We start from the raw sequence: 72,089 nt of genomic DNA, 5'->3' as shown, positions 1-72,089 counted from the left end.
CAGAGTACTTAGAAGTACAGGGTCAAAACTATGAAAACTGTATTTCTGCACATAACACATATGCACATCTGGCTTGCCCTTTTCTGTGCCAGATCATTGTATTTGACACCACACACAAAGAATGTCATTTGAAAACAACTTATTTGTGTAATAATACTGTAATAGTCTCTTTTCTTATTTGAAAGGTAGAGGCTGAATATTGTTTTGGCAATATGTGGCATTTGATGTAGACGGTGATGTCACATTTCATCACATACTGACCATAAATACAGGTGTATGGTCCCTTCCTTACCTGCTAGGAAGATGAAGTCACCCTGCTACTATTTTTCTTTCTTTCATCTTTTACTTTAGTCACTCAACAAGATACTTTTGTGCTCAGGTAGTTATTTGATGAGTGCTTTTTAGTTGTGACTGCGCACTTATTTTCACAAACACGAACTAACAAGGATGAGAAGTGATACTGGGCAATGAGCTGAAGCTTTGGGCATGTCAGCTCTCGGGGCTATTTGTGCTAAGAGGGGGAGTATCGAGATGAGTGGGTGGGCTGTGATATATGAAACAGCGAATGATGTCATGACAGCAATTTGTCTGGGAGATAAAGACAAGTGGTGAAGCTGTTACCAAAGAAAGATGGGGGGAGAGAGAGAGAGGTTAAATGACAAATACATCACCACTGAGATACATTGTAAGATAACCTCAAGTCAATACTTTATGGGCCGAGAGGGAAAATCCATGTTTTAGAAAACCCGATACAAAGATGGTTTTAGCTTTCTGGGTTTATTTTTCTGCTTATAATCCGTGTGTTTGTTAATAACGTCATCGCTATTAATAACTTGTGTCCTCCAGTGTTGTGTATCGAGACATGTCATCAGTGCTCTGCGGATAATGCCGCTGCCCAAGTGCTTTTCAAACTGTTGCAACACTGCAGCACGCTCCTGCATTTCTTCGTTTGCAGAGCAGAGAGTTCTTGTAAAAGTCCAGCTGTGAAGACAAATTCCAAAGCTTCCAGGAAAAATGCTATCAGACAGCATAAGCCCAAATAACACTGCTGATTAATCATTTACTAACAGGCTCTGACGTCGCCTCATAAGAGAGACATCCAAAGGCTAAGGCATTACTCACACCGCCTGGTGTTTCTGGTAACACACACATACACGCACACATACATGCATGACATCCATGAAGGAGTGCACAGAGCAACAATAACACCACTTTCGAGCTTGTACGTGTGTGCGCGCCGCTCTCAGGCTCTTTTGGCCTGTTACCTGACTGCAGCTCGCACACCAAGTTTGGTTTGTAATTCAAGCCTAAGCAAATCTCCAGCAGGTGACAGAGACAGAGAGCGCAACGTGGACAAGACGCTGATTTGAGGTGGGCTTTTGTTTTTTTCCCCCGGTGAGAAATAAACTTCAGCCAGATAAACGGTGATTAATTTAACTGATCAGAAACACATGCTTAAGCTGCTGTAAGCCTCTGATGAGAAGTGAAACTAAGGGCCAGATACTCTAGATCCAATTCATTACTGTATGTACATCTAAATTCATTCCCTCATTGACATGAGCGGATCAAAGCAGCGCCGTATCTGCAGATTGGATTACCTGACTTACATTAATGATGATTGTTTTTTACAGCAAGACAAAGGGGGAAAAGGTAGGAGATAATAAACAGCAGAATTTGATATCTCTGCCTCGGTAATCCTTTGTCTGATGACATTATTTTCATGCTGGTGTTTCCCACATTACAGTAAACCAGAACATATGTACGTGGTGTCGTTTGTTTGTGCTTGTAATTAAAGACCTGTCACTTAGCGACTTATAGGCCAAGACACACACAAAGGGAGATGTCTGTTCAATAATAAAACTAAATGAATCATTGTAATTATTGTCAGACAGGGGCTGGAAGGAAGCACCTCAGAGGCCAAGACTGTACTGTCATAAAGCCATTGGCACTGCTTTAGTATCAAAGCTCACTCCAGTAGTGGAGTGTGAATGTGTGTGTGGAGAAGCACAGGTACCAAGCAAATACAATCGAGTTTTGAAATACTTGTATAAAATAAAGACATAGTGCAAAAAACTCTGTATTTAGGTTAATAAAAATAATTTGCCATGAAAAGAAAATCAGAGACAAGCTGAGTCATTCTGAAGGAAAGATGGGGATCAGGTCAGCACACTGAGGAAAACAGTAGTGGAGACCATGGTGTTGACCAAAAGTGTACAATGAACTTGTAATCTTGTTGCCTTTGCAATGGTTGCTTTGGAGATGGAGACCAGGTTTGCTACCACTCACAGCCATCTTCAAAGCAACTTTGGTATGCCATGATGGTAATAAAACAGCAATAAGATGAAGTCATTGGGGAGACCCAAACAGACGTGGAGAAGATCTGTCGAGAGCAAAGTGAAGGCCACCGGAATGATGTGGACCCAGCTGAAGAGAACAGCCCAGAACAGAGTCCGTTGGCGTGGTGTTGTTGCGGACCTATGCTCCACCAGGAGTCTACAGGAAAATTGATTGATTGAAGATGAAGTCATCTGCTCTCTGTTTGCAGTTGAATGGGGTCAGACTGGCAACTGGAATGCAATCTATTTACAGTAATACAGTAATTAACGGATAAACTGGCAAAAAACACAAATCTCTTTTCCTCTAGATACAGAGAAATTCACATTAACTACTTCAATTCAGAGTCCAGCCACAATTTCATAGATCTGAATTCCTCCGTGAACAGTGATGTAGTTACGGCCTTGCTTTTATATCGAAAGATAACAGAATACAACCAGCCGAGTCGAGTCTTCTACCACAAAGAGACACCTCACAGATGAGTTTCACTCACCAGCACACACTGACTCAGACTCATTCCCAGTCTGTCTGTGTTGATAATTTAGATGGCAGTTACCTGCAAACCTTTACCAGTCTGACAGAGTCAGACAAGTCGCAGGTTGAAAAGTTGTGGAGCTTGTTGTGCACTTAATTTCTGGGTAACCAGCTGATGGTCTGGTCAGTGGAACTACTTGCTATTGGACCAAAAATAAATTCTGTCCAATCACCCCGAAACCACCAGTTTTTCCTAGTAACACGGAGATTGCTGTCCTATTTTTACTCTGATGTGACTGAGCGACTAAGGAGTGTGTGGGCAAAACTGTAAACAGTTGGAGGTTTTGATTATCTACATGAAAACATAATCAATGATTACAGTCAGTAATAAAATAAACAATGGGGATGGCCTAAGCCAAAAGCCATGATTAAATGGCAGTGATCTTCAGTGCCTCAGGTCGCACTGCATAAAGCACATTAAACTATCTAACTATCTGTCATGCAAATAAAAAACACAACAAGAAACCCGCTCCCCTATCTGGACCTCAGCTTTATTTAGGTTTGACTGAAGTGAAGCGGTGTGGTGTGTGAGCGCCTTATTGCACATGACATGGATAAATTACAAGTCTCTGAATACCTTATTAATAATCAGTGATATAAATATGCCAGTTCTAGACCAAGCTCCATTAGCTTTCATTTCAGCAAGACAATACCAAAGCATATTCTGCTCACATCCCAACAGCATGGCTTCATAGTGGTGAACTGGCCTACCTATAGTCCAGTTCTATTAGCTATTAGAAATATTTTGAGCATTATGTAACAGGAAACAAGGAAGAGGGGGGGGGGGGGGGTGATGCGACATGATTGTAAGGATCTATGTCTATCCTCACATTTCTTGTGATTGTGGCACTTTCAGTTAAAATAGTGTTTAAATATCCTACATTCTGTATTTATTTACATTTTTAAATGTTTCGCAAATCATTTGGAAAAGCGTTTTCAGCTGAATATTTTGAATTCTGTGCTCTGTGTTGTCTTCACATACCCTGCTAGCATATCATTACACAAGACAAATAGTTTAAAGAGCAATAAAATACTTTTTTAACTGTGGGGGAAAAGACACGCAAGTGCCGTGGGCCAAGTTGATTCAGCTACAAATTATATTTTCATTTTCATTTTTTGGTCCTGCGGTTGGGTAAAATCCTCAGTGCAACTGCTGCAAAGCCATCTGTCCAACAGGAGTGTAATCAGTGTCAGGTGAAATAACATGGATGGACTATGAATCAGTGGAAAAATTCTAAAGCTGATTAAGAATCTGTTTGGGAAGTATAAGCAATGTTTTGGACTTTCTTCTTGGACGAGTGTTTTATTTTTTTCCAGGGTTCTAACATCGCTTTTCTGTGTGATCTGACTCCAGCTATCGTCCACCTGTCGCTGTCTGCAGCTTTCTGCATGTGGCTTAAACACCGGGAGTTATCTGAGGTCATGCTTTTGCCGTCACAAGGTTTTCCATTCACATACAGCACATTTATGGATATAAACTACACATTTACACTGTTATAGTTGAGTTTAGGTGGTGCAAACCTCCAGTGCTTTATTACTGCCAGAAGCTTGATCTGTAACTAACACTGGAGACCAAAAAGGTTTTTTTACCCGACAGCAGCAGTATCAGAAAATATGAATCTGTCTCCTCTGGGTCTGGAGTGTTTAGTCTGAGAGCTGCCATCTGCTTTACAGCTGCCTGTCAGAAGACCTAATTGCAACCATGATAATGTCCAATCATCTACGTTATATTAAATTAACATCTAACACAACCAATCAGAAGGTCTAAAACTCACCAGAGAATCAATTACTGTCATGTTTTAAATGAACAGTTTTGGATACTGATATAAACTTCTGAAAACATTTTCTTTTCTTTTAGTCATTTTATTGGCGACTAAGTATTATTTTTACTTTTGCTAATGTGAGAAGTACATAGGTGACATGTCTAATGCTCTTTAAGTGTCTGTAAAGTAAGATAAGGTCAAAACTACTCATTCTAAAGTCAAAGGAGTTTGCAAAGAAAAGCGTCTGGACTTCTTTAAGTTGCTTGAAGACGTTTCACCTCTCATCCGAGAAGCTTCCTCAGTTCTAAGGTCAAATGGCCGAGAGTCCCAGATTTAAACCAAGTGGGAGTATCCCCCCAAAGAGGGACAAAGGACCCCTTGGTGATCCTCTAATCACATGAGCCAAGGTGTGAAAGCGGGTGTGGGACCTAATCAGCCAGGGTTTCGGGTGAGCTCATTGTGAAACCTGGCCCCACCTTGTCATGTGAATTCCTGAGGTCAGATGGCCCAGGATGTGAGTGGGCATTAAGGCGTCTGGGGAGGGAACTCAAAACTGGATTATAGATGGCAGACAGTTGGTGTCGTAAACCATCGCCTCTGTTCAAAGATGGTCGCTCACAGTGGACATAGATGGCCTCTTTCACTCCTCTTTCAAACCATCTGTCCTCTCTGTCCAAAATGTGAACATTGGCATCCTCAAAAGAGTGTCCTTTATCCTTAAGATGCAGATGGACTGCTGAGTCTTGTCCTGTGGAGGTGGCTCTTCTATGTTGTGCCATGCGCTTGTGAAATGGCTGTTTGGTCTCTCCAATGTAGAGGTCTGGGCATTCCTCGCTGCACTGTACAGCATACACCACGTTGTTAAGTCTGTGTTTTGGAGTTCTGTCTTTCGGGTGAACCAGTTTCTGTCTGAGTGTGTTGCTGGGTCTGAAGTACACTGGGATGTCGTGCTTGGAGAAAACTCTCCTGAGTTTCTCTGATACACCAGCTACATAGGGGATGACAACGTTGTTGCGTCTGTCTTTCTTATCCTCCCTCGCTGGTGTCTGATCTCCTTTTCTGTGCATCTTTGCTGACTTTATGAACGCCCAGTTAGGATAACCGCATGTTTTGAGTGCTTCCTTTACATGTGTGTGTTCCTTCTTTTTTCCCTCAGGCTTAAAGGGAACATGTTCTGCCCGGTGGTGTAGGGTCCTGATTACTCCAAGTTTGTGTTCCAGAGGGTGATGGGAGTCAAAAAGGAGGTACTGGTCCGTGTGTGTGGGCTTCCGGTAAACTTCGATGTTGAGGTTGTCATTCTCTTCAATGTGCACAGCGCAGTCCAGGAAAGGCAAACAGTTGTCCTTTGTGTCTTCCCTGGTGAACTTGATGTTTTTATCCACGGCGTTAATGTGCGTAGTGAAGGATTCCACTTCTTGTGTCTTGATTTTGACCCAGGTGTCGTCTACATATCTGTACCAGTGGCTGGGTACTCTTCCTTTGAAAGAGCCAAGAGCCTTCCTTTCCACTTCCTCCATGTAAAGGTTGGCTACAATAGGTGACACGGGGGAGCCCATGGCACAGCCATGTTTTTGTCTGTAGAAGCCTTCGTTGTATTTGAAGTATGTTGTGGTAAAGCAGAGGTCTAACAGTGTGCAGATCTGATCGGGTGTGAAGTTGGTCCTGTCTTCCAAGGAGCTGTCTTCTTGTAGTCGTTTTCTGACAGTCTCCACTGCCTCCGTGGTGGGTATGCAAGTGAAGAGAGAGACTACATCAAAGGACACCATGGTTTCATCTGGATCCAGGGTGTTTCTGGACCTTGTCGGTGAAGTCGGTGGAGTTCTTGATGTGGTGTGGGGTGTTCCCCACGAGAGGTGCAAGGATGGTAGCAAGGTGTTTCGCAATGTTATAAGTGGCTGAGTTTATGCTACTGACTATGGGTCTGAGTGGGACCCCTTCCTTGTGGATTTTAGGAAGTCCAGGGTATGGCATCCCCTGGATAAACACCAACTGTCTGCCATCTATAATCCAGTTTTGAGTTCCCTCCCCAGACGCCTTAATGCCCACTCACATCTTGGGCCGTCTGACCTCAGGAATTCATATGACAAGGTGGGGCCAGGTTTCACAATGAGCACACCCGAAACCCTGGCTGATTAGGTCTCACACCCGCTTTCACACCTTGGCTCATGTGATTAGAGGATCACCAGGGGGTCCTTTGTCCCTCTTTGGGGGGATACTCCCACTTGGTTTAAATCTGGGACTCTCGGCCATTTGACCTTAGAACTGAAGAAGCTTCTCGGATGAGAGGTGAAACGTCTTCAAGCAACTTAAAGAAGTCCAGACGCTTTTCTTTGCAAACTCCTTTGACTACGATGACCTGGATGACTGAGAACCTTCACAGACATACTCATTCTAAAATTATTAGATTATTAATTGTCTGGCTCTTTGATTAACTCCTGATATTCTATGCCATCTAGTAGATTAGATACAAGGACAGACAATGTAGTGTTGGGCTAAAGGATCACCAAATCCATTATACAGAGAAATCTTGGGTGCACGTTTTTGTGGGAATTTGGATAAAAGATCAAAACACTTGACCTGCTGGTTGCATTAAAAAAATAGAAGGACTCCAAAACTCACTGAGACTCATTGTCTAGGGATTATGAATGTCACATTTCATGCCAATCCACCTATTAGTTGTTGGGGCAGTTCTCTTATCTAATGTTCATCCATCAAATATTTACTTTTAGCAATCCCATTACCCAAAAAATACACCAGGATCAGCTACAATGCGTTACCACTTTTACGCAGCCGTCGGAGCTGATAGCAGCTACCTACAACAATGCTGTACTACAATGCAGTTCCACCAAATGAGCTGCTATTTGTCTGCATCACTCAAAAAAAGCACCGGGTCTACTTTTGACAAAAGTAGACCCCATGTTGGTCCAGGGCTCTGTTTGAATTACCCATCCATCCGTTTTCTTCACCACCTGTGACTCTGAACTGGAGAAGCTGTGACAATCCTGTCTTTGAAGGTTCTCAGTCATCCAGGTCATCGTAGTCTAAGGAGCTTGGAAAGAAAAGTGTCTGGACTTCTTTAAGTTGCTTGAAGACGTTTCACCTCTCATCCGAGAAGCTTCTTCAGTTCTAGGGTCAAATGGTGGAGAGTCCCAGATTTAAGCCCTGTGGGAGTATATCCCCAAGAGGGACATGGACCCCCTGCTGATCCTATTGTACGATCTGCTGTACAATGTAAAGCGCCTTGAGGTGACTGTTGTTGTGATTTGGCGCTATATAAATAAAATTGAATTGAATTCTACCTGATCACACGAGACAAGGTGTGAAAACGGGTGTAGGCCACAACCCACTGTGAAACCTAGCCCCACCCTATCATGTGATTTCCTGAGGTCAGAAGGCCCAGGATGTGAGTTGGCGTTAAGGCGTCTGGGAAGGGAACTCAAAACTGGATTTTAGATGGCAGATAGTTGGTGTCGTAAGCCACCGCCTCTGTTCAAAGATGGCAGTTCACAGTGGACATGAATGGCCTCTTTCACTCCTCTTTTAAACCATCTGTCCTCTCTGTCCAAAATGTGAACATTGGCATCCTTGAAAGAGTGACCTTTGTCCTTTAGCTGCAGATGGACAGCCGAATCTTGACCCGTCAAGGTGGCTCTTCTATGTTGTGCCATGCGTTTATGAAGTGGCTGTTTGGTCTCTCCAATGTAGAGGTCTGAGCATTCCTAGCTACACTGTACAGCATATACTACATTGCTAAGTTTGTGTTTAGGAGTTCTGTCTTTGGGATGAACCAGTTTTTGTCTGAGTGTGTGGCTGGGTCCGAAGTACACGGGGATGTCATGCTTGGAGAAGACTCTCCTGTATAAGCTTCTCAGATGAAAGCTGAAATGTCTTCAAGCAACTTAAAGAAATCCAGACACTTTTCTTTCCAAGCTCCTTAGACTGTCATGATCCTGGGTCATTTGACCCAGTGTTTTGAGTTTTAATATATTTTGATGTTTATGGTTTATGTTTAAGTTCTTTGGGTTATCTAAGTTCATTTCTATTACGCCTAGGTTGCCACCATAGTTCTTAGGTTTATTAGATTCCCCTTGTGTCCTCACTCCCCTGTGTTTAAGTCTCCCTCGCCCTTCATGTGTTTCATGTCTGCGTGCCCCTGCGTTGTCAAGCTCATGTTGTCATGTCTGCGTCTCCTGTTTCCTGTTTTATTTTGAAGAGGTCTGGCGTACCATGTTCACTGTTTTTAGTTTCAGTTCCCCTGTGACGTCATTATGTTCATTCATATCAGCTGTTTCCCCATCTGTTTCTACTTCCCCTGATCGCCTCCTGTGTTTATTTAGTCAGTGTGTTTTCATTCATTCCTCGTCCGATTGTCTGTTATCCTACCTTGTTTCCGCTTCATGCCATGTCTCCAGGGTTATGAATTCATGTCAGGTTTCTATGTCTATGTTCTTGTTCTAGGGTTTTGTTATGTTTAGATCACCCAGTTTAGGTTATGGTTTAAGTTTTGCCTTTGCCTTTTCTGTTTCACCAGCCTTGAATAAACGGCTCCTTTTGTTGCGCTCAGGTTTTGTCTATTTTATGTGTCTGCACTTGGGTTCACCTCCTCACTCCACACAGCCAGACTGTGACAGAAGCTGAACAACATGGATAGATGGATGAATTGTACTTGAATTGTCACACGCCAACGAGCAGTGTACAGAAGCTGTAAACTACATCCATCAACAAAGCCCATCATGCATTACAGCCCGTCTTTCTGTCTTCTGCAGAATGGCAGCTAGATATGGAGCTAATGGGATTTTGTTACTGGTGAGTCTCAGTCTCAGTCGGACACTGGCTCATCTTTTAAAAAGGAAAAAAATACAAATAATTAGTTGTTCAGTCCCATATGCACTTTTAAGTTGCATATGGGAAACAAAAGTTGAACATTACACCTGAAAGAAGCTTAACTGGAGAAGATAACAAATGTGCAAATGTGTCAAACGTGCTTTAGCCAATAATCTGACATGTTTAAAACAAAAAGCAAAAAAACATATAATCACTATATGTGTGATGATGTTTTGTGCAAAGTTTTGCTCACATTGGCCCACCCATTAAGGAGGAGGTAGGGTTAAACAATAGTTTAAACATTCACACTCACCTGCAGTGGCTCTTTCCCTGAGTTTAAGAACCAGTAAGCTTAAGAATGATATCTCAAAACTACTGTCAACATAGACCTGGGAGACCTTTTATTGACTGTATATAAATGACAGAAGTAGCAGCCATGATATAACATTTCTGGTCAACTAGAATCCTCAAGTATGGCACTTTGGCTTTTCCATCTTGCTTTTTCGGTTAATTAATCAGAACATATTTGAATGGGTGGGCAGCGTTATCAGCTAAATGTAGGTCTGGGTGTTAATTTGTGCTAATTTTGGCTAGGAAAAAAACAGCTTTAAATGAAACATACTTACTAGAGAAACTGATGAGCTGAGTGAGTTTCTATAATATCAAAATGCTGAGGAAGCCCCGCTGCGCCTTGTCTTCAACCAAACAACAGGTTACTTCAAAGCGTTGAATGCTAATTTTTCTTCTCATTGCTTCTGTTTCTTGATGGAAACATCTCCTCTTGTACATTCTTTCCTCTGATTTTCCAAAGAGCCTCTCCAAACATATCTGAAAATCGTGTCTAAAAACATCTAAGAGAGGTAACACTGAGCAGAGACTGATTTTTTTTTTTTTTTTTTTTAATTAACGGTGACTTTAAGATTTTTTTTCTCCTCAGGGAATTTCAAAATGATTGGTATAACCTCTGTCCTACGAATTCCCCTAAACCTCCACCATCAGTTACTCTTTTTCTTTTTTTCCTTCCTCCTCTTCATCTTCATCCTCTCACTCCTCTGCCCCTCAGCTCTGACACCAGCCTCGCTTTGAAGTCCTCTTTTAAGAGCACAATTAACCCCCTCCTCCAGACACCGAACTCACTTCTCACCTTCTTAATAAGGCACTCATAGACAAGTGTTGGACCTTTTTATTCTTCCTCGCTGTCTCAGACGCTGTCACACACACACGTGCACATTTACAGCCACAGGTTCATACAACGCGCCTGTAAATTCTTGGTCACTTGGCCACAAACTCAGAGACCCCTTCCTGTGTGCATGCAGTGGTACTGTAAGCGTGTGAGTGTGTTTGTGAGAGAGTAGGCAAATGAAAGAGAGACAGAGGTGGTTCCTGGAGGTTTGACTCAGCGTTAATGTAGTTTCCGGTGCTTTGATACAAAGTGAATCAGAAGTGACCGGGGGTGAAATAAGTCATTAAGGCAGTGGACCACCTAATTGCCTCTCAGCATGTGCCCTTTATTTTTGTGCATAATTTGTGTGGAGTTCTGTTCAAGAGAGATCATTTGTCTGTTTATTGCACAAACATACACAAAAGTATGTGGATACCCAAACATTATTCCAAATCGAAATTAAGCTGCCCCCACTCTCGCAATTTGCCCCCCACACCACCACCACGATCTGTACTTGCTCAGTGTTTCCTGCTCTGGTGAGACACACAGCCTTGGGCTGCTTGAGTAATTTGGTGCAGGTGAATCTGGACTGTGTGACTCAGCTTCTAACAGAGCTCAGCTTGTTTCCTTTGTAATCCAAAATCAGGGCACTGAAGTGATGCACTGTGTTTTAGCCACTTCTTCTCGATTGTGCAGAACTAACAGTGAAAAGTGTGATCAGTAGGTTTTTAATTTTCTTTCAATTTACAGTACTTTGCCTTATGTTTGAGCGCTTCCTCTGTTTACTTGTGGTTCCTCCATTTTCCCCACAGTAATATGCATCACCTGATAGTTTGAGACATAGTCAAACAATATCAAAATGACCTATGCTTTATCCTCTTTTTGTTTTCTGGCTTTCATTGTTGTGTCTCCAGTTTGTTCAGGAAACTGAATGGACTCTGAAAGATAGGGATGCATCAAAAACCACCAGCACTGGGAAACAGCACTTTTGTTCCAGTACTTTTGTTCCTCGGGCATACAGTCCGGAGGCAGTTTCACAGAGATCCAAGCTAATCTCTGTGAAACTGCCTTTTAGCCACACAATATTAATATTATTATTGTTCTTTAAATGCATTTTTTTTTCTTTCTTTCTTTTTTTGTAAGGCTATAGTGGGTAAATGCGCTCACCTCAATAAACTAAACACCTGACTCCTTTAATGGCTCAGTCACAATTGAGGGAAACTTCTTTGTGACTGAAAAATGTGCGGTTGCTCAGTGATTGCACTGATTTATTTTGCTTTGCAGTTAGTTGTAGCAACAAAGTGGTGATCCAGAAGTCAAGCCAGCAACACCGTCAACCTCTGTTTGACCATTCACCAGGTGACTGCAAGGTGATTTCCACAGTTCACCTGGTGGGAGGCAAACAATTGCTGTCTATCTTAGACTAATTGCAATCACTCTCAGACAGATTGGTGAATTTTTGCAAATAACTATCATCTAATTTGTAAGTCTCCTTGCAATGAGGGACTCAACTAATTATTTTATAAAAGCAGGGTTGCTGAGCAAGGTTTGCAGTTAAATTGCCATCCTGCAGCAACTACATCACTATTTATTGAGGAATTTTTTGAATTTCTGCTGCAAATCTATCAAACTCTGACTATTAATGTGAATTTCTGTATATATGTAAACAGCAAGAGATTAGAGATTTTCACCAGTTTGTCACAGTTAATCACTAGCAGATTGCATATAATTGCCTACGCATTTAAACTCAAACTGATAGCAGCATGACTCCATCTTATTGTTGTTGTATTGCTGTCCTAGCACATCGATTCACTTTGAAGATGGCTGCAAGCGGTTGCCAACCTGATTCCTGTCTTTGAAGCAACCATATCAGAGGCAACAAGACTAGAAAGTCATTATACTGCTGTCTCCATTTACCAAGTTCTCTAGTGCGACTGCAGAATGATTGCCTGTGAGTGCAACCAGAAGGCGAACAAGACAAAGGTTTGGCCACTTTCACTCAAAGTGGCCAAACCTCTAATTATGCATAAAATAACTAATTTTTTGTTTTTGTTTTTGCTGTTTTGTTGTTTCTTCTTAAAATTTGGATATTGTAACACTGGAGTCTGAAAAATATCCCCTTTTGGAGCCAAATTCAAGTGGCCAATCGAGGAACTGCAGTTTTTTTGTCTTTAATTTGCAGCACAGAAAGTTGTCACTGATTGTCCTTTTATTGAATCCTTCCAAAGTCACTCTCTGAAGCATCAGCTAAAAGATGTCCATGTTACGGGCCAATAGAGCATGTGCATTAGCTGCCTCCTCTAGCTAAGCCATCTGACAGCATCCGTGTGCTCTGCTGGCCGTGTGTGCTCACTTTCTGTTGGTTTCCCCACCCACTTGAAAGAGATCAAATAAAATGACCCTTTGAATTTACAAAGTGGATACAGAACAATTCGTATTCAAGTGTCATTTCTCTCAGGCACACACGTAATTTCACTGAAAAATAGATGAGCTCTACAGCAAAAGTTCAAAGAAGTCTACTTATATTTGAAACACACACATTTTCCCAAGTCATTGTGTGAACCAGGGTCCATCCAGAGTTCAGCTGCTTTAAAATGAGTGACACGGGGCTAAGCCTGGTGAGCACTGAGTTAAATTGAGAGGATATTCCATATGCAAACACAGAGGTGCTCTTTTCCTATAATAACTTCCTCAGAAGCGTCAGCAGCTCAGCATTGAGCTATTTAAGACCAGAAAGCCTTTGAGGAGGGTGGATTTTCCTTCTCCACTCCCCCCACCCTAAACACCACCCCACCCCACCCTACCGCTCTCTCTCTCTCTCTCTCTCTCCCTCTCTCTTTCTCTGTGTCATTAATAATATGATATTGTCCCATCTGTCGGGGGAGCCAGCGTGGAGCACGTGTTTCCAGTTAGACTCATCAGAACCTGATGTGTGGAGGCTGGAGTGAGCGAGAGGACCTGAAACTAGGAAGCCTGGTCTAGAGTGAGAATGGCGGGGCAGAGCATGACAATTAAATCACCAGGCATCCAGAATTTCAGTGCATAGGTGAACACTGAAGTGACACGTACAAGCTGACAGTCCCGTTGGGTAAAAGCAGCTGATGGGCTTCAAAAGGTGATTCTCCTGCTTTCAATTAATAGTTGTTACAGAAATGTTGTAATTGTGTCCTCTTTTACAATTTGAAACAGCATGCTGCACTTATTTTTTCCTTTCTTTTGCTGTTGTTGTGGCTCCTTACCAAAGTTTATTTGCACACATTTTTCATGACATACACACGATCATGTGATACTCTTGTAGGATTTGTTTGGTTTTAAAGTGTAGGTGCCCTGGGACACACTCACTATTAACATATTTGTAAGATGCTTTAATGTAAAACATAAACATGAAAATGGTCTGATCAAAGGCCTTGTTCTGCCCGCTGCTATTACCCCACCTCCAGACTGTATTGCTGCAATCATTCTGTGCTAAATCAGATGCAGAAATAAATATCTCGAGGGGTTGCATCTGTAGCCAAAACTTGCTCAGATCGGGGAACTCATCCAACTATCCCACATCTATTTCAGAGGAAAACAACATGTTTAATCTGTGATGCAGCACAACGATTATGGCTTAAATACTATCAATATTTGAATATTTACTGTGCATACACAAACTGGTAGCTGGCTTATGTTTTCCTGAAACACAGCGCAGTAAATGGTATCTTCTTCCTTCTCATGTAACTTCAGTGCTAAATCAGAACAGGCACCTTATCAGTGGCTCTTCTTGTCTTTGCAGTAACTTAACCATGGCTTCTATAACCACTCGCAATGCACTGCTTGCAGTGTTTCCGTGGTGGACCCTCCTGCTGAACTTCTCTGTGTCTGCTGTGTTGCGGTCTCCCATAGTGGTGAGTGTAATTGTACCTCAGTGACCTGGGTTGCCACCGCAGTGAGCGCTATGATGTCAGGGAACATCATCGACGTGCCCAGAGATGGTGTAGCATTGTCAAATCCCCTTTTAAGGGACCCAACTTGCTTTTCTCCGAAAGCAAGAAACCAAAGAGTCAAGGACGTAATTTGTGATGTCATTCTAGCGTGCGGCCTGGAGCGACAATCGAGATGATGTTTTTCAAGTCTTCAAATGTACGTTTTTTGTTTGTTTGTTTTTCTCCTCCCCATAGGAAATGTTCCAGTGAACAACTTTTCCAACTTTCCCAATTGATTCTTTATGGAACTACATGATGGTCACACATTCTTTATCGTTTTTCATCGGTGTGGGACAGCACTAAATGTTCACATGCTGCACCGTATCAGCTGTCCTGGAAATGTTATATTGTAATGGCTTAATTTAGAGGGGATCCCTGTGGTTTTTAAAACTGCTAAAGATCAAATCAGGCCTCTTTCCTGCCTCAATCCCCTCCCATACTGGCCATCGTTTCTACTCAGTAATGCTTTGTGGGCTTTTATCAAGAGCCAAAAGGAGACTACTCCAAAGAATCTTTGCATTAATATCATCTTTTATCCATTAAACATGGCCGTAAGGAAATGCACGACGTAGATTTTGGATGGGTTTGGTTTGGTTTGGTTTCAGAGAGAAGTGCTTTTGAGTGTTCCCCATCAAAGGATGGCCTCTTGTTGAATTAAAACCTTGCTTTTCCACCAAAAAAAGAAAAGCATGTGAACCCCCTCCTCCGTTGCCATGCTGTCACTTGGTAACACACTTAGACCAGTTTGTGTTTCCTTCAGTGCGTTTTCTACTTGCACACATGCTTGTGTGTTTGTGCTGGCTTTCACATGCATAAATGTGTGCGAGTGTGTTTGTAGGCCGCGGGCTGCAGGCGAGGTTACATCTTGCAGCAATTAAGCTGCATGCGTCTCTTACGCCCCTCCATTCGTCTGCTGCGGGGTCTTATTTCAAGGCCAGCCTGTGTTAGACAAACTGAGAACATTTGATGGCTTGGTGGCTGAACACAGCAAACATGTTCCACACATCACTTAATTATATGACAATAAAATGCGGTTGTATTAGATGGAATGCAAGTTGGCGCACAGCAGTGACAAACCGTGGAGATGTACAGCAGGGCTCAGGGGTGCAAATGTGAAAAATGAGGAGGTTAGAGATAAATGAGATAAAAAATTAGGTGAAGGATGTAAAGTGAAGACAGAAAAATTGGGACTGGAACCAAAAAAGCGGATTGAAATGCATAAAAATGTCAGATGTGTTTTATTTCACTACCATCAGACCTCCCATTAAAATACACATGTAAACACCCCTGTGGTCTCCATGTTCTTCCAAAAAGAGAGAGAGAGAGAGAGAGCTACGGATCAGTGAGAATTACTCTGGGGGGGTTTTTCACCGAGGCCGCTGATGACTTGAAAACATGCAAGTAGTTATCATGGCCGAAATTACTGACATACCGAAACCTTTAACTGTTGATAACAGGCCGGATGCCAAAAGCCAATTGTGCCTAGCATTTCTGAGAGGCACTTAACACAACTACATGTCACAATAGAATGGCTGGTCACTGAACTCAGCAGATGAACAACAGATAAACAATCTGTTGGAGGTGTAGAGTCGCATAAGTTGTTTACGGAGACAATGCATCCACCGAGAAGATAGCTCTATTTTTTCCCCCGGAAACTAGTATATTTAGCAAGCTCTGCTAGGCCTGTAGAAGATGGCTGTAAGATATTCAGTCAGGAGATTCTAATAAAAGTAAATGTAGCAAATCATAAACTACACCTTTATGTTGTTAATGAAATCTGCATTTAAAACACCAGTATTAATATGCTGGTATAACAGCCTCTATCTGGTTGCAGGGATTGGCTCCATCCAGCCAACACACAGTCCGGGAATATTAAGTTACCGTAATATATGCTTCAACTAATTTTCAACTTTTATTTTGGAAATTCAGTTATTGTTAACCGGTGTACCATGGGTCTCCCTGTGTCTTTTTTCCCCTCTGGCAGCATAGCCAAATCAGTGTTGTGGTGGTCCTTGATATCCATCAGCTGCTTTCTCGAGACTTGCTCTGCAGTCTGACGGACTGCCACTTTAACTAGAACCTGGAACAGGTGGACAACAGTACCACATGTATAGACAGTACAAATAATGAATGTAGCCATCACCGTAGCCCCACCCTCGTTAGTTTTTGACCCCATCTGAAATTTTATATCAGCCAGCTTTAGCAGCAAATTAAAATCCTTTGTTTGTGTGATGATTTTGCAAGCTTTTTTTTTAAGCTGAATGCCAGTTGGTGACGATCACTAAAATTACTCCTAGGAGATTGAGAGAGACACAAGATATGATCAGTGTTCTCTATGTCTGGCACCACTTATTCATTTTCATTGTTCTGGTTGCATATATAAAAATATATTCTGTGTTATGAGTAAAATAATCTGTCCATGGAGACTGCAGTCAATGAGAAATTGTAAGCGCTATTGGGGCCTGTTAGTGAGCCAAACCATTTAGCAGGAGGCACACAAGCAAATAATGAAGTTAGGAGTCAGAATTTGCTTGTCAAGCTAAAGTTCAGTTTTTCTTTTCACTCAGTAGAGTTTAGAACAGTTGAGGATCAATCCAGACATAAAAGTATCCCCATACTGTTGATCAGACACCTTTAACCTTTGCCTTTAGGCAGTCTAAATATCAGGGGAGCAAATCAATATGCTTTCAGATGTGTGGCTACATGTTGGTGACCTTTTCCTGGATTATTATTTACTCGTTTGTTTGTTTTTTTAAAATTATTATTATTTCTCTGCTAATATACAGTACATGCTGATAAATATGTACCAACCTAAACATAAGAGCCTGGTTAATCCCATTTAATCACCCTTAATTGTTCACATTGTCTTTAATGTCCATAGCAGCTGCCATGTTGTTTATATTTACCCTCACATCCATCTATTTTCCTCTGCTTTCAGGGTCACAGGAAGGCTGGAGCCTATCCCAGCTGCCATAGGGCAAGAGGCAGGATACACCCTGAACAGTTCTTCAGTCTGTCATAGGGCTAACACAGAGCAACAGCGAACCATTCACACTCACATTCACACCTACAGGCAATTTAGAATCACCAGTTAACCTAACCCCACTAACTGCATGTCTTTGAACTGTGAGAGGAAGTCGGAGTACCAACAGAGAACCCATGTAAACATGAGGAGAGCATGAAGACACAGAAAGGCCTCAGCCAGATGATGGATTCAAACCCAGACCTTCTTGCTGTGAGGCAACAGTGCTGCTTACACACACATTACTGTCCAAAATATTTTGAGCCCTGTAAAATTACAGATATATACAGCGATGTTGCTCTGCACACACCTTTACATGTACAGACGACAAACTGTGTGCATTCTGTCTCTTTAACACTGCATTTTCACAAAGCAGAGAGGTTGATAGCAGACAGAAGAACCTCTAAGCACTCATGGTATCACATTTGATTAGGGCAGACTCTGTTTTGCACCTGGCGAGAAGACACAACAATGCCTGTAAATAAATCTTTCTGTAAACTCACAGCAGTTCAAAGACAGGCAAAAAGAGTCCCGGTCCAGATGTCATTATTACCAGCCGAAAATATTCGGAAATAATTAAGTAGGAGAACAACAGAAACAAATACACGACACTTACGCTGACATTACAGGCCAGCTCTCTTAGAGCAAGCATGCGAGTTATGACGCACGTTAGCAAAAAGCCATTCAACAATATTTACTAAGAACACAAATCCTGATTAGCCGGAAATACAGAGTTTAAACAAACAGCAAAAAAATCAACAAAAAAACAGAGAACATTTTAAAAAATGTGACAAGGTGGAAGATCAAAATACACGACTTTATTGCTGCCATTTTTAATCACTAGTAAGTTATGGTTGTCAAGAAAACTAACAAGAGGGCTGACCTCTTCATCAGCAGCTTCCTCTCCTTAGCCTGCTCCTCTCATGCCTTTGGCAGCTGAGTCGAGTTTGTACGCTACTTCAGAAGAGAGTCTCAGTGGTGGATTAGTCATCCTCCTGGTGATTCAACATATACACTTGTCCCCCTTGATCTGCTACTCTTGCTTCTCCTTGGGGTTTTTTGGTATTTTTTTGGCCACAAACTTGCCTCATTTCCTCCCTGAATGGGCTCCTTCAGCAACGGCCTTCCTCTCCTGGGCTTTGACCTTCTGGTATGCTTTCTTCCCTTTTGCTTTACTCTGTCTCCTCACTTCTGAACTCCTTTTCACAAAACAGAATTGTTATTTATTTGTTTGTTTTAGGAAATCTAGATAGTTAGGAACACTATGTTGTAAACACATGCTCAAAATATATCCAGGCTGTGGTTTGGAGTTCCCCACGGGTCACCCCTGGGTCCCCAGAGATTTACTGTGTCATGGCTGAATCTTTCAACCTCTTAAATTTTAGTATGACAGTGGTGTGTTTTTATTGTCAAAGAGTGAGTTTTAGGCATGGAAACATAACTGACAAAATTAATGTCCATGATCACACTTTGATATCTTTTTTTTTTTCACAAAAATGCAGCTTCTGGTTTTGAGTATTTAAATAAAGATAGTATTGCAGATTAACAGATTATTTCCTAAATAAACCATCTATTAAAAAGGATGAAACTCAAAGTTTTTTTCAGTTTTAGCATATGAGATAAGAAATAATAAATGGCAAATTTTCATACTTAAGCAGCTGCAACCATTAGCAGCAATAACATTGGCAGAATTTCACATTTGGCAGTAAAATACCTGAAATATATCTAATTATTTCATGTTTAATTTCCAGCTTTACCTACACTTGAGTCTTTGGAATAAGCAGATAAAGAAAAATCTACCTTTGTGGTGTCTTTATTCAAAGTTAAAGCTTCAGGAAAACTGTGAAAAATCTGTTGAACTGTAGTCAAGTAACCAAACACAAACTCCTAAAAGTTGGGCTCTACTCATCATAAATCATAGCCCCGAACTTTTAGCCAAGTTCATCCTGCCACTCACAGACTCCAGACTTGGAGAGTTTTCTGCAGCCGTGATGCTCGACAAATATGAGTCCTAACTGGATTAGGGCCCACTAACACCCGAGGCCTGAAAGCAAGATTGAGAGGAAGTTGTCGTGTAAAGGCAGAGGTGTGTGTGTGTTTTTGCATCCTTATGTGGAAGTGTGTCTTTGCCTGCGGGCAGAACACAGGGCCAGGGCAGGAAACGAAGTAGTTGTGCCACCGGTTAGAGGAAACAGAATGGCAGATACATTACTCAAGAGTCAGACTGGCAGGGCTTCTGAGAGCCAAAGCTGAGAGGACATTGAAGGAGGACAGAGTGTTGACATGGAGGCTGGTGTGCCTAAACCAACAGAAAAACAAACAATACATCCTAGATTATTATTTTTTAATTCCCTTGATATATTAAACTCTGAAGTGGAGATTTGTGGAGATGTTTTTAAGAAAAAACAATCTAATGTTGAGTCAAAATGGCCTCACTATATCACATACATACATTAGATGCTCTTTAAAACTCTACTGAAGTTATATAACACCAAAAGACATTCCCTTGTTTTGTTTCTTGATGGTGTTGTTTGAAAGTCTTTTCCATACAAAGTGGTCAGTTTGGTTGAGATCTCAGCCTGCTTTGCAGGGTATCATTGTAAATTTTATCTCAGTTGGTTGTCCCCTGTTAGATAAAGATATCTTTGTAAAAACCACCTATTAGGATATGAAAGATCTAGTGTTAGTGATGGCCGCCATCTAGTGGCCATACATTACCTGTCCAGTAATTGTTGGCTGGTGATCTTTGCCAAGCATATGTGCGAGTTCATGTTTTAATGACTCTGAGATGAATGAAGAAACCTTGTGGCTGATTCTCTCAAAGTTGGATCCACAACGTGTGTTAAATCTAATTTTGCTAGAATGACTTGGTGTTTGCAAAGGAGTATTGTGGCCTGCGAATATTGAAGTTGGTCAATACTGGTAAATACTTATGAGGCCAGTGCATTCTGTTAGTCGAGTCACATATACAGAGGTTTTACCGGAGGTGCTGCTGATTAAAGTGCCAGATCCTTAAAGTGTTCTGGTGTACAAGTTCAATAGTTGGTTAGCGTAGAAGAAGTAGTATAGAAGGTACAACTCAACAACCACTTCATTAGGTACACCTTGCTAATAGATTTAACAAGGTGCTGGAAACATATTCACATGACAGAATCACACAGTAGCAGCACTGTGGCATGATGGTTAGCATTGTTGTCTCACAGTAAGAAGGCCATGAGTTTGAGACCTTTCTGTGGCGCTTGCATGTTCTCCCATGCCTGCATGGGTTCTCTGGGTACATAGTGGGGTTAGGTAAATAGGTGATCCCCCATATCATTAAACCACAACCAGCACCCTGAATTGTTGATACAAGCCAGGATTGATCCATCTTTCCATGTTGTTTACGCCAAATTACGACATTGCTTTGCAAATGTTATAGCAAAAATCAAGACTCCTCAGACCAGGCAATGATTTTTTTAATCTTCTGTTGTCCAGTCTGTGCAAATTGTAGGAGTCCATTTCAATCAAGGTTACTTTTGTTTTGTTTTTTCATTCAGAGACGCTTGTCTTCAGACTTTGGTTGCAACAGGTGGTTATTTGAGTTACTGTTGCCTTTCTATCAGCTAGAAGCAGTCTGGTCATTTTCCTTTGACCTCTGGCATCAACAAGGGATTTTGACATCTCTTGCAGTCCATTCTCTATAAACCCTAGAGATGGTTGTGTGGGAAATCCCAGTAGATCAGCATCAGTCACCATACTACATTCAAAATCACCTTTCTTCCTCATTCGGACTCTCTGAACTTCAGGGGGTCGTCTTGGCCATTTCTACATGCCTGTTGAGCAGTTGAACGTGTGTACCTAATAAATAAACCAATTATGTATTGTGTTATGTAGTGTTCATGTATGATCCCCAATCATATGATTTACTGTTGCCTTCCTATTAGCTATAAGCACTCAGTCATCACTCATTTTCTGGTTAAATGCTACTCTTCTTTCTTAATCATAACAGAAAACAGATAAATGTGCAGTATCTTCAAAATTTATTATGTGGATAAAATACAGTTGTCAAACAAGTTTCTCTTTTTACTACAAAAGTGTTAGTAAAGAAACAACCAACAGGACAAGCTGCTTCTTTGTTTCCCTTTCTTGGTAAAAACGTTTCAGTCAAGGCTTAGAGAAAACGAGAAGAACTGAAGACACGCATACGATCAAACAATTCTCAGACGGGTGATAAAGACCTGGTCAGTGAGAAACAAAGGTCAGTCACTCAGATACAATTTAATTCAGTATGACTCCAGTTAAACAGTGAACGGGTTGTGCATTTTAAAAGTGTCCAGTAGAGTCTGCGGCTCTAAGGCAAAAAAAAAAAAAAAAAAAGTGTGGTGTGAAAATAGTTTAGAGGAATCTAGAAGACTGTCAAAAAAATTCAAAAACACAGTACAGTACACTGTACAGTGTTTTCCTGCACATACAAAGGAGCACTGAGAGAAAGAAGAGTATTACAAACTGAGGGAAAGAGGGGGAAAAATACAATTCCTGGTAAAGATAAATAAATTAAAAGATGGTACAAAGAATCCTGTTGAAGCTGCTGTAGAGCCAGAAAAAAATACTGTGTGATTACAGGCACATGATAGGAGAACTTGTGTTTTGTTTTTACACAACTCAACCATCTGATATCAAGCGATACGTTTTACATGCTTTTCATGTAAGAGATTGCAACTCTTAGAAGAGTAGAGGGAATATAAAAAGTAAAACTCTTATCCCCCTCTGTGTCGGAAAGACAAAAATATTCAGCCCACTGCTGGACTTTTGTTACAATTCAGATTTTTTACTTTTTTACTACAGTAAACAGTTAACCCCTCATATGTAAAAATAATAATAATAATAATAATAATAATAATAATAATAATAATAATAATAATAATAATAATAATATTAATATTAAGAGGAAAATGTTCTAATTCAGGTGCCACTGGAACAAATAGTGCGTTGTTATACTCGAGGAAAAACATTGACACAAAACAAGGACATCAAAGATATCAACCCTTATCATTTAAGTACAGTTATTTAAAAAACAACAACAAAAAAACAAAAAAAAACCCGACAGTAAAACGGCTCAATTTTTTTTTTTTTTAAACAATTTTTTTTTAACTGATAGGAAAATATCAAACAGCATTTTGCTTTTTCTTCATACAAGTCCAGCAATTTTTTGGGCTGCTGTAGAGCAAAGACTCATGCAATTGTTAACACAGCACAAATGATTTTAATTTTATCAGGAAAATGTGGACAGTTAACATTTTACAGCAAACTCAGATAATACTAACACTGCTGTATCATAAAATAGACACTAGAACAGAAACGGACTCACTGTTTTCACTGGGCTGATGGGTGCACGTGTGCAACTGCATGTGATTTAGGGTTACTGCACATCTTCAGTGTAGCGTTAACATGTACACACTTTAAATTTGGCTGGTACACACACGATAAACACCTGGTTCCTCTGTTTATCTGAATCATCAGTGAGCTGATGAGCACAACGCTGACCTGACAAACATGCTAACATTAACGCCCCAATTCCACCTGGTATGAACATGCACGCTATATCTAGATCCTGACAGCCGGTCCATGAATGTTTGCATTCATCCTGGTATTAAAACAGCCTCTCATTGTCTTGATTGTGCCTGCGATGTGATTAACAAGAAGATGAGCTGGGAGGACACGGCCGACTTCAACTACATGTGTGTTCACATTACAGTAAGCTACCTAGACATGTTGATACCAGGTGTACGTTAGGTAACTGGGTCAAAATGACATTAGGTAAAGGCAATGAACACCTGATTGTAAACCAGTTCCTTATAAACAAATCCTCAAGCTTCATCCAGAGGCACCGTGTGTCTGACAACATGCTTTTGGTAAAGCACTCCCTGCTTGTCTCAGGAGGCTTCCTTGGCTTGGCTTGGCATCTTGCACATCATCAGGATCTGCTTCAAGGCTTTCTGGACGTCCTCGTCCATCTGACCCTAAAGGTCCAAGACAGACGGTCAGTTAGTCAACTGACTAAAAATAAAGAAAACAATTGCTAAAGTGATTACTAGGTGGATAATATTAAGTGACATTCATTTGAAAAACCTTCCAACGAATCACAAACAAAAGTATCTGAATGCCTGACTTAAAGTTAGTTAGGGTGACCTGATCCTTTAAAAGTGAACATCATTAAGCTGTAGTCCAAGAAGACATAAACAAATGGATGGACTTACCTGAACAGCATAGAGGAGGTGCATTCTGTAAACTGACACTACTTCACTGTGTTGCTTCTTTGACTCCTAAAAAGACATGAGACAAACCCAAACTTAACAACTGTACTTTATTTATATCAAAGCTAGTGTAAGTAATTTACAGAGCCCCCAGAAGGTCACACTGTTGTGACTCCAGTAAGGAATAAGCTCATCAGATCTCTCTGATTATAACTGCAGCCTAGGGGTGACAAACCTGGGAATGTGGCTGTTTCCATGGCTGTGCTTGGGCTGTTATACGTGTGTGTGTGTGTGTGTGTGTGTGTGTGTGTGTGTGTATGTGTGTGTGTGTGGTGACAGATTGTGCTGTAACTTATTACAAAAGCAGTTTAAGGGAACATTTCTGTCACCTTTGGGGAGCTTTTAAACCGATTCGCTAATTATTAATGAGAAATCTTACAGCAAGCTGGTACTGCAGTTGTTTGATTTGCTGCTGCATCGTCTCGAGTTGCTGATTTTGCTGCTGTCGTTTGGAGGGGGAGCATGAGCTGTAGGAGAGCTGTGATAGGCTGTTTAAGGCATCCTTCAGTTTCACCACCTCTCGAGACAGGTCATCTATCTACAACAAGATAGAACAAGTTGAACAAGTTCACCGTGAAATGAAAATACTTTTAGCTGCCGTTTCATTGCTGACCCTCTTGTTCTTTTCTCTCTCTGATGCAATGTGATTCTCCACCAGCTGTTTGAGTTGACACACAGCATCCTGGGACTCGGCCAGTTTGGAGGTCAGCGTCTGGTTCTCCTTCTCCTTTGACATAACTAGCTCCTGCAGGGCTTCTCGCTCTGCACCATTATCCCGTGCCTGATGGATGGATGAGCGGTTAAGATAAGTAAGTGTTAAGAACAGATAGTACTAAATGTTAGAGAGAAAAGAGCCTTTGGAAAGTGGATATGTTGTTTTTGCCTATCCTCTCACCTTCTGCCAGGCATCAGCAGCCTCCAGAGCCATCTCATCCTGCTTCCTGAGGGCCTCCTGGAGGAGGTGTGTCAGATGGTTCACTTCACCTTCCAGCTGCTCCCGCACTGTGTCATGCTCCACACGGGAGACTGAGTCATCTGGGGTGACATCCTTCTCAGCTGTCAGCCTGTTTGTGAAAGGGACACATGGTAGTAATTAGAACTAAAGTACATTTGATTCTAGCAGGGAGGAACATTTAATGGATATGGATAAACCCAGTAACCCTGTAATTGATGTGAATATATTTTAATATATTTTATTTTTTTTATTTTCATATTTAAAAAAATGAGATAAATGTATTTCTCTAACAATCAAGATTAGTCAGCTTGTTTTTTTCTTTCATTAACTTGCATAGTTACACTTGCAGGAAACTCAAAAATGAATTGCCAGTCTACAGATATACATTGCTAAACAAGCCAATTAGTATTAGCTGATAACACTAATACTAGCACTCTATTACCTCATTATGATCACTTTTGGCATCATTATGCTAAACTTGCTACACCACAAAACCTATCGGTGATTTTGTGGTACACTATGTGCATCCTTTTATATATAGTCTGTGCCTTAATTTTATACTCATTTACTGATAATCATTAGTACAATATTAGGTTCTTTTACTTGTTATTATTTCAGATTATCCATAAATTCTGTCTCTGTGTTACATCACTAAATATTGTATGAAAAGGTTATTTATACAGGTGCGTCAATGTGTAAGTAAGATTTTACTGTTGTAGCCAACCAAGGTGGAGCTCAATAAAAAGTAGGAAACACATGTTCATCATCAAAATTTGACATATTTAGTTTTGTGTTTGTGTCATTATTTTTCACTTACCTGTGTTGAAGAGCCTCCACCTGCGTGGTCTTTTGATGTAGCTCCTTTTTCAGGGCTTCCACCTCATTTTCCAGCTCTTTGATTGCATTACCCAGAGACGACATCACCTGCATTTGATCGGCAAGAGCCACGGAGCTCTGTGCCTGAACCTCTGCCTCCTTCCTCAGTAGTGAAATCTCCTCTTGAGCAGATGAATATTTCTTCTCAGCCTCAGCTAGCAGCCTCTGCAGCTCCTCCACCTTACTGTTTAACACCTGCACCTGTTGTTCCAAAGTTGGAGAGGGGGCCATACTCTTCTCAGCTTGAGCTTCAGCCAGCTGTTTCTGAGTGGCATTGAGCTGATTTTTGGTTTCACTGTAGGAGCGTGAAAGTTCCCTGCAGCGGAGCTGCAGTCCAGCGATTTCCTCATCTCGGGCAGCCTTCATCTCTTCAAAGTCTTTGGCTGCAGATTCAACAGGCACTGTGCCCTTTAGAGCCTCCTAAACAACAGAAAGAGGATAAATTGCAGGCCATAAAGATGAATGATATGTGGCGAATGGCATTTTAAAAAGCAGTTTAAAGAAAAAAAAACAAAACTCTGCTTCTCTGATATCAGCTAAATCTTGAATTGTCAGCCTCAAGCAGAGATGAAACAGACTACAAAGGTTGGACAAATCAAATTTGTTCATATAGAAGAACCCTGCATTTACCTGGAGCACCCTGACTTCCTCCTGTGCCTCCTTGTACAGCTCCTCGAGTTGTGCTGCCCTCTGTTCTTTCTCTTTAGCGCTCTCTCTATCCTCCTCCATCTTCTTCAGTGCCTCTTCCAGACGTTTGATATGTTGTGTTGCTTTATCTACCTCTGACTCTGATTGGGCTAGCTGGGCCTTTAGCTGCGTTACTTCATGTTCAAGTGTGGGTGATGTAAGTCTCTGGCTCTCCTGGCCTTCTCTCGTTCCCACCTGTACTCTCAGATTCTCCACTTCCTCCACAGCTTGGTGGTATCTCTCCTGAGTGTCAGTCAGCTTGGCTTGCAGCTCTGCTAGACTCTCCATCAGCTCTCTCTCTCTTCCTCTCTCGCTTTCATTGTCCCCTCTTTCCCTGCTTCGCTCTGGCTTCAGCTGAGCCTGAAGCGACTGGTTTTCCTTCCTGGTTTCAAGCAGTTTTATCTGAACTTTCTCTAATGTCTGCCTCAACAATCTGATCTCCTCTTCGCCTCCTCCTCGTAGTTTCTCTCTCTCTTCTTCCTCCAGTATCACAGAGTCAGCTCCTGGATCTTCCCCTTCTACTTGGGTGGTGGAGGGGACTTGAGGCAATGACTCAAACTCATCCTGGGTAGAGTGGAAAGATGAGTTGGAGGCAATGCTGTTTGGACGACTCATCTCCTTCAGGTTTTCATTTCCTTGGAGGGATGGATGTTTCTGTGGGATGGGGGAACAGGCAAAAGTGAATGAAAGTGAGTGAGGCTGGAAATACAAAAAGCTCAGTAGTGAATCCGCAGCTATGTTTTTCTCTCACATTCGCTTTGATTGATTAACTACAAAGCAAAAAACAGAGGTATTTATTAGAGATGGCACGATACCACCTTTTTATGTCTGATACAGATATCATAAATTTGGATATCTGCCGATACCGATATGAATCCGATATAGTGTATTTTGTAATCAATAAAACTGTTTTTTATAAATTGCTGCATTTTGTATAAGCTCATACTCAAGTTTTAAAAAACAAAACACTAAAGCTATTCTGTTATACCTGTATGCAAAAAATACACTGCACCCAAAATATTTTATAGTTCAGCAACACTGATCAATCTAATAAACTTAAACCTGCACCATCCTCCCTATTCTGGTATTTTAAAGAGTACTTAGCAGAAATATTAAACAACCTAACTAATAGGGTTGCAAACTCCCAGCAAAAATATTAGGGAACCACCCCTGCTTAATCGACGTAATCAACTTTAATTTAATGCACGTGTAAAACAAATGCACCGAAATCAATTATTTTTCTGCAATAATTAAATAGATTCAACATCTTGCTTCAACAGAATTGCAGACTGCACAGATGGTACCTTCCCAAAGGAAAGAGTACCATAGCTTACTAGGGTATATATTAGACTTAATAGTTACTATATACAATTATGGATTTCTATACATTTAATCACATGACCACTTTGGTTGTAAGATTCAGATAATTATTTATTAAAAGTTAGTCATTTTAAATGAAATAACAAAGAAAAGTATTTTTTGTGCCCCCCTTTCCCTGTTAATGCCCTGCCTGGCCCCCTGGCTGGCAAAACTTTGTTAGGCCCACCCCTGCACAGTTACTACCCGTCAGCTATGTGGAAAAGGATCCTGGTGTTATTTGTCTCTCAGAAACAGTTCATAACTTCCCTTCAACTCATTCATGTCACCTAAAAGGTAAACCTGTTTCTCCATCACTGTTCAGCTCTGATGATTCAGTAAGGACATCTCCTGGTTTCACCTTCATGTTTCCCTCTCACCACATATCCAAACCGATATCATGACCAGCAGCTTTTACAGCTGTGGCTCCAGCAAACACCAGCGAATACTAGAAAGTAATATTAAATCAATTCTAACAACAGCTTATCACGCTTAAACGTGCTACTGTTGTTTATCCGCTGGTCTCCTCTTTCTGGCGCAAAGTGGGCGATAAACAAACAAGAAAGACGGGACTTGCGACAGAAAAGCCGACCAGCTGATCATTGATCAGTTTCATGGTTGAAGTAGCAACAGGGGAGGAAGGGGGAGAGAATGAGAGAAGAAGAGGCAGCTGTGCAGCAAAGACAGAATAACTCCAGCTTTGTGTCTTTTTTTCCCATTCTAGCTGAAGTACGGGACAAATTGATTCCTTTTCTCCTCAATATGAAACTCCGATGGCCAGTCCAGCTGTGGCTCCAAATATCAGTTGTTAAGCTTAACGTGGAAATACTATGCAAACACTCAGAGATGAACTTATACACACTTGCTTTACTTCTCTGGGATAGTTTTCTCCGAGATTAAATGCCGCGGTTTGGAAGCGTGTAGCGAGGCTCCAAATGCTCCACCAGACCGCCGACAGGTCTCGCAGACAACAGCCGCTCTATCACGTGACACATACGATACATAATATCGGATCGGTCCATCTCTAGTATTTATATAGCTGTGGGTGTCTTAAGAATAGGAGTCAAATTTTTCATGCAAAATATTTTTTCCAATTTATATTTATAAAAAAATTTTATATGAATTTTTTTCCCAAATTTTTCATATAAAATATTTTTTCAAATTTATATTTATAAAAAAAATTTATATGAATTTTTTTCCCAATTTTTCATATTTTATATGAAAAATTGGAAAAATACACTATAAACTTTCACTTTTCTATTCTTACTGAACACTTAGGGCACTTCTTACTACAATCCACAGCCAGTGGCCATGTTTTCTTTCTATCACACACAATCTGATGGATTCAATCTCAGCCACATTTACACAATTTTAGGGCACAGTCACTTTATGAAAATACCACAAAGCTGGGTCAACTGTTTAATTTAATCAGGATTGGCAGATTAATTAATAATGCACACACCCACTAAATTAACAATTAGATATAAGATATTACACAAATGCATTATTGCTCATTTACTCAACTGTACTGAGCAACACTTAGCAGCATTAAGGGAGGACAGGAGGGATAATTAGAGTGTCAGCTTTGTTTATTTAACCTCCTAGAACCTGGCGTCCACATATGTGAACATCACATTTTGAGTTATTTAGACCAAAATATTTAATTTTGCTCTACTAGGGCCTGATATCCACTTATGAGGACATTATACTGCTACTGTTCTATCAAAATTTTAAACGAATATCCTCATATGTGGCTCTCGTTTTTCTTAGGAACAAAAATCAGGTAAAAAAAAAAAAAAAATCTGGTAATTCTTTGTTTTTACATTCATCGGGTCCCAATCAGCCCAAATATCAAAGAGAAATTAAAAATGCATGCCGTGGAAGAGTTTGGGTCTTAGGAGGTTAAACAGAAACCAGTGTTGAGTAATATTACTTTTAAAAGTAACATTAAATTAAAACATGTAAAAGCTGGACTACTTTTTGGTTACCAGAAATAAACACACCGTTGCACATGACACATAAGCCAGTAAGGTCATTGCACTGATGCATATGCACACTATAGGTTCCATGCTTTTAAGAATGTGCAGTTTGCTGGTTATCCTGTTGTTGTTGTTAGGCTGAGCTTTTCTGCAGTTTTCCTAGTGCTTCCTAGCATTCAGCTAACCATAAAGAGTACACAAGTTATTACCTTTTTAATATGCTTTAAATAAGCTCTAGGACAAAACTTAGAACGGAAACACAAACAAAAGTGTAATTATTCTGTGTGTTTATTAATGTGAAAAACGAAACGAAACAATAGTATACTTGATGACGTAAACTGAATCCTGTTGTTCGAAGTCTTAAACGCTTTCAAAAACCACCGCAATCGTATTCGTAAGCTTTTCAGGCTCCGGCTTAAACCACAGACAAATGTCACGTAATCTGTAGTTAAACTGACACATTCCTATTTCCTAAGTGTAACGAGCACGCTCAGTAAAGAGGCGTTCATCATCTTCATGATTTCCCGCCGGGCATAAAAGGATCAAACACCGAAACACTGTAAGCCGACTTCTTCTGTGCTTCTGTTTTTCTCTACTTCTACTACTACTACATTATTTGTGGTTTGTTAAAAAACAGAAAACATTTTTTTAAAAATCTATCACTTTAAACAATCTGCAGTAGTAACCTGGCTTAAACAAGCAGTTTACTGTTGTTTCGTTGATTGTTTTTGGTTGTTTGTTTCATAGCTAAACTCCTGAGCATGAATGAATGGGTTACATACCTTAAGTTTGCTTGCAAGTTGCTGGTTTTCCAAAGTGAGAGCCATAATCTTGGCTTGCAGAGCAGAAACCAGAGCAGCAGACGCTGTGAAACTTTGCTCGGCCTGCCAGGACATACGCACACATACATTCACATGCCAGACTGAGGCATAAAGACAACGCTAAGGACCACCACCTGCCTACTGAAAAACAACACGAGTCGTGACACGTCTTAAGCTTAGTATAGACCTCCTTCAAGAATGCTGAAAAGCTGTTGTGTTTGTTTAGCACTAAACTACAAAAGCAGGCTGGCTTCTTTGTAAACATATTATACGTAGAAAACTGTTTAAGATTAATCTAAAGTTAAAATATTCAGTTAAAAATATGCACAACACAAACATCTCTGATTCAAGTTTTTCCTAAATGCATGAAAGGAGATTAACTTTCATACAAAACACATATAAATGCAGTATATTGACTCTATGTGGGGTACTCACATGTACAAGGCATGCTAATACTTATTATTAATTTAATTATTTTTCTCCAGATAATTTGGTATAGTCAATACACCCGGTTTAAAAACCTGCATATATGGAATTTAAATAAAGCACCACAGTGTTGTCAACTATATATTAGTCACCTTTGTATCCAGCTCAGGACCCGTCACCGTCTCCACCGTTTGCTTCAGGTCTTCGATTGTTTCCAGCAGCATGTTTCTCTCCTTCTCAACCTCCTCTTTCAATGCTGTTCCTCTGATCTCATCTTCCTGTGAAAAAAAAAGGGGAGGAGAAAGGAGTGACGAGTGGCAGAAAAAACTGGGAGGAAAAAAAACATCATATGAAGGCTGATGGAAAGAATTTACCCAAGTACTTAAAATGGAAGCCTAAAGGCTAATGCAGCTTTCAGTTTCATATTTCTTTTTTAATACCTTGTGTTTTTCTGTTACCTTGTAGTTGAATCTTTTAGGAGTGTCACTTTTGTTGGATGCTGGAGTGCCAGTAGATGTAACAATTGAAGGGGAAGAGGGTCCAGAGCTCTAAAGGAGGATTGTTGCATTAATTTTCCTGATAAATTACTATTATTGATTTGTCCACTTTTAATGTCGCTACCATCTCTCAGACATTTTACAATCCCTAAGGATGGCCTGTACTGCACTGACTGTTTATAGAAACAGCTTGCAAATGCCACACTTTCCACATTTTTTACCTGTGGCCTCTTAAAAGAAGAGAGAGAGAGAGAGAGAGAGAGAGAGAGAGAGAGAGAGAGAGAGAGAGAGAGAGAGAGAGAGAGAGAGAGAGAGAGAGAGATTAAATGCTAAAAGAGTTATAATCGCTAAACTTTTAATTGAATTTGGATACGAAAACCTTACAATTAAAGCTGATGGTGTGCACTTTAAACCCATATGTATAACATAACTGACTTGAAATGTTTTAGTAAACAACTAAAATAACAAATTATGTCAGTGCATAAAATATACACACTGGCCACGTTAATAGGTTACCTGTTAAACTGCTCAGTATACCTAATACTAAATACCTAATCAGCCAATCACATGACATCAACTCAACACATATAGGCATGTATACATGGTCAAGACAACCTGCTGAAGTTCAAACTGAGTAACAGAATTTCTGGTTATTAAAGAAACTGCTGATCTAATGGGATTTTCCTACAAAAAACATCTCTAGGGTTTACAGAAAATGGTCAGAAAAGGATAAAATATCCAGTGAGCAGTAGTTCTCTGGGTGAAAATTACTTGCTGATGCTAGATAACTGAGAAGCATTGCTGGACTGCGTTAAGACAATAGGAAGACAGCAGTAACTCAAATAACCACTTGATACGATCAAGGCTTGCAGAAGAACATCTCTGAATCCTCCAAGAACAGGAAAGCGAGGCTTTTGATTGGCACAGACTCATCAAAATTAGACAATAGAAGACTGGAAAAAATGTGGCCTTGTCTAATGAGTATTGATTTCTGCTGCAAGATTCAGATAGCAGGGTCAAAATTGTGAGTAAACATGATGAAAGCATGGATCCATCCTGCCTTGTGTCCAGACAGTCTGCATGTGTAATAAGTTCAAACTGAACATGAGAATGGAGAATCTGATGCTTGGCATATATTCTTTTTTTACTTTGCACCTATTACTAACAACTTAGCATCACTTAATACCTGGGTATTGTTGCTAACCATGTCCTCTAGCATAACATGCCACACCACAAAGCTGAAATAATCTCAAACTGGTTTCTTGAACATGACAAGGAATACAGCGTACTCAAATGACCTCCAATGTCACCAGCTCTTAACCCAATAGCGCAGCTTCAGGATGTGGTGAAATGGGAGACTTGCATTATGGACATCTGTGATGCTAACATGCCAATATGGACCAAAATCTCTGAGGAATGTTTCCAGCCCCTAATTAAATCTATGCCATGGAGACTTGTGGCAGTTCTGAAGGCAAAAGAGGCTCCAACCCAGTACTAGAAAGCTGTACCTAATAAAGTGGCCAGTGATTATACATGCTACATCAACGGAAAAATTTGGCTGATGTTTTCTCACTAGAAATCAGTTAATAGTTTGTCGAAGAGACCTTTACAGATAGTATGTAAATAAGCAATCACTGATTTTGTTCTCATATTACTTTGTATGAATACACTACAAACATGCATTAATATTAATATGGAGAGTGGCACACTGGTACAAGCCGCCAGACAGAGACACATGCATTTACCTGAGGTGGGCTAATGGGAGGTGGAGGTGCTTTTCGTTTTTTGGGAGTTATGATCCGTTCATCACTTATCTTAGCTACTTGATCATGCTGAAGAGCCAGCAAAAGAGGCAGAGAGGGAAGGTGACAAAAAAAAGAGAAAGAAAAGTGGGATTCAGTGCTGGTTAGTAAAAGGAGTCAATCGGTGGGTGCTACAGTAAGAATTAAGATTTGTTTTTCAAAAACAGCAATTAAAGATTTTTTTTTTTCAAAGCTTGGAATTATGACACTAACATATAAGAGAAACTGAACTATATTATTTGTAGCTATGAAAATGAAATTAGTCTGAAGTCGGTTTTATTCATTATTTTACTTCCTAATTCTATAAATCAGTTGGCAGTGCTAAAATGTTTATTCACTGTCATCCGCTGTGGAATTTCACGTGTTTTAGTACTTTTGATGGTCGATGTCTTACCTGGGGACTTTTAGGAGACTTCGTATCTGCCAAAAAAGATGGAAAGGTATTGTTAGGTACAACACACTAAACATCTAAGAAAAATTCAACAGTAACAGGAAGCCAACTGCAGGTGGCAGTGTTGACTTTGTGTTGAACCCAGAGCAGTATGGATCTCTGTCTCACAGGGGCAGTATGTGTGTTTTTATTGGCACTGATCAGGTTTTGGGAGGGGGAAAAAACCTGAAAGCATTAAGACTGGACCTCACATTGTTTTTGGTTAGGGTTAAGACTGAGGTTAGGTACAGAGTAAGTTTCCATGGAAATGTACTGGTTCACTGCAATGCCCTTAAGGGGGGGGGGAAAAAAACCTAAAAACAAATATGCCTGCCTGCCTACCGCAGCCTGAGTGACATTGTCCACAAAATTTATATACAAACCTTTACTGAATACTTCCTCAACACTTGCATAAAGCCAGTTGCACTCACTTCCTATCTTTCTCTGAACTGTAGGTTTGTGTTTATGCACAACTCTTACCTGAGACCGGATGCTTGTTTAGTGCAGCTGAAAGGACAGTTTTGGTTTCAGAGCTGCCTGAGACCTTAGCGTAATGTAAAACATCATGGCCTTCTGCATCTACAGCTGACAAGTCTGCTCCTCTCTGAACCAACACTTCAACAACAGATACTGCGTTGGACTCGGTTGCGAGCATCAAGGCCATCCTACAACACAGACAACACAGCATACTGATCACCACTTCAACATCAATCAAATATCCTACAATGAGCAACAATTTATTTGTAATTTTTTCCCTGTGTCTTATTATGTGTCGACTTTGTTTGGGTCTTTTTTGTTGTTTTTTTGTTTTGTATACCTGCCACTGTTGTCAGAAGTGTTGATTTCAGAACCAAAGTCGAGCAAAATGCTGCATACTTCTGCATGACTGTGTTTGGCTGCCAACAGCAAGGAAGTGAGACCATCCTTTAGGAGAAACAAACATAAAAACGAGGAAAACAAAATGACTAAAATCATCCTATAGAAAAAAAAAAAGACAAGACAACATGACAGATTTAAATGGACGCACACCCACAGCAATATAACTAGTCACAGCGTGGGCCTTGACAGGGCCTGTGTGAAAAATGAGTGAACGTCTACTGCTCTAAATGAATTCCCCAGCAGATAAACAGAAAAAATTCAGTTTGTATGTTTAAGATGAAAGAAATAAGAGCATGGGAAAATCCCCCAAATCATATTACTGATTGAGCTCAGCAGGTTGCAGAGAGTTGGTGGATGACTGCAGTATTTCATAAGACAGGCTATCCCATTTTTCTCCAGGACTGCCAGGGTCCGACCCCAAGTGTAACCCTTCACTTAACCTCAGTCTTGTAATGCTCAAGCATAAATATTTGACTGCCTAAGATGGATAAGGGAAATTCCCAGTCTAGAAAGAGCTACTTCATCAAAGGCATAAGAGTATACAGTGGCTCGCAAAAGTATTCGGCCCCCTTGAACTTTTCCACATTTTGTCACATTACAGCCACAAACATGAATCAATTTTATTGGAATTCCACGTGAAAGACCAATACAAAGTGGTGTACACGTGAGAAGTGGAACGAAAATCATACATGATTCCAAACATTTTTTACAAATAAATAACTGAAAAGTGGGGTGTGCGTAATTATTCAGCCCCCTGAGTCAATACTTTGTAGAACCACCTTTTGCTGCAATTACAGCTGCCAGTCTTTTAGGGTATGTCTCTACCAGCTTTGCACATCTAGCGACTGAAATTCTTGCCCATTCTTCTTTGCAAAACAGCTCCAGCTCAGTCAGATAGCGTTTGTGAACAGTTTGCCTCAAGCCATGTGGGGGACACAGCAAACATGTGGAAGAAGGTGCTCTGGTCAGATGAGACCAAAATGGAACTTTTTGGCCAAAATGCAAAACGCTATGTGTGGCGGAAAACTAACACTGCACATCACTCTGAACACACCATCCCCACTGTCAAATATGGTGGTGGCAGCATCATGCTCTGGGGGTGCTTCTCTTCAGCAGGGACAGGGAAGCTGGTCAGAGTTGATGGGAAGATGGATGGAGCCAAATACAGGGCAATCTTGGAAGAAAACCTCTTGGAGTCTGCAAAAGACTTGAGACTGGGGCAGAGGTTCACCTTCCAGCAGGACAACGACCCTAAACATAAAGCCAGGGCAACAATGGAATGGTTTAAAACAAAACATATCCATGTGTTAGAATGGCCCAGTCAAAGTCCAGATCTAAATCCAATCGAGAATCTGTGGCAAGATCTGAAAACTGCTGTTCACAAACGCTGTCCATCTAATCTGACTGAGCTGGAGCTGTTTTGCAAAGAAGAATGGGCAAGGATTTCAGTCTCTAGATGTGCAAAGCTGGTAGAGACATACCCTAAAAGACTGGCAGCTGTAATTGCGGCAAAAGGTGGTTCTACAAAGCATTGACTCAGGGGGCTGAATAATTACGCACACCCCGCTTTGCAGTTATTTATTTGTAAAAAATGTTTGGAATCATGTATGATTTTCGTTCCACTTCTCACGTGGAATTCCAATAAAATTGATTCATGTTTGTGGCTGTAATGTGACAAAATGTGGAAAAGTTCAAGGGGGTCGAATACTTTTGCAAGCCACTGTAGTTTCTAAAAACTATGAGGAGCAATAGATAAACAACTCAGTGCTGAAGAGTATTAACAGACATTTCCACCGTGAAACATGTTGGGGGGGGGGGGAATCCAAGTCTTTCCTGAAAAAAAAAAGTAGGAAAACGAACTTCAAGAAACACTAACGTCTGTCAGCATAGTTTTGTGTGTGCTTTATGTTACAAGGCTGCTGCTTTCACACACCACAGAGAACAGAACTATGCTCTGGGTTCCTCTGAGCTCTGCTAAACACTTTAACAGGCCTGTGTCTGTGTTTGCCCTGTCTGTGTTTTATATTTCTCTGGAATCTAAAAGACAGAAGTAATTTTGTTCTTCTCTGGGTAATAGGTTCAATGTGTGTGTATAAAGGCATGTGGGCGCACAGGTGTATTACTGCTTGTTTGCTGGCATGTGTTACTCGCTGTGTTTCTAACTTGCTGTCGTCGTGTCTGACATTTAAAGCCATATTACCCAAATATGGGCAACAGTGTAAACGCTGGGCAGAGCTGATGCATGACAAGTTAACTGTTAGGACAAGGTGTTACAGTCAGAGAGGCCTGTCAATCAAGACAGCTAAAATAAAAACACAGCTCTGCTTAAACCTGAATACACTCACCATGCAACAGTATTCTCAGCATTACCATTACCATGTTCATTTGCCACCTGAAAACTGGTTTAAATCCAAATAGTGTCTTTGTTTGTATGAACAGGATCCTAAAACCGTCAGTCTGCTGGTTGCATGTACAGTCAATGGCTACTTAATTAGTTACACCTTGCTAGCACTGGGTTAGACCTCCTTTTGCTTTCAGGCCCACCTTAATACTTCATGGCACAGATTCAACAAGTTGCTGGAAACATTTCTTTAAAACATTTGGTCCATATTGACATGACAGCATCACATAGTTCCTGAAGACTTGTCAGATGACAATCTCCTGTTTCACCATGCCACAAAGGTGCTCTGTTGGACTGAGATCTGGTGGCAATTCGAGTACAGTGAACATACTGTCACGCTCAAGAAACCAGTTTGAAATATGAGTTTGGTGAAATGGGGCTTTATCCTGCTGGAAGCAGTTAACAGAAGGTGTCACAAAGGGATACACATGGTCAGTAACAATGCTCAGGTAGGTTGTGGTGTTTTTTTAACAATGCTCAGTTAAGGGCTAAGGGACCAAAGTGTGTCAAAAAATATACCCCCAAATATTACACTGCCACCACAAGCCTGAACTGTTGATACTAGGCAGGATAGATCAATGTTTTCATGTTGTTTCCACTAAATTCTCATCCAACCGTCTAAATATTGCAGCAGAAATTAAGACTTGTCAGATGAGGCAAACATTTTTCCAATCTCCTTTTGTCCAATTTTAAACTGCAGTCTCAGTTTTCTGTTCTTTACTGACAGGACTCGCTTCCAGTGTGGTCTTCTCATGCTTTTTATATTTATAAATGTAATAAAACTGAGACACACAGTTGAAACTGCGCTTCTTTTTCTGATATTAAACTATAATAAAGGTTTAATTAATTTTCTTTACACTGACTGAAAGGGCACTTTCACTGGTCCCGCCCACTTAAAATCAAAATGTGCTATATGTGACCCAGAATATAAAATTTGACAGTTTAACTGTTCTATAGTGGTGGTTGTGCAGGAAAATCCCAGTAAATCAGCAGTTTTTAATATACTGAGACCAGCCCATCTAACATCAACAAACATGCAAAATTCAGTCACTTAAATCACCTTTCTTCCCCATGCTGTTTGAACTTCATTGTAATTTTAATATGTTTGTCTGAAACAGGTCTTGCTAGTAAATGAGACATTGAGACTCAGTGGGGCTACCTCTATAAATTAACCTCTATAATTAAAAAAAAAATAAAATCAGGTAATCTATATCTTAAAGGCACTGAGTTTCGCAACAAGCAGCTGACCAGCTATACCTAATGAAGTTGTTGATTTTGGTCATTAAACATAGAAGATAATGGACCAGACATCTTGGAGCCTAACAAAACCAGATCATTTACAAGTAGCTGCATACTTTCATTTTCTTGTTTCATGTACACACTGATACTGCACATACATGCAGGCCTCTGCATGTGACTATTAAATGTAAGAACAACACCTCTTACTCATGAAAAAAGGCAGAAAAATGAATCAGTGGGAAGAGTCTCAGTTCTCAGGTAGTTGAGCGCCATTAAAGACAACAATCATTTTATGTTGCAGAAATATTTATCTTTGTTTCCAATCTTGCACTCACCCAGCTACTTCCTTGTATACTGTATATGGATGTTCTCCACTATACGAGCCAAAATTTGACTCATGCTTTAATTTTAGCCATGCAGCCAGGAATGCACACGAATGCTGTAATTTTGGCATGTAGAAATGTTTGAGCTATGACTCGAAAGCAGGGTACACGTATTACCCCAACGCAGATCACAAACTGTGTTTAACATAAGGAAAATGAGCAGTTACACAGAGCCAGTCATTATAAAGACAGGACAGCTGAGCACCTTGTGATGTGAGCTTTCAAAAGGGCAGTTCACTTCAAAAATAAAATATACATTTTTTTTCCTCAGTTTGGTATAATTGAGATCCTAACTGCACCCACCAACCAAATGAAGGACACAGTTAGTCAATTTCTACAATTTATGATTATTTCACAAGCAAGAATCTACGATTATGCCCTCCTTCACATTTTTTAAAGCCTTCCTGCAGTGATAAAGTTGGCAGGTATATCACAGCTCAAAGGGCAACAGTTCCTACATGAAGGGGCTAACAACTAGCAACCAGTTCATGATTTCTGTAAAGAGACACCGCTTTTTCTGACTTTTTCAATGCATTTTCTTGTCTTTCGCTTTGAGCACCACAAGGAGAGCGCAATCTTGTTCCATAATGTCCAAAAAAAAGGGGACTCTGTCTTCAGCAGGTAGCTCCAACATTTAGCAACTGAATCCTAAGCAATCTAGATGAATAAACAACACTACAGCTCATAGGAACTTGTACGTTTATGGTATACTACAACCTCAGATGACGCTTAATTGTCTTTGCAGCATTTCTGCAGTTTTAGACTATTTCAAACATATCTTACTACAACACTATATTGCAGTAGTTGCTTGTGTATGATCAAGTTTATTCCCAGTTGCTCCGTTTAAAGGGGCTCCTTCAGTTATGTAAAAGTAAGTAGTGCAGAAATATTACTTTACAAGTAAAATGTAAACATGCTTCATTACTCAGGTAAAAGTAACTTAGTTAAGATTTTAAGTGACCACAGTGAGCATACTCTATCCATAAAAGCTGCCACCACAGTTGCTCTCTCACTGCGTGATAATTATACATCAGTGTGTAAACAATTTACTGCACTACTTGCTCAGCCTAACTGTTTAATAGATAACAGCTGAATGTGTAATACTGCATCATATGAATATATGAGCACATCATATCAATGTCAAATCATAACAGGCAATAAAAAAGTATCTAGAAATGCCAAGAAACGGAGAGTAAATAGTAGAGTAAAAAATCTCAACCCACTCAAATCCAAATGCACGGATGCTGAAGAATTATGAGGGCATAACAATGAATTGCGCCAAAGCTGAGCTTTAAATATTATGCTAATTTTCAGCTCCACAGTTTTATTCTTGGACTCTTCTACAGCTTTGCAGAGTTCAAAAATAATCCTTATTATATTTTAGTCATGTCTTAATCTATGAATATTTTGGGAGGAGATATTAAAGGCACTTAAAGAGGTATTCCACCAAATGATCTGAAGATGCCACTTCTTCAGATGGGTCAAATATTAGAGGAATACTGATGAAAGAGCTAGATGTAGGCACTAATCAAGTGTAGCACAGTTAGAGAGCTTAAACCTGAGCCCTTCATAGTATACCAATTAGATCAAGAAATAAAGTAGATATCAGGTGGAACCAACAACATGCTCCCTTAGACTTCAAAAAAGATGTCTATCAAATGGAGGTGTCTGACCATGGTGATCATGACTTGGTGATTAGATCTGAATTCAAAACAATACAAGTATTGTTTAGTCCATCTTCTCATGCATACACACAACAGCAGGATTTTCGTTTCTTTCTTCTTTCCCTCTCTTACCATTACTTTTGTTTTTGCTGTTATTATGTATATTTATTTTAATTTAGTTTGTCTATATAATTATATCCTCCTGAGAACTGAGGAAATGAGTATCTTTCAGTTTAACTTTTTTTGTGATGTTCTGCCTATTTGGAGATAAAAGTGGTCACCCAAGCACACGAGATATCATTGGAAAGGCCAGGATGTCCTCTTTTGAGCACAACAGGACTTATTAAGGTAGCTCAAATAAGTCAAAAGATATAGACCAAAAACAAATGTCCATTTAGAGGACATCAACGAAAAGGCTGGTTCTCAGGAGGTTATACCCATTTCCACAATCTGTGTAATTACTTTACCAGTTTTGTTAAGATTTCAAGCTATGGCACACATGGCTCCAAAACAGAAAAGCATGAATTTGTTTTGCACACACCTTAGTGCAGTCCTTCATGACATCTTCTGAAATAAGTCGTTTCAGCTATTCTAAGGTAGCCTGCCCTTTAAGTCAGCTTTCTTCTGATTGGCTGCTGCTCTGAAACACTTTTTTTTTTTTTTTTTTTTAAAACAGCAGGTAGATGGGACTGCTGCACTCATAGCCAGAACTGTGTGCCTGAGACGACCATACAAGGACATCCACTGTCAATGACATCATAGAAGAATCAAGAGTAGGAAAAAACTTTGGCTCACAGAGATTACTTGTACATATCCTGGCCTCTTTATCTGAAACTTTAAAAATAAATGACAGAAATCAAGCAAAGGTCTCCCCTCCCCATTCGTCCGACAGCAAACGTAAGGTTTCATATTACAGTTTACATTTACCTCTTCTCTTCTATACACATTCTTTGACACATGTCAGGCCTAGCAGATGTCCCTCCGTTTCTTTCTAGATATTCCTGAGTGTTTGTTTAAGTCACAAATATATAATCAGGTACAGAGTTACTCCATAGTGTATTGTTTTACACATTTGCCTAACAAGCAAAAGATCCCTGGTTAGATCCCAGGAGGAAACATCCCAGAAGGCATCCGGCATTTAAAAAAATAAATAAATACACGCACACACGTGCGTGGAGCTACCTGCTGTGGTGACCTCTTGTGAATAAGAGAACAGCTGAAAGTAGCTTATATAACCAGGTACAGATATATATTACAGCGTATGCCCGAGGCTAACAAGCCGGCATGCATTAACAGTCTACATGTCCACAAAACAAAGACAGAGCTTTGCAAACCTCACATACAGATTTTCAGATTTCGTTGGCTGGACCACTTTCATTCAACAAGAAAATATGACTATAAATATGAATACCAAAATTCAAATTGCACCACTATTTACAGTTAGTTTCTCACCAGTCCAATATGCATCAAGAAAAATGTTTTGTCTATTATTTATTGTCTATTATTGTCTTACTATTTTATGAAGAATACAAGTAAAAGTCACAAGAAATTGGCAGGGCCAGGATTTGAAACTACACTTAAGCTACAACTCCAAAAAGCACATGGTACAAAGTGGTCACAAGAACCAGTTTAAGAAGCTTGAACATACAAACTGCCATTGATTTAAACATGAGGCTAAAATTAATTTTAATTGGAAATAACAGGACATCTTTTCATGTAGGCTGACAGACCATCAGTTTCTGTTGTACACAAATGCACACACACAAAATTTCATGCTCGCACAACCCCAGCCAGACAGAAACCACAGGCATGGTGCGTCACTGCAATGGAGACCACATGTCTGCGGCTTGCATTCCCACAGTACGCTGATTTTTTTACCTCACGCACACACACACACACACACACGCACACACACAACACTACAATATTAATCCTCAAGCAGATGACAGACAAGAGGAAATGTCAGTTAATGAGGAGCCTTCATAATGTGGATTAACAACTATTTGACATAAAACAATCAGAGTCAATAAATGGACAATGATTCCTCAAACAAATTCAATACATTCCTCCCTGGAAATGGACTCACTGAAGCATTTTTGTGGTCTTTTTTCTGTTTCAGAGCCCCCCAATCTATTGAGCCAGGAAAAATAAGTCTGGGGAATGGACGAAAGAATGGAAGTACATACTGTGTCTTTAAGGTTGATGGGGCTTTTGAGTTCACACAGCAGTTGGACAATCTGGATGTTCCCGCTAGCAGCTGGAAGGGGGTGAAACAAAACAAGAGAAATTAAAACAAGAGAGTGAGGAAAAATAGGATTGTGTTTAACAGAAACTAACTGGGCTAAATGCATTTTAGTCACTTACGACCAAATATAATGATGATTTTATTCAAATAAAATTAGAGCTTAAAACTAGTAGATATTATTCCACATCCTTTTCAAAGCATCGCAGCCTATTTTTTTTTTTTTTTTTATCAGTGACTCTCAAGATCCTGATATACTTACCAGCGTGATGCAGAGCAGTCTTTCCTGATCCATCTACAGCATCGATAGGACATTTACTCTGGATAAAGTGGGAAAGTTATTAGTAACAATAGCATACAGTATACACATACAGCATATGCAATGACTATTGTTAATCAAGTGAAATCATGAAAGGCCCCAAACAACTCAAAATATACGTTTTAAATTTGGTTTGAAGTATCTGTGTGTTGCTTGCTTAATTTCAATTTTTTTTATAAACTGTGTATACACACTGGAGTTTATTATCTGAGGAACTGATGCCACAATCTGTTTGCCAGTGGTGCTTCAGGCAAATGTAATTTCATGTAATATTAGATTATACCATAAATACATACATCTGCAGTAAACAATTGTGGCGCGGGTGTGGTCTCTGGCCCGCTGCAGAGGAGGGCTGGCACGATGAGCTCCTGGGCCGGCGCGGAGGCGGGGCTGAACAGGTGTTTGGGACGAGTGACTGATTGTGACTTTTCTTATGTTTCAGTGACAGTCGAGGAAGCAAGCGGAGCGACTACTGAACGGGAGTGTCTGTGTCCCGTGTGTTTAAGCCGAAACCACAGTTATAATAAAAGAAGTGTGTGTCACCATAACCACGGTGTGTGTGTGCGTGTGTTGGGGTCCAACGTCACAACAATATATGACTGAATGTTTTTGGTTCTTCTCTTTTTCACAGTACTGTGTTTTGCTATATACAAAAAGACTTGAATGACTATTTGATCAGGCAGGTGCGTGTTGCTGAGATGCTACCGACTGTCACGAGGAAGTGAGGTCAGCAGATCAGAGCTGGATGTGTGTGTGTGTGTGTGTGTGTGTGTGTCTCTGCTAAGATCTGCTGACCAAAACCCAAACACGCACACACAAGAATCAGCAGATTGAAGAAATGAAGCAATAAAATTTTTTGGTTTCAGGCATCTTCACTGAACAGTAAGATGATTCAAGATGTGAGTTTCACACACTGTTATTCATAAACAAGAACAAGTGGTCCTGCTGGGTGACACTGACAGTCACAATCAAAACAATCTTAAGTTAATATTTATATCAGTTCTTTGTTGCATAACACATCTTGAAGTCATGTTGCCTAATCATTTATACCCAACATAATTTATAGCCCTTATATTAAGAACTATGTCAGCGGTCCCCAACCTTTTTTGCGCCATGGACCAGTTTACGTCCGACAATATTTTCACAGGCTGGCCTTTAAGGTGTCGCGGATAAATACAACAAAATAAAACCAGTACCGGTACAAAAAAAACGGGAAGATTTATTCATAACACACAGGAAAAGACCCAGGGAAACCAAGTTAACGTTAAAAAAAAGTAACGATAAAAAAACGATAAAAACCCTGAAAACCATAAATTTCACACCCAAGCCTCAACTCTCGCGGTCCAGGGTTGGGGACCACTATGTCTCATCTTAACACTGAGAGACCAGGGTATATGTATTTTAAATATCTGGCTTGACAGACTGAATCAATTTCTTTTTAATTCAAAGGCATTTGGGGAGGGAAATTAAATAGTTTTAACTTAATAAAACCCAACTTCACTTCATGAGCTTTACCTGAATGAGTTTTCTGCAGCATTCGGTGTGGTTGTTTTTGGCAGCCAGGTGTAAAGGACTAAAACCTACACAAAGGGGAAAAAAAGACAGGCAATGAGGTGCTTGAGATAACGTATGTGAAACCTTATGTATCAGTCCAGACAGTACATTACACCTGTTCATGTTACAGTATTTATAGAGGGAAACTCTCAAATAAATGCAGAAACTATTTTTTTAAGTTATACTGAACATAGCTATACATACCAGCAGCATCAGTGACTGACAGGTCAGCTCCATGAGCCAAGATGAAAGAGAGGCAGTCTATCTGACCACGAGCAGCAGCTACATGAAGACTACACACACACACACACACACACACACACACACACACACACACACACAATTAAAAGAACAAATTACACACACAGTACTTTGTTGTCAGTAGTTTTAGAGCAACACAGATGTTTTTAACAGTTTTACAAATATTAAAAAACATGGTACAGCTCAGGTGAGGACCTTATGCTGCAGCAGTGAGTGCAAATAAAAGATTAAAAAAAATAATAATAATAAAACCTTCATCTACTTTTCTGATTGCTCGGCCACACTAGTCCTCCATCTACCACTCTAAATTACACTGAAGAGTGATTTCTTAGTCTCCAATTAAAAGTTTTCACATTTTAGGAAATAAAGTTATTTGTTCACTCGCCTAAGTTTAGATGAGAAGATTAAACTATTCCCATATCTGTTAAATATGAAGTTCTGGTCCTTATAATGTAATACGCTTATGCTTAGTTTCTTTAATCCCTCTCAGCAACTTAGCCGACTCAGCGTCTTCCTAGAGCCTCCTCTTGATTTTCGTTTTTTTTTTTTTCCTTTTTTAAGCATGTGTGTTAATTAGAGGCTGTTGTATTTAGAATTTATAAACTTTGGACAGACCCAGTCTAGCTGTTTCCTTCTGCCTCTGGTCTTTATGCTCAACCAATCAGCTAAAAGCTGTAACTTTATATTTAGCAGAAAGGCATGGGAGCACCTCTTCTGCTCCAACTCAACATGAAACAAAATACGTGCACTTCCCGAGGGTCAAACTATTTTTTTTTTTTTAAACCGTGTAATGAGTATGAGATTTGACCTTGTTGATACAAAAGCCAGTATTAATTATGCTTACAGATCAGATCCTTTATTGAAACTGAAATATAGATTTCTTAATTAATATTCACCATGGAGAAGAAAAAAGTAGGTCTACAGAGCTTTTTGAGTGTCAGTGTTTCAGGCAGTCTTACAGTAGAAGAAGGTATTCACGTGACCCAGGTATGCAAAAGCTCCACTGCCACTGTTTTGCAATATGCAACTGCCAGAAAAACATGTCAGCACTGATAAAAGCAATGGATAAGCTTGGAAGTGATAGTATTTTAGGGAAGCTTTAACTATAGCAAAAATAAATAAGTAAAAGCAGCACTGGGCACAGCTTCAGTTCTTGCAATATATACCCATTTACTGACCATTTCTAGAAAAACAGGTAAAGCGCTGACTTGTGAGCAGGAATGCTGTAAGTCGATATGACTGCGTATGCAAAAAAAAAAATTGCCCCGTGTATGCACTGTGTGCGCAGGTTTGTGCATATGCATGCAGCAAATGATCAATACGACCCCTTTCCACCTCAGTAAGATGAACGGGGGGGGGAGGGCAAGCTCAGCCTTCCATCAGTGTGTGCGTAGGATACACATTCACACACACAAACACACAAGTATGTCTACATGCCTTTCAGTCAGGTTTTATCACCATAGAGATACTGTAGGCTCCCCCTTCGTGCGTGCTGAAAAGATCGGAGCATTGCGATTCCAAGCCCACACATTTGCCATGACTTACAAAGGCTTTGCATGCATTTGGACGTGTGTTTCTGTGTTCTAGCAGCACACAGAGGAAAAAGGTCAAGGATGTGAACTACAGGTGAATGGGAAAATAAATGAAAACCTACATATATGTTTTTCACTTCATTTATTCCTGAGATTTGATTTTCCTGGCTTTGTGAGTGCTGCTCTACAAATCGAGGTCAGAGGTGTTGAGTTTCAGAAAAAAAGAAAAGGGTCAAATATTAACACAAGCCTCTGCGTTATCACTAATACTAAGCGGTGACGCAACAGTAACCTCCACTGGCTCTGCGGAAGTGAACTTGCTTTCAAAACACAGAATCTCAGAGAGGCTGAATGAATGTCACCGTTTCAAGAACAAAGTAAAAGAGACATATTTTTAGATTGGCCATTCATTTTTAAAACTGTTCTGTGGAGCATGAAAGCAGTTACATAAGGCCATTACTTGAGAATCTGAGCATATAGTGTAGACATATGTTTAATCTTTGAATTGAAAGGAAATGAGAAAATTCACTGTGCTTTGCTGGATATTTATTTTAAAACATGTGCAAGCTTGCCAGACATAAAACCATGTTGGTGTCAAAACTTCATGCATTTCTCTGGTTTGCAGCCTCAAGTCAGTTTGCTTCCCCCATGTCATCCTCATTCTACAAAAGGCACTGCAGACTGTGATCTCTGTGTGTCTATATCAGCAAATTAGTTTTTATTTTAGGCAGAAGTTATGCTTTGACTTTATCGTCACCTCAGGAAAATCAGATGGAATTCTTGCACTGGAAACATAAACATTTAAATACCATCAGAAAAAAGTAAGTGGATAAGTCCAAGATCACTTACGCTGATTTGCCTTCACTGTCCAGCTTTACAGGATTGGCACCTTTCTTGGCGAGAAGGGATGAGACTTTCTCAACCTCACCATGCTCCACTGCAGCAAGCAAGCGTTCATCGTTTTTGTTCCACTCATTTGTCTAAAGAGAGAGGACAAAGAAGGAGAATAAAAGGTGGTGAAGAATACATGAAGACTACACAAAATATAAATATACAAATATATAACCCCAATTCCAAATAAGGTGAGACGCTGTTAAATGTCAAGAATTTAATGTCAGCAACACGTCTCAAAAAAGTAGGGACAGGGCCATGTTTACCACTGTGGAGATGTAGCGATGATGTTGCCTTTCCACAGGCAATGATGCACTCCTGTACCATCAGAGATGGATGGTCCCTCTCTCCTCTTTAGCCCAGAGGACATTCTGTCCAGGTTTTCCAAAAAGAATTTTAAATTTCTGATGATAAAACGATGTTTCTGGAAGTGAACCCAAACAGTGACTTCCATGAAAGAATCATGCCTGTTTTTAATGCAGGGCCACCTGAGAGCCTAAATAATATAGACATCAGATACTCATTTTTGGCATTGTCACTTGCACACATAGATTTTTCCAAATTCATAGGATTTGTTGAAATTATGTACTGTAGATGATGAGATATTCAAATTTTGCACATTTTTCCACCATTTGTAAATGCAGCTTTTCAGACTGGTGAACCTCTGCCCATCTTTAATTCTAAAAAGCTCTGCCTAAAAATCTCTGCCTCTAAGATGTTCTTGTCATACCCAATCATGTTACTAACCTGTTGACAATTAACCTAATTAGACAAACTATTCTTCAGCTTTTTCGTCTTAGCACCGCTTACTTTCCAGCTTTTTGTTGCCCCATGTAAACCTTTGAGATGTGTTACTGTCACCACCTTTTTTTTTAAATGTTACACTATCCCAGTTTAAATATTTTCTTGTTTAGTTGTGAATAAACTATGGGTTTTATGAGATTTGCAAATAAGTGTGTACTGTTTTTATTTACATGTATTGCATACACTGTCCCAAATTTTTCATATTCTGGGTTTTATTATCAAAGACTTTTTACTGACTTTAAGACTTATCTCCTATCTACTAACTTATCAAATAATATCAATAATAATGTGAACAAATGGTATGCTCCATTTGTTAACACTCATATTAGCATGTTTACTTTGCAGTCAAAGTAGCCGTGATGCCCAAAATGTGAGTAATGTTTCTCACAGGGAGGAATGTTTCTCGGCTCTGCTGTGGCCCACACAAAACATTTGTTATCATATGTGTACAAGAGCACACACTCACAGTATCCAGTCTAGACACACTCACCAAAGAACGCATACACAAACCAAATGGCCCTTTATACCACTGATAGGCTGCTCACACAGAAAGAAGTCAGCTATTGGAAAGCTTCTAGCATAATCTCATTCAAAGACCATCTTGCTACAGAGCAGTTTGATGGTACAAGATACAGCACAGCAAGCTTTAATTGCAGGATACAGCTATGAAATGAGCAAGATTTGGCATAGCTGAAACACTTCTATAATGACCTACTTTATTAACAGGAAATGTATTTAAGGAAACCTTTACTGGGGAATATTGGAAGAGGTTCCTTAAATCTAATAGCAGAATCAGGGAGAGAACTGAATCCATGACCCCAAACATAACAGCAAACAAGTTAATGCGTCAGCTATTCCTACAAACACCTGTGCATATTAGGATGCAGTACAGTATTAGATTTTGACCTGATAGCCCACTGACCTACACGTGACAAGGAGGTGAACTCTCTGACTCCAGAAATACCTGTGGTGGTAGACTGGACGCTATTTTAGGAGCGCAATAAGCAGGCAAAGCAACACAGAGTGTAAGTAACCTCTGTGGCAAACACCCAAATGCAACCACTGCAATACATTTTGCACAGCTGGTGGAAAAATGCTGGGCTATAAAAATCCTGTCACTCCTGTCACCGAAAGAGCAAAGATGACCACTGAGCTCTGCAGCCTAATAAGCCACAAGGTAATTAACAGATTATTGAGTATGAAAAAATATTAAAATGTGTTTGTGTTTTCAAATGTAATGTTTAAGATGGCTAAGAACAGAGGAGTATTCCTGCTATTTTTTAAAAGCTAACTCTGGAAAAGCATTTCTTATCCAGCTGTAACTCAATACCACCCCCACGCACACATGATATCCATGACTTGTGATCAAGGTTTCATCATTTCGACAAAAATGTACCATTTAGGAGGTGGTAACACGAGAAGGTTCTCTGACAGACTGGAAATAACAGATTGGTTAGAAAAACATTCAGCTGGACATTGAGAAGACACAGGAAAAAAAAAAGGGGGGGGGGGGTAAGATTTGAGGTGTGCAAGTCGAAGATGGGCTTTATCAGGCACATGTAATACATCCAAGAACCATTACAGATTTGATTTTAAATAAATTACAGAGAAACACTCCCTTAACACACATGGTGTTAAAATATAGCAACGTAACAAACAAAACCAAATAAGACTGGAAAACACCTGGACACGTGCTGTACATGTGACAAAACATTTAATAAAGGGCTTTTAAATGTTTTATTAATCTCACCACATACAATTATTAGTTCTTTCATTTAACCAGGAAGCCCCACTGAGATCCAACTTCTTTTAAAAGGGAGAACTGTTTAAGATGGGAGCCATATGGAACTCAAAACATGCACAAAAACAAAATGCACATTATATGTTAATGGAAAAAATACATGCAAATATAACTTCTGTTTGTTTACAAGAATACACAGGAACCTTTACATTAACAGGTTTTTACAGCTTTCGGGTTTTATTTCCACCAGAGGACTAAGATTTACAATTTATAGCACATATGGGCAACCTCAACTAAACCCAAAATTTTGGGAGGAAAAAGCAAAACAAGGCTATTTTCACACATTAACTGCCATATATGTCACATGTTGGAAATTATCTGAGACATGATATTAATTAATTATTAGTCAAGATCAATGTTCCCTCTAATTTTTCATATGTCTGAGCGAACACACAAACTCCCTGAGCGATCCCTTGGACCACTGTGAGCGACATCAGACGTGTGCACTGTGGTCACGCCAGCATCTAATCCATCCAAGTTACATGGTTTATTAAAATAATCAGATTACAGCATTTACATTTATGTTAGACTACTTTTAATGAACTGCTTTATCCCACTTACAATGAAAATGTAAAAGAATCTTGTTCATGACCTGTGTAGTATGTTAACACTATTGGAAGTAAAAATAACTTGAACTCCAATTTTAAAAACACAACTTTCTTTTTTTTCATAAAGCTCTGACTTGTATTATGAGTCTGTGGTCTGGGAGAGATTCCTGTAACTCTGTCTGCAAAATACAGGATATAATGACCAATGTTGGGCAATTAATTATATAGTTACTTCACATTGCTTTTTACTTTTACATTATTGTAAGTCTGGTGATTTCATACATGCAGCATGTACTTCAATCACTCATACAACATAGTTGTGCTTGGGATTGGAACAGAAATGACAAAAATGAGGTTAGGAAATAGAAATTAATACCAACTCTGTGCTTGTTTCGCCCAAACTTTGACTAATATGAACAAACAAAATATAAGTAGTTTATTTACACAATTCAAGACATTTAATTAAACAGGGACAGTACTTGTTTAACAGTGGCCAGCGCTTTCCTTATCTTGTTTTGTGGAAACCAGGAAGGGCAGAACCTACTGTGGTAATTGAGTGCCTTTGTAATCCAGAAATAGTAGCAAAACAAACCCACCCCCTTGGATGACAGACTGAATATCAAAGCAGTCAGAGACACTTATTACTTAATTATAAATACTTGCAAAAACCCACCCTATGTGCTCTCTGGGCACTTTTTCAAATTCTTCATTTCACATTTAGTGGCGAGTTGAACAAATTCCAGTATGAATGCAAATTTTGGTGAGTGTTAAAGTTACATTTGGTTGACATATGCTGAACATGTGACATGAATCAAATGCAAATGGAAAACGTAACAATGCATCTGCAGGGTTATGATGAAATGAACGTAATGTATAGGAAATTCAAAAGAGTTGGTATTTATAATAAACCTAAAAACATATAGATATAGTTAATTACTATATGCATGGCGATGTTTGTGCAAAGTTTCATTCAGATTGGCCCACCCATTAAGGAGGAGATAGACTAGGCTGTTTAATACAAGCTGAAATTAAACTAATGCCTTTTCCTTGAAATGTGATCACGCCCAAGGAGGAATAAAGCTCCCCTTAAAGATGGTCAGTCATACAAGCCTAAGGATCGGTGAGCTGAAGTGATGTATTTTTTTCAGTCAAGAGTTTTACTCCGCTATAATAAACACCACTAGTACAAGCGTAGCAGCACCCTGCATATTTGCTTCAGTGCACACTTTTTCATGCTTTTGTTGGTTGTCAGTTACTTTGTTTCAAAGAACTTCAGAATATTTAGGTCAAAAGAACAGTAGAATGGCCCACTATCCCCATCTTTTAATTACTGCCTACTTCACAACATCTTTCACTTTAAGTACACTTCACCTAAAAGCCTACAATGTCCACAGTGGAGAATGACACTTTAAATAATTTGTACCACTTCGCACTATTTTTTCAAGCAAGTCTTCCTTCCTGTGCAATAAAGTACTATGCTGGTTCTTAAATACCTACACAACAGGTGATGATATAGTTGGGATACAGTGGGATAGTGAATGCTGTGGTTCCATTAACAAGAACTGCATGTTGGGATAAAAATTGCCACTAGCACTGATGTCTACTATAACATGATCGCTCCTAATGGCCTATGTGACTTTGCAAAGCCGAAGAAGGAATGAAGGGCAGTCGCATCAGAGCAGCATGACAGCGATAGCATTAGACTACATTGTATTGGACAGATTTAAGTGGAGCGGAATGCACTGCTCCACTTTCAGCCACATACACAACCGGTGTCATCAACGGGAGGCTGATGAAATAATCATGTGGTGGCAGAGGTGGTGCAATATCAGCAAAGATGTCAGCTCCAACAAAAAGGTTGAACAAGAAGTGTATTTTCAAGTTTTTCTACAACAAAAAAAATATATACAAATGTAAGACAGAAAAATGTATAAGCTAGCACACCACCAAGGTAAGATGAATTATTATTTGTAATGCAGAATTTCACTTCATTGAGATTTATTAGTGAGTTTATTAAGGATTATTATTAAAGGATTATTATTAAAAACATGTCTAATATTTACAAGTATAATAGTATGTCAGGTATATTAGTATTTAAATATGAAGCTCCTGAAGGAAAGCATTTCTTTTTTCTTTCTGAAAAGGGAAGTCCATTTGAAGACAATGATGGGGTTAGATTTTGAGAATCAAGTCTTTAAAATGCACAGAAATGTTCTGTTTAGGTGATGCGCTGGGCACCTTGCCTCTACTCTCCCTCTGTATGGCCTTATATAATCGCTATTACATTAACTGTGAGTCTGATCTCTCCCTTTCTGTTCCCACCAGCCAGTCAAACGTCTTTCATGTGGGTTGTTTGTTGTCTCTATGCTAATCTTTTTCCTCTATGCTCTCCCCTCACCCTGCCCCAACCAGTCATGGCAGATGGCCAACCCGTCTCACAGCCTGGCTTAGGCCTATAATGCCTGAGGTCTTCCTGTTAAAATGGAGTTCTTCCTCACCACCACATCCAAGTGTTTGCTCACAGCGATTGCTGGATCACAGGGGCTCTTTCTCTAATATTGTAGGACCTTGACCCTACACTATATGAATGTTTTTATCTGCACCAAAAGGCAGACCAGTCCAAGTTTTTCTCATTAACCTTGAAGTGCTCATTAGAGCTGAAACAATTAGTTAACAGATTAGTCAACAAATATGATTTTACAGTGTTTTAACATAAAAAATTATTAATCTGATCAAAGTAAAACTTGGCAGATTAATTACCACTGAAAAACAATAGATTAGCAGAAGTTTTGTTCCTTGTTATGTGTAAGCTGGACACAATGAAGCAAAAAGCAAAACAGATTTGAAAAACACTGACATAAGTGAGTGCACAACACATGAACCCTGAATAACTCTGAATAATATACACGTGCTTTGCCTAAGCAACATGTTACAGGTCACTTATTCTGAGATTATTAACTAGTAAGACCCCGCCATACTGCTTCTACTATGGGTTGTTACTTCCTCTCTCTCTTGGTTTCAGTCAGTTTCCCCTGCCTTTGGCTGTTTGCCGGTGTTAGTTTTAAGATCCCCCCCTTCTTTCTATTTCTAAGTCTGCATCAAGTGTTTACACTGCACTCAGAGTGTGTGTTCCCTCTCTGTCTTTGCCCTGACGCTCATTAAGACACACAAAGACTGTGCTGATAACACTAAGCGATTCCTGTTTGTCCAAGCCTGAAGCAGGCAGAAAGGGCAAGAACAAGAGAGCAAGAAGCCAGCATTTAACAGTAGTAAAGACCCAAGGAAAAGGAACTACTGTGTTAGAAAAGATACTGAGAGACAGAAATATTAAAGTGGCATAACTCTGACTTCTGGTGACTTGTACTCTTTTCAAAGACTCACTCTTTTTCTACATGTGTTTCACGGGTATACATTTCTCTGTCAAGCTCTGAAACTCCTCTGCCCTTCTAAAGTAAATAGCAAACAGATGCCTATCGGTTGTGTGTGTGTTTGTGTGCCTGTTTGTTAACCTAAAGATCTGTGCATAAACAATTTGTGTTTTCCCTTCTTAGTTCTCAGAAGGAAAAATAAACTAATATCAGGAAGTAGTAATTCCTACATCAGATTCTGTATGTTTGTAGAGTTGTACTGCTAAGAGCAGATGTAGTTTAACACATAAACATTTACTTTAGGAAACCCAATAGTATTACCCTCAAATGACATTCATGTTGATCTAGGAATGAAAAGGTGTTTGTTCTACTTTCACTTTTCATGTAGTTCTGTTTACTTTCAGTATGCTCTAAATCACTCAACAAAAAAAAAAAAAAAAAAAAAAAAAAAAGAACAGGACATCAGCTTCTCTGAGCCAGCTGGTTAAGATTGACCCAAGAATGAGAAACACCAGAAGGTATCTGAGACCTTGTTGTTCAACAGATCTATGCAAAACCTTTCCCAGGAATTCTAATGTATATCCATGGTAAATTTCATTGAAATCCAACAATTGCTTTTCCAGATGTCCTGTCAAGGATTAGGGAGTCATACAAGGAAAACTCATGAAAAGCGAAATCTATGTCTGTATATGCCAGACAGATAAACTTATTTAGTCACACACACTATACACTACTCGAATTCAAACTCTAACCTACATTTATCTTCATTATGTTTACTGGAGATAGAATCTTTTTAGCTTTACTCACATTAAAAGTAGGTCAGACACAGATACAACAAGGTTTAACTCCAGTGGGGAAAAACACATCTATACAAGAAAGGATATTTTCAGCTTGAGAACAGTTGAAATTCAGAAGAAGGCAGGACATACAGGAAGTGGTCAAGAGGATGTAAGAAAGAACAGTGTACAAAATAAAAGGAAAAGAAGCAGAAGAAAATACAGAGATTGGTGCATCAACAATATCTCTGCCCTTTGATCAAGCTGTGGCCGTTAACTTCAAACCCCTTATCTGTAACAAAACAGATCCTCAAATGTCCTCAGACAATACATCCTTTCTCTAATGCCACAGCTGAAACTGCTTACTGCCCTCTGTAGTACAAACACACACAAGCACACACAAGCACACACAAGCACACGTCCACACATACACATCACAATGGTTTAATAGACTCTGAAAGCAAGAATAGAAAGGGTTAGCATAGAACTGTCAAACAAAGACCAGATGGTTGCTTTTGTAAGGAAAGATGCTGCCACATATTTCACAACACTGCCGAATGTGGGCCGCACGTTTAGATAATCAGACAAATTTACATCATGAGAGTATTTTCTAGTTTAACACTCTTGTTTATAAATCACCAGCAACATTTAGCACCACCCTTTCTTTACAAAAGATATTCCGCTCTAAAACTAGAGCACGCTGTAGTGCCCAACGTAACATTTTTTGTGCACTGGGCCATCAGGAGAGAGATCAGCACAAAAAAGCTCATGTAATTACTTTTTATGCTTCTATCTTAATCCATAGAAGCATAATTTATTAGACTTATATTTTCTATTACCAATCCTAATATGCAAATTAATTAGTAACCTAAGCTTTAAAATGTTATATAGACTCAGCTCTGCTGCAGGGATCAACAAATCAGCAGTGGGCAGGAGCAAGTGAAAAGATGTCTTTCATTCACATTTAAATGGTTCGATGAAGAATTTTTATTCAATTATATTCCATTTTTATTAATATAGTGCCAATTTACACCAACAGTTGCCTTGAGGTGCTTTATATTACCAAGTAGAGAACATATAATATTAGAGAGAAAACCCAAACAATCAGATGATCCCCTGTGAGCAAGCACTTGGCGATGGTGGGAAGGAGAAAACTTCCTTTTAACAGGAAGAAACCTCTAGCAGAACCAGGCTTAGGGTGGGGCAGCTGCCTGCCGTGTCCAGCTCGGGGTGGTGGGGGTGGGGGGTTAGTATATAGAGATGAGGACAAAACACAAACTGGTAGACACTAGAGCAGGGCGATATGAACGGTATGATATGGCCCAGCCCTAGTAGACACATTTTTGTTGAAAAATAAATAAATAAATAAATACTTGTCAGTGAGCACTCAGCCAGCTTGCTTCACAGGTGACTGTGAAAAACTGTCTAACATACTTTACTACTGACCGTTAGGCTACTAAAAAGAACTTACCTGATCTTGGTAGTGCAGTAACATTAGTCAGCTGTGTAGTTACAAAGACTACAAGATTCACTATAGTATATCTATAATACTGTCTAATTCCTGGTGGACAGTTTTTGGAAAATTAGAATACAAACTAAAGAAATGAACAGAAAACATGAGGTCTTCTTTCTTGTCCAAACCTGGACCTCACACTACACCTCAACCGCTAATAGTTGCATCACAGATTTGGGTGTATTACACTTCTGACCACTTCAGAAGCCAACAAAAACAATGACCTAGAGATTTTTTTAATATGTTGAACCTACCCATGCTTATTTAAGTGATTACTTACATCAATTTATCAGACTTACCAGCTCCCTCTGACGCAACAAAAAGATTACACAACTTCCTTCCCCCAAACGTATACAAAATTCGCCATGACCTGTAAATAGACTCCATTGTATAAAAATAGTGAACTTAGTTAAATGGTGCTCTCATTAACACCTGATGTCGGCCAATGAAGATGATTTATTTATTAATTTGTGCCAACTTACCCAAAAACCAACACTGCCATGCAGAATATTTGTCTTGGATTCAGTGACCAAACATACATTTCAAATGCATTACATCTGCATGACTATGTTGGCCTGCCTCACTGTTATATACAAATGCAATTTGATTGAATTAATTTCCAACATTTTTGTACATTTCCTTTACAGTCATAGAAGTCATTAAATTTCCACAGTAAGTAGTGAATGCTCTGTTCTTTGCATTGTGTTTTACTGCATAACTTTTTGTTAGTAATAGTAGATAAAGTAGCTGACTTGTGTTAAAACAAGACATGACAATGGTTGACATGTTTGCTTTTCTTTCCATCTTTCCCAGTTTTTTTTTTAAATCACTAGCCAACACTGCAGTACACATAAAGACAGGAAAAAAACTAAACAAAAAACAAAACTGTGAGCACATCCATAAATTCCCTCCATTCTTTTCACTTCTTCACTAAGTGCTGTCTTATTAAAACACACACACAAATTAACAACACAAATTAGTTAACCTTCCTAATTGCCTCTGCTTTTATAGCTTTAATTGTGCTCCTGTCATAAACAACTTGTGCAGTTACAGGAACAATAAGACCAACTGTTGAGCAAAGCCCACTGTAACTATGTGCTCATTCACATCTGCTGTGAATACAAGGATCAGCTAATTGTGTACAAGCTAAAGCTTTAATGAACCAACTGTATTACAGACTGCAACCTCCTTAGACTATAAAGACGCAGTAGATCACTTGAAACCCATTAACAATTTTTTTTTCAATAAAATACACTACTTCGAATCAATTTTAAAGCCAAAGGACTGCATAGGATGTCCAGCATGGGGGCTTTGTGTGTGCAAGGGGACCTCCAGTTAAAAAATAGTTCTCGTACAACACTTCCTCCTGACACAAATAGCTTTTCCTGCCCTATAAATAAACACTGCTAGACTTGGAAAGCGACCAGCCTCATTACACTAGAGGGCTGCTCATAAAGTTGAGGGAGTATAAAAAAAATACACGGTTCCACTTCAGTCAAGATAGGAGCCAGTTTAAACACACTCAACTGTAGACTCGCATGTGTATCAAGTTTTGGGGGGCTTTTTGTTTGTTTTTTTAAAAAAAGACATTGTGTTGAGCTAAAAGCTGGAAATCTTTACGCCAGTCTTATCCATAAACCTGTCTGTTGCTTCACTTAATTTTAAACCATTACACAGAACAAGAAACATGTCTCACAAACTGTTCTCAGAAGTACAATGCCAAAAGTCTCTTAAAAAGGAAAGTCTCAGTTTTTTCAGATGAACTGTGTCTAACCCTCCGTCCATCCATCTCCTAGCATGAACATTGTTCCAGTTGTTCAGAGAAGGCCAAACTAAACAACCCGTCTGAACTGAACTGGGGGCAGGGAGCCTAAGTACCCTTCTCAGAGAAATAGGCTTTTTCTTACACACTTTCATCCTTTCCTCATCATTTACAATCACTATTTCTATGCTCTTGTAATATCATCTTTTTGTCACATTTTGCTCCTGATGACTTCATCGCAGTCTTCATTCCCTACTCCCCATTAACTGAACTCCTTTCACTCACCTTATCTGTTTCTGTCTGTTTAAAAGGTTCCGCCATTTTTATCAGTGATTTGCTGGGTCTTACTTACTTCATTACTTCATCTACATGTAGTGCAGTCATGCTATGCTGGATGTAACACATGCTTTTTCCTAAACCCAGTCTGATAAATGTCCTTTCTCTCAGACATGATTACATCAATACTCACACAAGGCAGCCAACAGGCTAACCTTACATCACCACTGATGTCTTCACACCCACATGAAACAACAAACTAGCCCGTGCACAAACATACACCCACACATAAATGAGCATGCAAACACATGCAGACACCAGGATCGTCATACCCGGCTCTTCTTTACACGCTCTGCGTTTCATGTATTTGCTGACGAGCAGGTTTTCTAGCAGTGTGTCTGCAGTTCATGTGCACAGGCGATAAGAAATAAAGAGATCCCATGGGAAAGTCCTGTTTTAATTGGATCCATGTTTAAGCAGACCCTAAGCTATTTTCTTCTGCCTTTCCTTGGATTAATTGAAACTAGTTCAAGGCTGTATTTTTTAATATTCTTGTGGAGTAAATCTGGAATGATGAGAGCATTGCAAGTGCAGTCAGCAGTTAACTAACTCCAGCCTATAAAGAACCAATACTGGTATACTAAACATACATCTCAAAGGCTCACTATCCAGCTAGATGACCAATTTTCAGTCAATTAAATGGTTAAGTGATGAAACCTTTTAGCTCCATTTCATTGTTCATGCTGGTGAGCCGTACCAGGTTTCTAAAGCTCCTGTGACTATATGGCAAGTGTTTTGAACCTATAATCACCATTACATGTGCGTTTTGACATTTTGGAATATTCTCTCAACTGATTCTAAGATACAATATTTTCAGATTGTATGCAGCAAGTGTCATAATTATCCGTTAGATTTGTGTACTCCCTAATCTCCTGCTGACAATTGACACACACACAGAAAGATGCAAACCCTTCCTCCTAGTCTCCCAGATTAATGCCCGCCTGTCCCTAAGGGTTTACTGTCACTCTCAGTACTAATACCCTTTTCACTACACCCAGCCAGAACAAACCATTAAATGCCAAACCAACTTAGACTGGGCCTAATCAAACACTGCCAAGTGCAGATACTTCAGTCTATGGCTTACTTATAAGGAAAACTTCTTTAATTGAAGAACTAATATATTACAGTGATTCTTACACTTTACAGGGGGAAAAAATAGAATGTAATGTTTTTCTAAGATTTTCCTTAATGTTCTGCACTTATAACCCAGTAAATTCTTTTGGTTCAATGTTTAACCACCCAGTGCAAAAGGCATTCTTTTATAAATGTTTTCAGATGATCAGCATGTGATTATGATTGCATTGTTGCACCAGTTAACACAGTGGACACATTTCATCACTCCTGATAAGGACTCCTCCATCCATTCCTCCCGTTTTTGCACAACCACATACAGACGCTACATATTCTGAATATGGCAAAAATACAGCAAAAGCTACGTGTACAGTTTAGATTCTAGCAGCTCCGTTAAATTTATGCTATGGAACAGCTGTGCCAAGTGAGAGGAGACCGCATAATCCACACATGAATTAGACACAGAGAGGCTGGATGATAAGGCATGGGTATGTGTGTGTCTGATAGTGGTCTTTGCGCATGAATGTGAATATATGCATGTGTTTGAATGTGTGTGAGTGTGTAAGCCTTGAGTAATCCTGCTTAGTCCAGCAGCTGGGGGAGCAGGTTTAAGCAGTCTGGCAGTTTGAAGGGCTGGAAGAGGATATAACACCAGGACCACTGTCAACAATAATTGAATACACAGGCAATAACATGCAGTCAATCAGTGTGTGTGTAAGTATGTGTCTGCATCTCAGTCCACAACTGTCCAGCTTGTGGAAATGTGCTTGGGGGAGGGTAGTAAGACGCTGAGAGTCAGATAACAGCTAAAGCAAGGTAACTCATTTATAGAAGCTTTGCTCAAACCGCAGGGACCAAGCTGTTAATGCGGCCTCAAAAGGTCGAAGCACACGAGAGTCAGTGAAGATTTCTCAAACTAATGACACAATCAAGAAAAAGTATGCTACAAAAATGTTACATGACACTGTAAAAAAATTTACGCTGTTTTGGTGAAAAGTTAAATAATTAAAAGAATGATGCCTTTGAGGAAGAAACAATACTGACAGCATGCTACTGTAACTTTTAATGCCATATAATACAATAGTTTCTTTCTTTTCCAAGCTTTAAAACTGATGGAAACACTGTTCTTAGAAACCATCAAAACAGTTTCTAAAAAGAGTGTTAAGGTTTAGCTAGTAATAGGCAACCAGACTGGCCAGCAGCTGTCTTCAGGATGTTTGTTAAAACGGCAGCATTATCATAACTCTGCAGTGCAGGAAATAGGCCAACTAGAACAAAGACGATTTCTTGGACAGTACACCAGCAAACAAACTAACTGTGCTAAAACTGTTGTTTTAGATTACAGATTACAATAGACAAAGTGTAAAATGAAAGTGAAAAGCTATCAAATCTAGCTGCCTGTAATTTACAGTTTAACAGGGAAATTGTGTAGATTACCTGGTGCACAATAGACGTGATAGGCACTTTTTATACAACAACCCAATGCTGCGTTCAATTATATTTCTGTTGTACATATGCCATGTACATCGAGTATTTTTGTGCAAGTTGTTTTTTGATATGTGGGGATACGTGGTTATGGTTATGATAGATACAATAGATAATAAGTGACATTGTAACACTCAGGAAAGTGACTACAAAAATGTACTTTTCTAATGCTAATGCTAATTTAACAGTAACAGTTTTGATCCAGCACTGCCAATTCCTACTGCGTTTGCAGTAGCTTCCAAGTTTACAGTAGGAATACTGTAATTTTATTTTTACAACAGCAACAAAGCTGAGAGTATTAGACTGTAAAGTCTATATTCTAGAGCAAAGTACTACTTTTTTATAGTAAGAATCTGTTGCCATAGATTTGAATAGGTACGCTGTAAAATAACAGTTAAAACCTTGTAAATGTAACCGTGTGTACTGACAGTTTTTAACTGTGACATTAGTTAGAGTGTACATGTTTTTAGAATAGTGTTCATATCATATCACTGTAAGTATGTATTATACTGTAGTAGCATTTGGGAGGCGTTCTGAAATCTCAATTATTTCTGTTATCAACCAAAAAGTGTTTTTACGACCAAGAACTGAAACAGCTACTCAGTGCTGGAATTAAATACTTGTTCTCTTCCAAATTAAAAGCCAAAAGGCTGCTTTCTGCACAAAATATTTAAATCCAAAAAACAGTACATAGTTTAAACTTAGTTAAAGAGAAAACAGACTTGCACGAAACAATCATATTAAACACACAGTAAGGAAAGCTTACTATTGGTATGGGTGGAGAAATTCAAATGTGATTTTGCAATACTCCCGTATTGAATACTTCCATATTCATCTACACTAATACAGAACTAAGATAATACTTGCCAACACATTATTTCAACACAATATATATCACATGTATTAAATATACAGATTATATGTAACATATGATAGAAGTGTTACCACATATGATTCTGAGCATTGGCCTATATTCTACACTTAATTAATCTTCGACAGTTCAACTTAGACTTAAATTAATTAAAAGTACATTAATATTACATTGCAAAGCTGGTTATTAATAAACTGAAAGGCGTTTACATCCTTAGGGTACCTTACTTTAAAGAAGGTTTTGGGTTTACTTCAGTTTTTTTAAACATGTTTAAATAAAGTAACATTGACCTAACTGAATTTAAATTAAATTATGTTTTAATTCATTTTAACAAGACAGTTAAAATATTTCTTAATAACACTGCCAATGCACAGTTTTTGAAAGCTGACTGTTCAAACATGGCTGAAGCAGAATGCTTTAAATCTCACTGTGGCTATTTGCCAAACTCATTCCCAGAAACCAGATTACACCGTCTGCTTTTCTTAAACACAAGTCTCTCTCCAACACACACACACACACGCACACACACACACACACACACACACACACACACACACACACACACACACACACACACAGAAAAACCCTCATTATACTGGTTGTTTGGGTAAATAGGCTTAGCTGAAATGATCCACAAATTCCAAAATGTCAGTAGCATAGTCCAAAGAGATGCTCAGGCACAAGGACTACAAGGCAGACACAAAGTCTAGCAGACAAGCTTACAGCTACAAACATAGTTATTGTGGTATTTCTCCATTTAATACTAAAGAGAAATTCTTCTGATTCACTGACCTTGCATAACTGCACACCTGCTCGCAGATTCTGATAAAGCAAAAATGGCGCCACTCCCTCCATATCAAGCATTGGTATGCACTGAATTGGTCTCAAAAGACAGAGCACAGCTCAGCCATGATGACCCCAGTGCAGAAAAACCCATGTTATTATCGCTGCTGTATAATCTGTGACAAAAATCACACATTTAGCTGTGTTCACAGTCAATTCTTTGTACAACATTAACGCTGTTTAATATTAAACTTGGAAATGCATGAGCACCTCAAGCGTAGGAGGCATTTTCACACTACTTAGCCTCACAGTGCATTCACAGTGCAGCATTTGAGGAAGCTGATCTACTTAACCTGCCTGCATATTCTGCTGAGTGTGCCTGGCTGTACAGTTTTGAGCTGGTTTCTACATTCATGTCTATTATTTCATCAAACCTGTTGTTACATGCTGTAAAATAATTCAAGTAAATGATACTGGATTTGCTAAACATAATGGGGAAAGAAAGCCTGGTTTCTGTCATGGATAATAGAGATGATGACGCCAGTTTAGTAAAGCCATAGTGGAAAATGGCAAATGTTGACTTATGATAGAGGTGGCATTTCACTCAAACAGAGTTTTATATGCCAGCAATATCAGATTTTAGCTGCATTAGTAACCAATTACAATGTCTGGGCTCTATACCCACTGTTTCAGTGAGTCTATATAGCACAAGGATGGCAAAAAAACAAAAATCATATCACACAGGGGCAATGGTTTTTTCCTGTGTGGTTAAAAACTGATCAATTAACCCCAAATGCTTCTTCCCATCTTCTCTTTCACAAATAATCACACTTAAACCTGAAGGTGACACACCCTGCCACAGCAGCCTAAACATTAAAGCAACACACCACAGAGACCGAGGTGATTTAACTATTTGTGCCAAGTTTGACGTCGTCAAAACTGTTAACTTTTTATCCAAGTAAACACAAGGTCAAAGAAAGATTATACTATACACTGGTCCCTCGCTATAACGCAGTTCACCTTTCGCGGCCTTGCTGTTTCGCAGAATTTTTTTTTGTGTGCAATTTTGCATGCGTTTTTTTTTTTTTGTAAAACAGCACGTTGTGTTCTGCGTCCTGATTGGCTGTAGACCATTGTCAATCAATCCTGTGCCGTGTCTCCTGTACAGCACAGAATGCATTCAGCTTGTCAAATTTACATAAATCTTCGATTGCTAGCAGTGTGACTCTGAAGTGCTGTACTGTATGTTTGTAAGTTTTCTCCCCAACAAACACAACAATGTCCACAAAACGTTTTGCACCGTCAAAGGCACCTGCGGTAGCACCCAAAAGACAGACGAAGATGCTAACCATCGCACAAAAAGTTGGACTTCTGGACATGCTAGAGGAAGGTAGAAGTTACTGTATTTTCAGACCATAAGGAGCACCGGATTATAAGGCGCATTAAGCGAATCAAAACCGTCAGATAAGTCAAACTTTACTCAACTCATTCTTCTTGCTTCCTCTACTTCCGTACCATTGATTCATTAATGTTGAATTCTCTCACAGCTGCTGTATTCCCATGTTTTGGACCTGAAAACAAGGTTTGATCTTTGGTTTCATTCTATAATACTGGACTTATTTTTCTACAAAGGTTTGAACTTTGAGAATGTTTAAACAAGAGAGAAAAATGTGAAAATGTTCGTGCCTGTCTGAGAAAAGTGTATAAAGTGTGTAGTGAGGGGTTTTAAAGCCTTAAAACATCTATAATAATTGTAAAAAATAAAAGCTGGCTACTTTGCGGATTTCACCTATCACAGGGTATTTTTAGAACGTAACTCCCATGATAAACACATTTAAAATTCACGCAAAGTGTTTGTGTCCATGTCTTTATCGCAGATTAAGTTGTGCAGGGGCAGCTGGCACAAAGGGCGTGTAAAGGGTGATCAGGTGTTATGTCATATAAACATATTAGTGTTACTGTATACTAGGTTTAAATATTAAACTTTGAGATTACATTTCTAGTTGTTATGCTGCACTAAATGGAAAATTCTGCATGTCACATTTCTGCAAGTAAGCATGAGAAGAAGGAAGAGTAGCATAAAAGGGTTTCACTTATTGATAAAAATTACTTAGCTTTTTTAAAATGGGGTTTAATTTGTTTATAAAATACAATTTTGTATATAAAATAGCCAGAAATAATAGGAAAAAGCACAGCTTTCTGTCAAGTGAAAGCCTATTTTGAACATTCAAATTCTCTCCTCTCTGTAGATACAGTTGGTGAGAAAGAAACAAATAAGTTTATTGCCCCAATCCAGATATCATGTAAAACAACACATGAAACAGCTTGAGAGCATAGCATTTGAATGCATTCTTCTTTTTTTCCCACTTCTTCACTTGTTTGAGCAGTTATATATAGTTAATAGTAACTTTAATAGTAATAGTAAGTTTAATTATTATTATTATGACGGTAAGGAGGACAGGACGTCAGACAAAAAAGCAGAGTGCAATCCAGTAAATATTCAAAATAAATGACCCCAGTTTCTAGCAATGCAATGGTTAGAACAAAACTGAGTGGGAGACGTGGCATTAAAGACATGAACAGGGTGTTTTCCTGGGGATAAATAGAAGCTTAATTTTGGTAAAGTAAGCTGTAACATGTGCTTTTCCTTATGTGAATAAAATGTTTCATTACAAAGTTTACAGGTCATGTACAACTACGCTACGGCTTGAATACATTTTCATCATGAACCCTTCTCAAACTGGAAAAAAAAAACATGTAATCAATGTGTTATCGTTGACCTTCTATACATCATAAATCACACTGTGACATTAACACAGGCTGGTCTTTTTCCATTAAGCCTCGTGTTGTAGGCTTGTTTGGCTGAGCTGGAGAAGGATCATTAAAGTGAAGCATTTATTTAAGATTTGACACTGAACCACAGTTTCCATTGCACATTGTCTGGAAATACCTTAATGTCATAAAAAAGCTATTTATAAACTTTCTGTTACTATTGTTTTTTGTTTTGTTTTTTTCTTTTAAAGGAGCCTCTGTTTTTCAGGGAGACATTCCTGAGCATCTGTCACTGCCAGACTGAAATAGTACTAATGGCTGTTAAGTGTTTCTGTAAAAAGCAATGGAATGACTATTGGCTAAGGTAAACACAGCAGCCTGTGAAACTTTGGTGCCGCATATTCTAATCACGACCAGTAGGTTTTATCACTCTGTGTGGACTAAAGTCCTGGTACTGTTTCAACCAGTTTTCTACAGCATAAAAACAAGTGTGTGCTTTACTGAAAGTTTCTTGCTTTTAAAATAAAAAATTAAGTAAGCTTCTTTTAAGCATCTGTTCTTAATTAAATGGTGAAAAGAATCTAAAATTTTAGAAAAAAAAATGTTGGCTACTGTACTTTTCAAGCAGCCAGTAAGACAGAAACTGTTTTTCTGAATATAGTAAAATCAATACAAGACACACTGAGGGTGTTATGCTGACTGAGTGATGAGGAACGTGTTCCATAAAGAAACAGACACTTTTGCAGGGAGATCAATGAGGTTATTAAATTATTTAAAAATATGGCCTACTTTACAGCAAAACATTGCCTGAATATAGTCAGTTTGACATGGAATTTTACAAGAGAGACAGCTATTATCAAAAGACTGTCTATGACTTATGCATGGCGCAGAAGTGCAGGTCCAAACATCAAATTACAAATACGAAAATGGGGACCAATTACATAAAGTAGGAGACAAACCAATGGATTGTCCAAGCAATCAAAAGTGCAATAGTGTACTGTATGTGGGTGGCAGGTCTGCAAAGGCATGCATGACAGCAAACGGCATCGGTTCTGTTTCTAAGCAACACTCACATCCACAGCTCTCTCTTTCCTCTCTCATGCCACCTACGACTGGCTATTTTAGTGAGGATGGGCATTTCACTGTAAAAGCACCTCAAACAATTCGCAACTGCTACTGATATAACAGGGGCTTAGACAGGAAAACACCTGGCAAAGGTGACGCAGACACCATCCATTACACGCACTGTGAAGGAGCTGTTTGACCTTGGGGCCCAGTGCTGGACTCCACATTTTCAAGAACAATGGACACTATTGTACTCCTCCCACATAACTGAATGAATTTGCAATAATTTACTGATATTCGGCAGTAGAGACATAACAGAGAAAACTGGGTCATTTTTGTGAGAAATCAGCACGTGCTAAGACCAGCCCACATGGTGGTGTGGCACTTTAAAGGTTTACCCAAAATGCACTTAGGTATTTTGAGGTTTTCGTCAGTTAATTATCAGAAAACAAAGCAAAAATCCAGGGTACCAATGCTTCTTTCTGTTACTTTCTATCACAGATGCTAAATCGGTGCAGGCTTGCTACTGAAACTATGATGTATGCTCAATGTTGCTTGCAGGAAAAAAAATTGAGCTGAATAATTGTGATTTAGGGTTTAGGTTGTGACATCTGGAGTAGGTGTAAAAATGATTTCCGTTCTGACAAACCTTTCAGCTGTGTACCTAAAAAGTTATGAAGGCTCAAAATGCTTGAAAAAATTAACTCAAATTAAAAAGCACCAGACTTTGGGAGCCATTAACTGAGAAAATATTCATAATAACAACCATTTATTTTTAATGGTTTCATTAAATATTCTGATGTTATTGTACAAAAACAGAAAATGTATTCCAAGGGGGGACCTTATCTAAGATTTGATTGATTTTATATGCAATGATGCAGCGTTAAAAAAAATGGAATCAAATATTAGGAATAAATTGCTGATGCTGTTTTGTTGTTCCCAGAATAATTTTAAGTGCACATTTTATCGTTTTCCTTGATGTGGATCTCGTGGATTTGGATTTCCTTTTACATGTGGATCTCGAGGGGGGTTTCATTTTCTCCCCACTAGCACACATCTAGCCCACCACACAATAATCCCGAGTCGTGTTATGCCTTGCAGCTCATGTTGTGGGTATAATTGAATAAAAGGGTGCATGTACTCCACCTAATTCCTCCTCCGCAGATCAGTCTCTCTCCCTCTCTCTCAGCAGAGCATGCCATTAAATCAGAGCTCACCATCCTGCCCCACCACACACTTGATCACATGGAAACTGTTTACATAAACCAAGCGTCTCATTTAGATACCATTCCTCACTACAGCTGCCAACGTCTCCACTTCTGACACACCCTCCATCTCCTTAAATCCAGTAAACTCTGCAGACCTTTCCTGTCTTGCCGTTTGGCTCTGTGTCATTAGGGTCACTGTGACAAAAGATGAGTCAGACGCTGTGAAGACGCCTAACTTCCTGTGAGTGTGGAGCATCTCAGACTGTGACCGAACAAATGACTGAACTACCTTGGAGCAATTCCTCCCAAAAGAATGATTCATAGTCAGCAGGATCAAATTCTCATTCAGAGCAATGCAGAGTCAGACGTATCTGTGGTTTTTGTAGGATTCATTTAAAAAGTTTCCAAAGTGACTCAAAGAGAAACGCATATAGCTTCTACGTTGTCAAGCTGGGTAAAAAAAGCAAAAAGCTACCACAATAAATAGTTCTACATCCTTCTTTGGGCCCTTAAAATCCCATGACATGCCAAGCGAAATCAAGTATGTTTATAAAGAGCTCCAAAATGGATTACACGGGCATCATGATTTGTTTTAGTTCTCTAAACCCATTTATTTTTCCTACAGCAAATATCAAAATATCAACAAGCCACAGGCTTCTGCTGCGGAGTCCAAAAACTGAGGAATTCTGCCAAAAATCATTGCCGACTGTTCAAGACATACATGCACAGACAGTGACTCATCCATGCAGACATGCACATGTGCACACATGGTTGCATGTACACAACATACACAGCCAGAAACACATGTTACATTACTTACATCAGTTTTTCTAAACTTGGCTTTCAGGCTCTTCATGTTCAGTCCGACCCATGCAGTCGCTCACTCAATCGCTCAGTCGAGACTGCGAAGAAGAGAGGGAAAAAAAAGCCACACAGATGTTTAAACTTAGCCTCTGTGATGTTAGTTCCCATTTTAAATGTGACTCAGTGTTTCTGAAGACTTGATTTTTGGGCTTTTTGTAACATTATATTCACATAGGTTAGCCTCGGTGAGCTGTAAACACAGAGCACAGAAGCAGAGACAAACAGTAGTCTGTAAAAACTAAAGAGCAGTGTTTGCTAAAGCCTCATCAATGAGTTGTAGTGTAGTGCTAAGGGGCAAAAAGAGTCCTACATTTGTTATATGTCAGAAGCACTTTTTCATTTAATTTCTCCTCTTTTGTAGTACCACATGCAATTCTCTCTTAAACCTGTTGCTGATTACGATGCCTCGCTTTCTATCGTTTCCTACAAGGATGTTATAAATCACAGCAGAACCCTTGGGGATGTCTGGCGACTGTATTTTTGCAGCCTGACTGCCTCAAGTAATTTTCAGTTCCTCAAGCCTGAAATGACCTTGTCAGTGATTTAACCCCCAAATATCCTTTGGCACATTCCTGCCGAAATTGGGCAACTTACTTACTTCATTATTTCCAGGGTCTGCTTGTATTACAACTCAGAGCACAGTGTAAGCAATTTGAGATTCTTTGCAAACATTACTGGCAGTCTGGGGTGCAGGAATAAACATCTTTTAAATGTATAGAAAGCACAGAAGCATAAGTTAGAAAGAGTTAATCTGATTTTAAGTCTTATTAGAGAAGTGGGAGGGTGCAAAATAACTCCTGCAATATCTAGCCAACATTCAAGCTATTTGCCAACCGCATTCATAAGGCAACCTTGATCCTGCTTTGCGTACAATGAAACTGGCGTGTGTTGTTATAATTTCTCAGCAGAAAGCACGGGAGTAGAATAAAAATGAATTGTCCAGGATGTCCCGCTGAAAAGCAAACTTCACTACTGACTGCTGTCAACAAGCATCTCTGAACCGAGCGTCTCAAGCAACTAACCTTTGCATATTTGCCTCACTGCACGTCAAACAGCGACATTTCTTTTTTTTTCCTTCTTCTTTTTTTTTTTTACACGGATATTATGAATACGCGGAGAGACACGGTTAAAGCTTGGATATCAGATTGGACTTACACGAGAGCTGTGCTCCGTTTAAATTAACCAACGGGACTCACAAACAGTTCAACTCTTAAGCATCATTTCGACCTAAACTGCTTACATGATGTGAAATTACCGGACACACTTACCCCAGTCCTTGTGCCGAGAGTCGCGGGGAGCACGAGACACATAAAAGAAGAGACAAGCGCTTTTTAAAAATAGCTAAAACCAGATTAGCCGCTGAACAAGTGTGAACACAGCGAGTCTTTGTGGAGCTATGTCGACCAGGAGGGAGCATACGGAAGGAGAAACCGGCGCGACCCTTCACGGCGGCTCTCCTCGGCCCGCATTCATTAAAAGTTGAGCTGTTGGTGGACTCCTGCTCGTCTCTGGTTTGGGACTCAACTCAACGGCCGCTGCCCGGTTTAGGAAAGTGACGTCACTCCCCTGGAGCTCTCGTGACCGCGGCGAGCGAGCCCTGTTCTGTTCTCTATTGTACCCCCCATTCATGTTGTGGTTAAAGGGGCATTTCCCACAAAACCCCACCGGAGGGGTGCACATTTGAGAACATTTGGACCCTCGCCCACAGAACAGGCGGGTCACGCTTTTTCATGCATTAAACTTCTGCTTCAGCTATTAATTCAACTACATAATAATAATATTAATGCAAAAATACTTTTATAGTGATATTACATTTGAAAAGCACTTTAGGGTTACAATTTATTTATTTGTTAAAACAAAATAAAATAAAATGTATTTTGAACAATTACAGCTTCCTTTGCCATCAGTGCCACAGGCAGGTATCGTGCGTAAGAGCTGTGCTTTTATCAGGTCAAAAATATGTTTTGGTTTTTTTATATTTAAAATGGAGTAATTATATAAAACTATCAAATATATTATAAACATGACATGTTTCTGCTTAAGCATTTATACAACATGTCTCATTTCTTCCATTCACACACATTCACTCTCTTCTACATCTATGTGCTTTCACATTCCAATGAATGCATCAGAGGCAAGTCAAGGTTAGGTATCTTGCCCAAGGACACTTTGGCATGCAGATTGGAGCACCCAGGGACTGAACCTCCAACCTTCTAACTGCAGGTGACCACCTCAATCTCCTGAGCCACAGCGACAAATGTTTTATGTATGTATGTAAGCTAAATATTGTAAAATATATAAAGAAAGTAATGGTCCCCTGGAGATGTGCCACTGATGTTACGTTCTAAGAAAAGTCTATTATTTAGAAAGGACACATCACATTGATGAAACCCTATAGAGCTTTCCTGAAGCTCTGAAAGCATTGCTTATGGTAAGTCCAGTGTCTCTTTTCTTTTTCTTTTTTCTTTTTTTTCTTGGAACATAGCTCAGGATATTTACTCAAATGCTTTAAGGGGATGTGCTTTATTTAAGTAATTCTATGTAATGTTTCACTATATTTTAGATGCAAATATTGTACTTTGTACTGATACCAATTATCTTTAAGCTTTAACTGCTAATAGTTTGCAAATGTTAAAGCATCCATTCATTTTCATCCAATTGTCCAATTCGGGGTTGAACCCCAAAACAGATGAGCCTATCTCAGCTGTCTTGGGTTGAAAGATGGGGTACACCCTTGGTGGGTCTCCAGTTTATTGCAGGACTAGATCTACTAAAGGCTAAAACGTTTTTTGGTCACTTAGGTTGGACGACAAGCTTTATTTAAGGGAGCTAAACACCTGATTTTCTAAACAGTTGCAAAACACTTACTGAATGAAAATAATTTTGAAACTCTGTCATTTTCACTGTACAAGGAAAAAGGGCTGCGCACTAGCCCAAAATCCATACCCAGTGTGGTTTTTTTTACACCAATTATTGTACACTGATTAAATAGTCTAATTTCTTGTGGAAACCCTCTGTCTGGTGTGCCACTCTTTGTAAAAAAAAAAAAAAAAGGTCAACACACTTGAGTCTTACTCAGAAAGAAATACATTGATGTACTGATAAATCCTGAGTAAAACACAAAGATGATTACCAGACAGAAAAGCAACAGAAATAAAACTTTGATTGTATTTTATGTTGGATGGTGAAGATCAGCACAGCAGGACTTAACATATCATAACATTTCTACCCTAATATTATTCAACCTCCACAAATCTGGACTTTGCACTTCAGTGCCCCAAAGATTGTGAGTGGGTGTTTGCTTAAGTTGTGCACAGGGTGTCACCTGGTCTCCATGCTGTAAATTCAGTGTGCATCATCTCTGAAGTTGAGAAATGCTGCTAGCTGAACAAGTCATGTTGATGTTATGGGTCTATGTTGCAACAGGACTGCGGTGAAACGTAATAATACAGGTATGAACCTGTCTGAGCTGTAAGGGTGTGACGTTTATGTCATTTGTTAAGATGTGATAATGTATGCTAGGATAGCTCACTGTGTAATATAGTAGCCATTCTTTCAAACGTTTTTTCCTAATTTTAGGGTTTTTGTGCTTGTAAACTATGCATTTTTACTAAACTGTTGGTATTTTTTTTTATAATAAACTATTATAAAGTGTGTTCTGATCTGCTTCTCAAAATGTTTACCTGATGAAAATAAGCAGCATTTTTTTAAATGACACGGTCTAATTTGGGAATTTCTGATCAGAGAAGAAAAAAAAAACCCAGAGAAAACAAAGTGAGACAAAGACTGACACACGTTGTTACTCATAGTTTAGTCTGGTTAGCCGAATGACAACCCTGGTATAAGGTCCGCTATAATTCCAGTTTAGAGGCAGCAAAGAGAACCAGAAATCTTAGTAAATGGCAAGACAGGGACATCTAGTGGAGAAGCTGTTTACTGCTATGGCACTTCCTAAACGTAGAATATTTAAT

At 39.4% G+C, this 72,089-nt stretch overlaps 1 protein-coding gene across 3 annotated transcripts; it reads right to left on the bottom strand.

Annotated features, from left to right (window-relative positions):
- Nucleotides 1–21,608: 21,608 nt before the first annotated feature.
- rai14 (retinoic acid induced 14) lies at nt 21,609–69,720 on the bottom strand. Of its 3 annotated transcripts, XM_063478661.1 has the most exons (21): nt 69,387–69,718; nt 68,075–68,156; nt 47,050–47,180; nt 44,612–44,700; nt 44,369–44,433; nt 42,797–42,854; nt 42,479–42,549; nt 34,544–34,650; nt 34,207–34,391; nt 33,691–33,716; nt 33,240–33,326; nt 31,456–31,545; nt 31,150–31,275; nt 30,533–30,634; nt 26,359–27,069; nt 25,670–26,148; nt 24,793–24,961; nt 24,511–24,678; nt 24,277–24,435; nt 23,841–23,906; nt 21,609–23,603 (listed from the first exon to the last, which is right to left on the bottom strand). In XM_063478661.1, the coding sequence occupies exons 2-21, from the start codon at nt 68,108–68,110 to the stop codon at nt 23,517–23,519; spliced, it is 3,012 nt and encodes a 1,003-aa protein (XP_063334731.1). In that variant the 5' UTR covers nt 68,111–68,156; nt 69,387–69,718; the 3' UTR covers nt 21,609–23,516. The 3 variants fall into 3 exon arrangements, with proteins under 3 accessions (XP_063334731.1, XP_063334732.1, XP_063334733.1); XM_063478662.1 differs by lacking the exon at nt 33,240–33,326; XM_063478663.1 differs by lacking the exons at nt 21,609–23,603; nt 23,841–23,906 and having other exon boundaries at nt 24,293–24,431; nt 69,387–69,720.
- Between the last annotated feature and the right edge of the window lie 2,369 nt (nt 69,721–72,089).

Source organism: Pelmatolapia mariae, linkage group LG7 (assembly GCF_036321145.2).
Source record: "Pelmatolapia mariae isolate MD_Pm_ZW linkage group LG7, Pm_UMD_F_2, whole genome shotgun sequence".
In the NCBI taxonomy this organism is placed as follows: Eukaryota; Metazoa; Chordata; class Actinopteri; order Cichliformes; family Cichlidae; genus Pelmatolapia; species Pelmatolapia mariae.
Note: the sequence above shows the minus strand (reverse complement) of the source record. Positions and strands in the feature narration are given on the sequence as shown.

What these genes read in the sequence shown, in the direction of transcription:
- rai14 (XM_063478661.1), bottom strand. Translation starts at nt 68,110, where the DNA reads ATGAAGAGCCTGAAAGCCAAGTTTAGAAAAACTGAT. An exon ending in GTGGAGGCTCTTCAACACAG is followed by an intron (nt 24,962 to 25,669) that starts GTAAGTGAAAAA and finishes TTTCACAAACAG; the next exon opens with GCTGACAGCTGAGAAGGATG. An exon ending in ACCTCCTCTATGCTGTTCAG is followed by an intron (nt 23,604 to 23,840) that starts GTAAGTCCATCC and finishes TTGGACCTTTAG; the next exon opens with GGTCAGATGGACGAGGACGT.